The sequence below is a fragment of the Rhipicephalus sanguineus genome, chromosome 10 (assembly GCF_013339695.2).
Source record: "Rhipicephalus sanguineus isolate Rsan-2018 chromosome 10, BIME_Rsan_1.4, whole genome shotgun sequence".
NCBI classification, from domain to species: Eukaryota; Metazoa; Arthropoda; class Arachnida; order Ixodida; family Ixodidae; genus Rhipicephalus; species Rhipicephalus sanguineus.
In genome coordinates, this window is record NC_051185.1 from 42,515,264 (window position 1) to 42,587,352 (window position 72,089).

At 46.3% G+C, this 72,089-nt stretch overlaps 1 protein-coding gene across 1 annotated transcript; it reads right to left on the bottom strand.

Annotated features, from left to right (window-relative positions):
* Nucleotides 1-10,279: 10,279 nt before the first annotated feature.
* LOC119406361 (serine/threonine-protein phosphatase PP1-gamma catalytic subunit B-like) lies at nt 10,280-39,013 on the bottom strand. The gene is made up of 5 exons (XM_049420059.1): nt 38,655-39,013; nt 16,836-16,940; nt 15,582-15,805; nt 10,551-10,685; nt 10,280-10,309 (listed from the first exon to the last, which is right to left on the bottom strand). The coding sequence occupies exons 1-5, from the start codon at nt 38,920-38,922 to the stop codon at nt 10,280-10,282; spliced, it is 762 nt and encodes a 253-aa protein (XP_049276016.1). The 5' UTR covers nt 38,923-39,013.
* Nucleotides 39,014-72,089: the final 33,076 nt, after the last annotated feature.

Below are 72,089 nucleotides of genomic sequence, written 5' to 3' on the forward strand. Positions count from 1 at the left end.
CACACTCGCTTTCGTTCTGTTTGTTTTGACTCGTTAAAATGCTTTCGCGAAGTGCATTCAAACGACTTCGGGGGAACGAAGGGACCGTTTAAGCTTTCACCGGATGAAACTCGTTGCAAGCCCGAGAATATACGGACCAGTGAGTGGAAACCCAATGTTTAAGTTTTTTTTTACCAGCGGCTTCGTGTGGGTGTCGCACTGAGGCGACGCACTGTAATATTCAATTTTTGAACATGTCATACTCTGTCGATGAGAAAACCTGCGTTTCTTGCGGGGTGGCTTCAAGTGGGAGTGAGTTTCCGAGTTTAACATTAACCAGGCCGCTGCAATAAAAAAAGCAGCTGTATCACTAACACCTCGCATGTATCTTCGTAACTAGACCGTATATCACTGCAAAAAACATACTAGTTATAGTTTGCCGCAGTCGCATTTGAGAACCCAGATTTAGAGGTCTCATCTCTCCTGTTGTCAGTTTATGTTATTTTTACTACACATTTAGTGCAACAAAAGCTTCACATAATTATGAGTGTACTTTCACTATAGTGTGATAAAGAAACCGTCACTATAATCAGAAACATTCTTTTTTTTTCTGCCATAGCCTCCTGGCCTGTCTGTACCATTGAAGCAAGCGTACCAAAGATGCAGAGCTGGCAAGGGTGAAAATTTACTAGTGGCCCTTCAATAGCACTTTAACACGTGCACCAGATAGTGAGCCAATGTAATGCACCGTGTGCAGCCAGCTCACTGCAATGCCTTATCGACGAGATCACTCAATGTTGTGGGCCACAAGTCACTTTCATTAAGCAGTAGTGGCGAAAGCTCTTTCAAAGCAAGACCTCTCAATGTCCTTCCTTGTGAATCGGGTTTCGCTGACCATGGTGCTGCTGTCTGATCTCACAAATAACTTGCAGCGCTGCCAAAGCTACTAGGTTTAAGCGAGGCACACGCTTTCGCAGCAAAGCATAGTTGCCGACGTAATTGCCTGGTTGTTGGCAGGGTTGAGCCTTTAGTTTTGCTTCGCACGCGCTACATTCGTGATACAAGATACCTTAACCCCGCTTCCCACGTAAGTTGTGCGCCTTTAATGCAGTGATAATGCGTCAACACTGCAGCACCCATACAGATGCAACTGCCTGCTTCGATCCAACCTTGCACCTGCCCCTTGCCCACCACCCTTGTATCAACTTCCAGTCTGTAAATGACTTCCTGCCGGTCTGTGCTTCCCGTTACAGTCTAGTTATAAGCAAAGACCGACGCAAGTACAGGCACAAATGATCGTCAACATCGTAGATAACAGGCCCAGGAAGACGGGTCTTGTCATGCAAATCAGGGGAGCTATTTGGTACGCGTTCTGTGACTGAACGGAACGGAACGTCACGAGAGGGAGCCACACGGGATTGGTCGATGCTCGTCTGACGGTCAGATGTGACGATAGCAAGCGGAAAAGGCAGCGCTGGCAATCATTTTGGCAAAGAACGGGCACAGAACGGACGGGGGCACCGTTCCATCCAGTCGAACGAACACAGAACGGTCTCCGGAAGACTTGCATTGGATCGAAACGTAAGAGCTCGGGTCAAAGAATCGAATTAGTCTGTAATGTGCCTTGCTGAATCCAATACCGAGCCGACAGTTTGCTAAAATCGCAACCAGCTCCCCACCGCCGAACGCCTCGTGAACTTGCGGCCCCACGTAGTGCCCAATGAAGACAATAACAGATTGTTAGTCACCACGCTCTTGAATTTCAAGCTTTGAAAAACAATTCGTGCCCATATTTATGTTCAGCTATAATACTTCTACATTTCTTCATGCATTGAAAATATTTCTGAATTTCCCCAGCTCTCCGTTTGCTTGTTCGCTCCCTCTCGTGATCACAGAACGCAAGAAAATAGCTCCCCGTAGCGTTGAATAAAAGAAGGAGCTTTGTAACATGTAGATTCCAACAGCTGGGTCTGCTGCAATATTTTTTTTTCATTTTCAGCATCAAGAATGGCTTTTTCAATGCATCCACTTTAATTTAAATAGTAAAATTTAGGCCAAAGGCCCCTCCCTACCTATGCCATTTTGTATATTCAGCGTACTGAGATATTGCCGCAGTTGACCTTTAGAGCTTCGTACAAGTCAGGTGTGTCAGTTCCACTATTTCAGACGACGCGAACGAGCAGACATGGATAAAAGCACAAACTAAAATGAAGCAGCAAAAGGTCCAAACGAGGTTACAAACATTCAATTTATCGGAATGTGAGGTTCCGAGAAAACTACCTTAGTAGAAAATAAAACTAGTAAAATCTCATCAGCAACAAAAAACTAACAATTAAAAGTCAATGAACAAAACTGACTCGTTGTATACAAATTAATATAATAAAGCACAGTGATCCCCATAAAATTCTAGTACCTAAATCATTTGAACGTGTAAAAAGCAGCAACAGCGTAACTTGGAACACTTCAATACATTTGAAAGAAGCAGTTTTTTAGACAGTAAAACAACGTCAACTTCTTTTACAAAAATATATTTACACAGTCTATAGAATGTCTAAATTGATTTTTGTAAGGGTTATCGCACTCGTGCATTAGAATGTGCAAGGGCCCAGTCACACCAGCGATTGGTAGAGGTTGTACGACCAAATACAATTGGGTCACTTTTGTTAAACCATCAAATCGGAGGCACAGGAGCAGAACGTCCGAAGACAGACATCGTGATGACAGGGCAAGCAAGGTGAGCAGCATGTATTGAGAGCCAATTTGCCACACACTTGCCAATGTGATCAATGATTGCTGTCAGTTTCAGATGGTCGTGCATCTCCTCTCAGAGCAAGCGTGAAAAAGGCCCAAATCCGAGTAACAACAAAAGCTGGATTACTTGCGACAGCTGGAACCACTGTGCCGGGAAATGAAGGAAGGCTTCGCTCTTCCATCTCTCTGAGCTGCCATCCCAGGCTCTCGACAGAGTGGTCGAGAGAGTTACGCTTATCCTTCTAGAGTAAGCTGCCCGCTGAATGAAATCACACTTTATTGTGACGAGTAACAGTGCGAGGCGTAAATAATAGAAGGAAATGAGAAAAGAGTGTGAACAATTTTGAAAAAAAAAACAATGGGGACAGAGAGAGAGCAAAGGAAAATTGCTGAGGTGAGCAGCAGCAAAAAGTGAGGGGTTGAAGGGGGGAGGGGGGAGCCATCATCAAAACTGTGCTCATCAGAGATGGTGCAACAAAAATCTACACGCACCCACATTGATGGTACATTTCCTAACACCTGGCCAGGGGCAGAAGAGAGGAGCATTCACGGGGGAGGGAAGACTTGAGGCAGTGCTGTAGCAGAAAGAGATGGCTGTGAGAGGAAGGGAGACCCGGGTGGGTTCCTAGCAAGAAGGGGAGAGAGCAGGGTTGCTTTGGTAGGAGAGCGGGAAAAAAATAGCGGAACCAAAGAGCGCATTAAAGGGTGTTCCTGAATGCGCGCAACTGTGCAAGCAGTCAACTTGTCCGAAGCAATTGCCGTCACTCAATTGACAAAATATGTGAAAGTCACTGAGGGATCAGGGGGTTAAAAAAACGCTGGGCATGATCACTCCTTTGTCCTCGCGATCGGTGCTTTTCTCACAAGAGCTGCATACGTGAGGAAGGTGTGGGTTGGCATTTTCCAGGAGCCCGCTGTCCTGCAACCGAGGAGGGTCGGCACTTGTCCCGCCCGGTGAACTAGTACCCTCGTGCGGTAGCATGCTGACCAGCAGCTCCCTCTCGAGCTGTATCCAATGTTGCCGTGCTGGTCTTCTTTTCCCTCACGTTCCTCCAAAGGTGTCGCATGGTTGTCTCGTTGTTGCAAGAAAAAAAAAAGCCTTGTCCCACCTCCCTCCGCCCGCAAAGGCAGGGTTGCCGGGCTTTCTTTTTTGTTCCCCATCTTGAGCACCCGTTCACTGCATCAAGAAAAAGCATGCCAGTGAGTGAGTGCTACGATGGCGCACTTAGAAAAAGGACTAAGAGAGAGCAAGTTGGTGCTTGTTTGTGTGGACCGTTTAAGCCTGGAAACCGCACAACATGAGCATCAACTAGCAGATGAACGTTTCTTACTTTGTCAAGCAGTGAACACGTGTCCTTGACTCACTGCACTATGCTGTGCAAAATCAGTCTGCTGGTTTGTACGCTTTATGGGCAGACATGAGCTTACGCCATCTTTGTTGAGTAAACAAACAGACAGCCTTGTAGCAATTTGCCGTAGGTGATGGCCAATTGACTGCGTGCCTATCCCTCACTTGACACCATCAGTCCAGTCCGTGCACTACATCTCATACCACATGTAGCCTACTCGTACATGCATCTTGAATGAGTGAAGACAGCACAATCCCAGCATGTGGCTCTGAAGACAGACACTACATTTTACCTCAAAAGTCTATGGCGACTGAACCATGCTACTCCCAACATGCTGCACTATTTCTCACTTCTGGCAAGTGGTGATGATAGTACCTGATTGCTGGGGTTTCACATGCCAAAACCCCAGTACTATTTGTGGGGTCTGAAGGTATCGCCGCTCTCGGAACACACGGCGACAGTTCACGCCGTCGAGCAACAACCACGTGTACTTTTGTTATCGTCTTTTACATACGACGAGCTTGACTGGCGAATCCTATACAAACTAGTAACACGCTAAAACCTTATACAATGGCAATAGAATACCCGGAAAACATAACACATCCAAGACAACATAAGACATACAATGCACCGCGAATGCGGCGTCGCCGATGTTTGACTCACCACAAGGGGCCGAGCCGCGGGAAACGAGCCGCGGTATCATCCTCCACAGACCCACCGCGGGAGACGTCCATCCAGGGGGCTACCAACACCTCCAAAAAAAACCCTGCCGTTTCTAGCGTGCCGACCTAACCGCCCAGACGGCGCTGCCGGCGCCACAGCGCTAAGCCTATATCGCGCGAGCACAGCGCCACTCTCGCTCAGCGGCTTTTAAACCCAGCTGCGGCCAATACGCGCGACGCGCGTGCGCCATTAGACGTAAACAACTTTACAGGGGGGTGATAGCACCCCCCACAAATTATGAGGGACGCTTAGTGGGGGACTCCGGATTACTTCAACCACCTGGGGTTTTTTAACGCGTGCCTAATAGGAGACCGGCAACACTGATCTCCCGTCACATCTGTCATCAGTTGTGGCACGTCTCCAGCACTCACGTTGTGAAGTGCATGTTTGTGAGTTTCTTTTTCAGTTTTGGTGGTTTTGTCATTGAAAAAATTACACCATCTCCCGCTAAAGGGGACCATGAGTAGATGCGAAGCCGGAGCACTTGCACGATCGCGTTCCGTTGGCATTCCTTGGGCATGCTCCGAGCTCGCGTCGTGGAACGCGAAGAGCGACGCTACGCGCGTCGTATCTTCCATCTAGCCTGGCCGTTAATTCTCACAGGGCGAGCGCGGAACGCGGTCGACAGGCGGGAGACAGGGGGCAGCGTAGGAGAGGAGAGAGAAGGGGAGGGGACGCGCATGCGCTCGAGCTCATCGCGGCGTTGCGCAGGAGAGAATTCCGGCATGTCTAGCCCGCGTTTCAGAGGAGTGGAAAGGGGAGGGGAGAAGGGGAGGGGAGAGGGAAGGTAGAGAGGGTAGGGGAGAGGGTAGATGACAGGGGGAATGGTGAGGGGGAGTGGATAGGAGGTGTGTGGAGAGGGTATGCGCATGCGCAGTAAGGATGGTCACGCCGCACACCACCACCGGATTAAGCTCCGCCTTAAGATACTTCGCATCTAAAACGTTGCTGCGATTCCAGACAGTATTACGAAAAAAACAAAGAAATATCACGAAATGTGGAGAAACAAAGAACGTAGCCACAACCGTAGGTGAACACGCTTACTAATGAGTCGACTCTTTCAGACTGGGATCGAACCGCGAGCCTGAGTTGGGCGAGTCAAAGTTAGTGATATTTTGTGGAGTTCGAGTGAGTGTGGTTGAGAAAATATTTTAGCAAGTCTGCCGAATGAGTCTGCTTGAGGAAAATTTTGGCTAGCTTGAGTCCGATTGAGCCCTAAGGGCAAAATATATATTTGTTGAGCGAGTCTGCGTAAGCTCCACATTTTTTGCTGATCTATGGTTCTATGTACTCACCTTCAGCATTACTATCAGCCTTATGTCAGCTCACATTTATACTTAGGCCTACTCACACACACTTCAATGCACCAGAGTTATGACGCCAGCTCAATATTTATTGATCAGAGGCAAGAGTTACGGAGGGGGGACAGGGGGTTCTTTGACCTCCCTCTCACAAACTCTTTCACGGGAAGTTCTCGACAAAAATGTCCTGTGTGAGTAACCTGTCTAAATAAAAATGTCCTTACTGGATTGCAACCACTGATAACTCATATTTGAAGGTATGAGACCAAAAGGCACTTGTACAACACGAAGGAAAGATGACTTTTAAGGACACAGTATTAATGAGAACCAACAGACAACAATGCCAAGGAAAGTACAGGGGATGCTATTTGTAGTATTTAGGATATAAACGTGAAGAAAGTGAAGTGGACGAAGAGATAACTTGCTGCTGGTAGAGACTGAACGTGCGACCTTTGAATAACGTGTTCGGTGCTCTACCACGGTGCTCTACCATCACGAGCACTTCCGCTCGGACGGTCATACGCGACTCTAAACGAGCAATAACGATTTTCGCTAAAGGCAGCGTAGCCGTCCCCGCAGCAAGGATCCTTGAAAAAGACCGGGGAAAAGCAACCGTCGAGCTTGTGTGGGTCCCTGCCCACTCATGGAACCCTGGGAATGAGGAGGCGCATCGTGTATCCCGAGGTCTAACAAACCGGGAGGTGCGGCCCTCGGACCCTGTTTTCCCGGGTGAGGCACTGATTTCTTATAACGACGTCACAAAGTACTACACGAATGAATGGAGGCTTTACCCTCCGCCAGATGACGACCTCACGAGAGCGCAGGCCACAATCCTCCGCCGCATACAAACGCACTCTTTCGCCAGTCCTCATATACTGGCAATTATCCCGAACGGATTATTCGAACCAACCTGTCAAAATTGTAGTCAAAATGCACTAGCTACCCAAGATCACATCTTGTGGGGATGCGGGGGCTTTCCCCCTCCAAAATCCCTCCTACCAGCTCCCTCAAAATTAACATCGGATGAACTTATCAGAACTCCCGACTGGGAGAAACAGCTGGCCATCGTTTCCTAGCCGAAAGAGTCGCTTCCTGTGTGGAGCCACCCTGAGGCGTCAGACAGTTGACTCTTAGTCAGATAAAGTTGACACCACCACCCACTTCCCATCAATGCAATCACCTGCTACAAAGTCAGCCTGACTGCATGTGACTCACATTCTTGCTCGCTGTCTTCAGACGACAGCTCACAATGGTCTTTGATCGTGGCTCTCACCTCCTCACCCATCAGCTGCTCGTTACCGACGATGCCATTGTCAAATGTGACGAAGTTAGACAAGCTCTCTGCTCCGAATGCGTCCCCGACTTGAGGCCACACCAACGGGTCCGACGTTTCGTCATGTAGGAAAGCTGAAAACCAGCCTTCCTGAGACAGTTCTTGATTACCTGTCTTTTCACTTGCTGCCAATTGCTCCCCAACATTTCGACAGGAAATCTAACATCCATATTTGACTCCCGGTTATTCTGCATGTCGAAGAGCAGGAGTTCGGCAAGCGGAGTACGGTAGGCAGCCTCAACGGAGTGCACGACTCCTTGGTCGATCGGCTGAAGCACTGAGGTCGCATTTGGAGAAACGTAGGCCAGCTCAACGGCTTCGAGCGGGGGTGGCTTATTGCGGCTGGAGCAACTGTCCAAAAAGAGCAGCACCTTCTTCTTTTGCTTGATCATTCATTTGTCGAACTGCTACAGCCAGGCGTTGAAGATGTCTTTTGTCATCCATGCCTCCGCGTTTGCAGTCCACTGCTTTACGTGCCGCAAGGCTGTTTGGATTTTCCAATCAACAACCGTTTTCATATCTCTGTGCAGTTCATGTTGCAACAAAACAACATGGTCAAACCTTCCTTGTCCGTGACAGTGGCTGCCATGTACCACCATGACAGTGGATGCTGGAAACTGCGTACAAAGTCCTGCTCGGCTTGGCCTTATAAAGCAGAACACTTTTGTCTGCATTAAATATGTCCTTGTCATTGTATCTGGCATGAAGCGTTGGTCTTCCATTCGGAGACTGCGTCAACACTCATGCTGTTGCATTTATCGCAAACTTACATGAATGTGACGTCATGCCTCGCCTTAAAACGCTCGAGCCATCCATCGCTGAAAGTGACACCGTCGTGTCCGAGGACCACGGCTAGCTGTTCCGCCCGCTCCCTTAGCAATAATCTGTTCAACAGAATATCGCAGGGATTGGGCATCGCGCAGCCACATTCAAAGTGCGGACTTAACGTCTGGGTACGTCGCCTCATGGAGCCTGAAGTGCTCGGGAGTGACTTCCCCCAACACTTGCTTGCCAATGATGCCCTTGTTCACAATTTAACGCACGGTCTGCTTGGACGGGCCCATTGCTTTTGCTATGTCCGCCCGTTTCACAACGCGTGCAACCACATTCACTATTTTTAGCTTCTGGCCGAGTGATATTTCCTTCTGCCTTCTGGAGGCCATTACCCCAGAATTTGCGGACAACTGTCAAGCACGACAACACGACAAAATAGCATAAGCTAGTGATGATCTCGCGTGACCAACGTGCTCCCAGACTTGCTTGGCTGGAAGCTGGGCTTAACCAGAGACCACCAATGTTGCCAACTGAAACCAAGACCGCAATTTCAATTCACCGTGGCTTGAGCGCGCAGAAAGCGACGTGGTCAAGTCCGTTGTCAGCCCACGTCAAAATGGCAAAAGTACACTTTATGCGCCCAACTTCGAAAAAATATGCTGGTAATCCATTGAATTGCGGTCCGTTAAAAGTGAATTTCGCTCCGTTAATTTAATACACAGACCCAACTTAGGTTGAATAATGGTCCGTTGTATCTGAAAGTTTGTTGTGCGGAGGTCTGTTACATTGAGCTTAGACTGTACCAACTAGCAACAAGATTTACCAAGTTACATTACCAATAAACGTGCAAGTTCTGTGCAGTGTCGAAAATGCCTACTTCGCTCAAGAGTGCACGTGAAAATATAGATAGTTTGTTTCAGTACCAAAAGGACAATCTTTGCATCCTTCCATGAAACGTCAACATGTATTACTTAATGCAAAATTTTGTATGGAGCTACTTTTTATCGGAAATTGTGTTTTTTTCACGATGCGGCACAAAATTTCGCTGCAGGTGACCTGGCTAGCCCTGTTGCCAAATAAGCAAGTGATGTGAGAGGTTCACTTACCTGTTTCCGCTGTGGTGCTGATGGCTTGGCCCCTCCCCCTGCAATTCCACCCTAAGGGAACTATTTCTTGTCCATTGGCTTCAGAATCTGCAAGACGGGAAGCACAGGCAGCTGTGAGAGTTTCCGCACAACAGATTCATCACTGCACGACTGTCTCCACAGCAGTGGTCTCACAGCAGGCCTACACTTCCTGCCAGTGGCCTTTGAAGCTCAACAGTAAGTGTTAGAGGTCTTTCCTCCCAAAACCATGATATAATTATGAGGGAAGCCATAGTGCAAGGCTCTGAAATTTTCGACCACCCGGGGTTCTTTAACATGCATCAAAATCAAAGTACACGGGCCTCGAGCATTCCGCCTCCATCGAATTGCGGCCGTTGTGGCCGGGATTCAATCCCGTGACCTTCGGGCCAGGAGTCGAGGACAATACTGCTCCCTCGCTTCGCCTTTGAACCTTGACAAAGGGCGCCTGCCACGCGAGTGCCATGTTTTCATGCATAGTCACATCTGCACTCGAAATGGGCGTAAACCCGGTTCCTTACTTTTTGCAATTATATTTGTCGTACACACAGTAGAAGCTTGCAAATATGTTTGTTACGAAGCAACATGAGCAACGTTCATCTCATACAATTTTTTTCTTGTTTGCATCGACTGCTTTGGACTTGGGTGGTCCGACATGTGAATTTGGATTGTTCACTCATAGCTTGTTTAGACTCATGAATTGCCTTAGGGCTGTGTTCTTCCTAAATTGCAGGTAAGTGTGGTTATTTATATTGAGGTTAAAGCAACCCTGTGTACGCTGGGTATGAAGTTAGAAATTCAATACTTCCTTATGGCAATTTCATTATGAGTTGATTATCGAGGTTTAGATGTACCTCCCGCGTAGTACCAGCAGACTGTCGCATTGATGGCACACACTTGTGACAGCGTCCGTCGATACTAAGCGTGTGATTGCAAGCACACTTGCTAACGATACTCTGCCTGTTGATCTAGTGCCTGGGCACATATGTCCGAGGAGTCAATGCATGATATGCTCAGCCACAGTATCCAAGAAGTGCGCACTTGATGGACACAGTGTAATTAGTCAATGTATAAAAAGTTTAATCCGACGAGTCTGTACGCAAAAGGTACAAGAAGTCCGGCAATGGAATGATCAGCCATGCTCCTTTCAGTTGGAAGAACCTGAACCACTGCATGGTCTCACTAGGAAGGAGGAATGATGACGCCCACTCCTCACCTGGAATGAGCACATGAGGTCCGCGTCAACACTCATCATGCCACCAGCATTGTCAAACTCGCCACAGTAGTTTGGTGCCGAAAATATTGTCACAAGTTGTCGCTTGGCAAAGAACTCGTAGCCGTCTTCCACCACCTGTGCACGAGGAAAAGAGAAAGTTCACTGTATCCTGAGAATGCTTTATTATTATTCATTATTGCAACAGCACCCTGAAATGATTTTTGAAAGTCAAGCAGAAGACTGCAACACAAGAGAAAGAAGACCATTTTGAACCATAACCAACTCGCCGAGTATCGCATTCTATTGGAATTAAGCCTTGATACAGCAAACACAAGAAGAAAGTGTTGTCGTCATTCACAGACAAAGATGAAATGTTGTTTGGGAGTGAGGGCAACGGGCACCAAGTAAATTGCTATTCTGTGAACGTAAAGTTTGTCTTTTGTTCAGGCAGCCATATTTCCCCATGAGAAACGTATAGGCAACCGAAGCCAGAAAAAAAAATCACTGTGACTTCTACATTATCGGGGCGCTCGGCGGCTGGAGCGCTCGTAGAAGACAACGAAAATCGCGTGTGCACTCGGGTCATGGGGCAGCCGCTGGCAGAGGGCAGTCGGGGCCGAGGATTGGAAGAGTAAAGATGTGTCTCTTTGTGTCTCGGCCTCATCTCTGAGGGGTTCAGGGCCAGCCGCCGCCCAAAGCCCTACAACATCTATGGGGCAGCATCGCAATTTTTTACTGCAGCCCCATAGATGTAGAAGTACTGACTCGCGGAAGCTTATTTGAATCCCAAGTGCACATTTTGTGTACGCTTCGGCTGTGGCGTACTTGGGCTGTGGCGTACCCTTTAGCTCCTGTCCTACCCTTTAGCTCCTGTCATTCTAAGCTTGTTAAGCGTAGTATCGCCAACCTCTGCTTGCTAAACGTTTTCAAGAAATCCTGTCCCCATCGTGTAGCGGAGAGTTTCGGCAAGCAGGTAAAGCGCCTGGAAGAGGCAGGCTTTCCGCAAGTTGTACTGGTTTCGGTAGCTGAAACAATTTTGAAGAAATCGCGAACCCGCCAAGTGACCCAAGAGCCATCTCGTGAGAAAGAAAAAGTGGCTGTGATACCATATCTTCATCGCGTGTCCCACAACCTAAAGAAGATTGCTGAGCGAGCAGATGTAAAGGTGATCTTCTCTGCACCTTTGAAAATGTCTAAACTTTGCAAAATGACGAATCCTTGCCTCCGAAAAGCACCAGCCTGTACCATAAACCATGAAACTAAATATGTCGAATGCCAGGTTGGCGTGGTCTACGATATTCCCCTGTCTTGTGGCAAAAAGTACGTAGGCCAAATTGAGCAGTGTTTAAATGACAGGCTCAGGCAGCATTGCAACAATGTTAGGAATGGCAGAGAGGGTCACCTGGCTATACATTGCAGAGATTGCAAGTGTGTACCAGATTTTCGCGCATGTTCCGTGATTGCCAAAAGTCGAGACAAGTGGAATAGATTGATAATTGAGGCACAGAAGATTATTGAAGCCGGTGATCGTTGCGTGAGTGTGGCCTCCGTATCTTTATCGCAGAAAGAGTTGCAATATCTCAATGCGACTGCGCAGCAAAAAACATGACAACACTGTGTGCATAAATAGCATCTGTTTTTTCTTGGAATAAACATTGTTGGCAGTGGCGCCCTGTGTGTGTGTCTCCCTTCTCGTCCGTGTCTTCTTTGCGCCTACAAATTCGAATCGTACTAACCATTTACAGCAAAACCTTGATTCTAATCTCGCGTGGTCACAAAAAAAAAGTCAGAGTTTCGCCGCAACGGCTAAGCAATGAATGCGATCGCAACAATTTTAAATGTAACGCGAAGAACGGATACCAGCTCGAAATTTCCAGCGCGTCGCTCAAGCACAAAGGACGCACGAAAAGAACACACACAGCACCAGTGCGAACTAACATGCGTCACAGCTCGACACTTGAAGCGCCCTGCTCAAACATAAAGCAGGACGCATGAAACGAAAGAACAGGTACACCCGGGACGAGCGCGAACTAATTGCCACAGCTGTTACTTATTTCTGTTTGGACAGCGCGCTCCTTTCGCAAACGCGGCAGCTGCAGCGAGCGAAGGGACCTTCGTACGCTCTGTGACTTCAGCGCGGACATCGCACGGAAAGCACATGACAGACAACCCTCTGCTGCACTCACCCCCCCCCCCCGCCCGCCTTTTACAGCGAAAGCTGTTATGAGATCATTTCAACGGCCGTTTTTGGCGCCGTAGTTGTCCGCCGCCGCCGCCACCGGTGTCCGTAACCACTATCGCTCGAAATAAGAAAAAAAAACGAAATAAAGAAATTTCCAGGATGGAATGGGGTTCGAACCTGGGCCCTCTGCGTGGGAGCCCAGTGTTGTACCTCAGAGCCATGCCGGTGCTTGGAACTGCCTTGCACGAAGACGCTATACAGGCTTCATGTCCAGAAGGAACCACATTAACATATGTAATTTAGTGTGGTAGAAGAGTGAAATAACCACGCACCACACGACGCGAATTCTGTAACCAGGCGTCACACAATGCGAATTGCGCAACGAGTGGGCTGTTGGATGCTTCCAACCCATTACAAGGGCCTCTGCAATAATTCTTCATCGTCATCAGTCACAACACCAACAGAGTGCGCTTAATGCCTTACATGTTTTAGCGGGTACCATGGCTCTCCGTTGAATGACAAAAAATGGCATACTGGCTGCTTCCCCACTTCACAGAAATTATGATTTATAGCGTAGTGGGTTCCTCGCAAGTGCACTTGTATTGGTTGCCAAGGAAGCCCATAAGCCCATCATCCATTTCGTCAGGGTCTAAATAATTTTCTTCGCTTCTCTCTCTGTCTCTCTTTCTCACGTCAACGTATGTTATATTGCATGGTGGGAGAGTGAAATAGCGACGGGGAGTCACCCAATGCGAATTACGTAACTGGTGAGCCGTTTAATGCTTCCAACCCATTACAAAGGGCTGAGCCACAATTCTTCATCGTCATCAGTCGTCACGTAAACAAAGTGCACATAATGCCTTACATATGTGTAGCTGGAACCTCGCTTCTGCGTACAATGACGAATAATGGCGTTGTAGGTGCTTCCCAACTTGACAAATATTGTGATTTATGGCGTAGTGGATACCTTGCTAGTGTAATTTTATTAGTAGCCCTAAGAGAGTTTACAACGGACTCTAAAAATGCCACAGTTAAAGCTGAAATTTGGGCTAGTTGGTCTTGACTTAAATACATAATATAGCGGAACAAAACAAGGACAGAGAAAGAAGCACACAGGTCGACCGCTAGCCGCTCTTCCGCTTTCGCTCTTCCAGCTTTCGCTCTTCCAGCTTCCAGCTTCGCTCTTCCGCTCTTCCAGCTTTCGCTGTGACTGTGCTGCGCTTTCCGCGCAGGCCTGTTTTTTTTCCCCGGATAAGCGCACGAATGCGACCACGCCCTATAGGGCGAAGAGAAACGGCGTTCACAGTAGCGGGGTGAGCTGGCCGGCGCCTTTAAGTGCGCCCGTTGCGCTCCTAGCGCCATCTCGCTGGTAATGAAGAAACGCTTAGAAGCGCCTGCCGTCTCTGAGTACTGCGGTAAAGGGTGTGTATGTATATAACGCTCGCCGTGAGCCATCTCGACGATCTGCGCTTCGTGGCATAGTGGTTAGAGCCACGTGCTGCGGATCGAGAAGTCGCTGGTTCGATTCCGCGCTTCGGAAGCTTTTTTCGGAATTATTTTTCTTTGGGACATTATATATATATATATATATATATATATATACATACATATACATATACGCAGCCTGACGACGGCGACGGCAAAAACCAGCCGAGACTGTCCATAGAATAGCTATCGCAATAAAATATTCACAGCGTCTGACATTCTATGACCAGAAAACAGAAAATTAGTATTCGACAAAAGAAACCTTGCGTACACTTTCATTTATCGTTTCGCAGGGCCACAGTAACGTCATGAACAGCTCTGAATGATTGCCAGTAAAGGTTTTAAATGTCAACATACTTGCACTTGTAAATATACGGCGCATGTCGTTAAAGAATCGGATGTGTTGTGACCCGTGGTCGCTAGTAGCCCCTTCCTAATTTAGTACGCTTTTCCACATGACACCAGAGTACAGCGCTGAAAGTGAGTAAATGAGTGCTTTGCACGCAATAGATAAAGGCCACAAAGTTTTAGAACCGCTTTTCTTTGTTCTTCTTTTATTATCGGGGTGGTGTTGGGGATTATTTTCGTAAGATTTACGGTCTTGCCTGCACAATCTGGAGATTTGCTCAAAATTCGCGAGTCTCCCTTGCAATCGGAGAGTTGGCAGGCGTCCTCAACAATCGTGCATGTTGACCTTACGAGGCCCAACTATTCACGAAGACCGTCCGCTTCCTCTTTCGGTATTCGTCCACTTTTCATAGGATATCCGACTGTGAGGACGTGGCTTCCATCGACGTGGCCGGCACGTGTAAACACAGTTCAACTATGCTGCCTTGAGCACAACAGCACGCGTTGACGCGTTGAAAAAAAAAGTCCGTGATGCCAACGCCTGCAGTAATCTGAACACGAAGGGACACGAAGGCCTCCAAAATTTGCGTGCACAATCTCGAAGGCTACGACGCCCCATCAGCGCCGCTGATGGCTTATTCTAACTGGCGGTGCAGCGCGCATCCCCGTACTTGGGTTTCCGTGCCTGCGAGTGAGTGCTGTATCTTCCATGACAGCGCAGGCAGCAGCTGTTCCTACCTACGTGGTAGCGTACGTTCATATCAAAGGTCGCGGGGTGAAAATCGGTTTGCAATAACTGCACTCCATTACCCTGCAGGCTAATGGGCCTTGGTCAGGTCCACAGAAAAATTCGTACGGGCCGTGCTCACAACACCGACGTTTTACTGTATCTTGTTCTGGCGACGTTAGGAGATATTGGTGAAATGTGTCGCTGACTCGCATTTCATTAAGGTATCCGAATGTGGATCTACAACTAAAAACGACGAAGTGGTTGTATTGAAAAAGAACGACATCACCTGGTGTGCCCTGGCGATGAGATCTAAGTCGTGCTTGTGCAGAAACTTTCCAACGATATCTGCTCCGAAAGTGAAGGAGACGCCGCGGTCGCTGTCACCCCAACCCATGATATCTCTGTTGGGATCGGCCCACAACAGGTCGCACATCAGGCCGAAATCGGGCACTTCTGACGGGCGCGTTATCCGCCGAATCTGCTCCATCGACTGCAGGTCGGGGCTCAGGCCTGCAAGTACATCACCAACAGCACATATTTACCTGGACAATGATTGCACCCCTGAATTCTGCCACCAAAATTTCATTTTCTGCCTCTTCCCACGTAACGATTGAACCATGAACTTATAATGGCATCGTACTCTCGCGATGACAATGCTCCATGCATAAAGGGGCCATGACACGGTCGCTCGAAGATTTGTGGTTTTCAGCGAAAACCAGAAATAGAGGGTCTATTATGCCTATACAGATTTCAAAAGTGGGCCGTAAAAGAATATTTCAATGCAAAACAAGCCCTAGAAGTCACCGGCTGTAAACCCCGTCCACCGCGAGCGACCACCATATTGCCGCGGCGCGAGTGACGTCATGTGTACACGAACGGAGCGGTCGTCTTCTACAAAAGTTTCAGCCGCTGTAAATTGTTCAATTGCAGTGCCAAGCTGACGAAAGCGAAAATATCTCCATATAACGTGCAGCTGCCCACGGAACAATATCGTTCGCCGCAATGCAGACGCTTGCACAGCTAGCTGCTTGTTACGTCACGGCTCGCGAGTGCACCAGTGGTGCGTTACTCTCGGGCCGCTCGCGTGTTTATATAAATATTCGATTATAAACTAAGTGCTCAACCAATTGCGCTATAATTTCGCCAGCTTACTTGTGAATGCACAAGGATTAATCCGCATAGCACAGATTATGATCAAAAATTGGGTGTCATGTTCCCTTTAAGCCAATTTACACCTAGCATAGTGGTTCATCCTATGCCTGCAGGTCGGTGCGCACATCTCTAACATTTTCTAGCATAGAAGTTAACGGTGCCCCTGGTGTTACCGACGTCACAGTGTGCCGCGAAAGGTCATCTGTCTTTTCGGTAACTGCAGAGACCGGTTGATAAATGATAGGACTTTCGTGAGATTGCGGCGATGCCTATACGGCAGTGGTGTGCGAATATTTAAAATTTTGAATACGAATCGAGTATATTTTTTTATTCGAAGCACATTTAAATATGGTATGTAATGCGTGTAGCAGAAGAGTTGAGCACATACCTCCGTGCATGCAGAAAATTTTGTCGCTTACTATGGCAGCCACTGGTAAACAGTTGAACATGTCTTCGAAGATCTTAAACATTTTGACGTTGTACCTCCTCTTGCCTGCAACAACATCAAGAAAAAAGCAGTTGCCACAAGGTCAATGAGCCTTCAACGAGGGGCTCATTGAACAAGCTTGTTTCAGCACAGCGGATACCAGCAAGTTACATGCTACAGCAGTTATCATTTGCACGTGTTTACAAGTGGTCAGAAAAATGAAACGGCTCAAACGGGAAGTTATTGACAAACTGAAAACTACACAGAAAAATCCGACATATCTCATGCACTGTGGGAACTGATGTAACGCGAAGCTGACAGCAAAGAGCTGCATACATCGCCTTGTTTGCCTTTGAGGCAAATGAAGTCATTCATGTCATGACATCTAGTTCACTGTATATCGCAATGTTTGTCCTGCATTCATGCATGTAGTCTTTAATATAATGAAACGTATATTCTTCTATATGCAATGCATGAGCTGTCGTTTATGTTAGTCACGCACTCAGGTCATGCCATACCAATATTGATGTATATCCAATTAATGGAACGGCCGGAAGCGCACCAAGACAGCGTGATGTAAATCGTGCCGTACATGGCAGGCACGTTATGATTTGCGTGTTAGGACCTGTAATTTATGTTCGTCATACAGTCACGTCACGCAATCACTCTCGGTGTATATCAAACTGGAGAACCGGCCGTGAACGGCCCATGGGCGTGGCATGTAAATCATGCCGTACATGAAATCCGTGTCACGAACGTCATGCCATCACCTGCCATAGTGTTCGTCATGCAGTCGCGTCACGCAATACCAGTTTTGGTGTATGTCCAGCTAGGGAAACGGCCGCGAGCGCACCATGATTGTGGCATGCGAATCATGCTGTACATGAAATGCATGCCATGATTGTCATGTTACCACCTGTCAGTTGTGTTCATCATACAGTCGCGTTGCGTAATACCAATGTTGGTGTATGTCAAGCTAGCGAAACGGCCACGAGCAGCCCGTGAGCGTGGCATGTAAATCATGCCATACACGACATGCATATCATGATTTTCATGTTGCCGCATGTCATTTATATTCGTCATAAAGTCAGGTCACGAAATACCACTTTTGGGGTATACCAAGCTAGCGAACATGAGCGTGGCTTGTAAATCATGCTTCGCATGAAATGCCTCATGATTGTGATGTTACCACCTGTCATTTATGCTCGTCATACAGTCACGTCACGCAATACCACTTTTGGTGTATGTCAAGCTAACGAACAGGCCGCGAGAGCACCAAGAGTGTGGAATGTAAATCATGACCTATACGACATTCATGTCATGATTGTAATGTTACCACCTGTCATTTATGTTCGTCATAAAGTCACGTCACTCAATTTCAGTTTTAGTGTGTCAAGCTAGTGATCCGGCCCTGAACACACCATGAGTGCGGCATGTAAATCATGGCCTACATGACATGCATGTCATGATTGTCATTTTATCACCTGTCATTTATGTCCGTCGTACAGTCACGTCATGCAATACCAATTTTGGTGTATATCAAGCTAGCGAAACGGCCGCGAGTGCACCATGAGCATGAAATGTAAATGATGCCCTACACGACATGCATGTCATGATTTTCATGTTAGTGTTCAGCCCAGGTGCCGAGAAACGAGGTGGACTGCTGGCAAGCGGAAACCAAAAAAACTTTATTCTCTCTCCACAACTCCCCTTATATTGGCCTCGAGGAGTTACGGAGTCGCCTTCTATCGGACGCGCCTCGATTGCGTGCTAGGCAGGATACCGCCGGCGCGCTCCCCATAGGTTTTGCTGTCGGCGCTCTACAAACACACCTCGCGGAAGCCCTCCAGGGCATTTCTGTAAGCACTTTCGAAATGAACTGTGCTCTTTACTGTCAAAATAATCATTTTCGACGAACTGAAAGCACAAGATAGTCTACAGTCGCTGTCTCTTTGCAGAAAACCGAGCACCCGCTTCACGCTGTCACCGCGTTGCAGACATCTGAACCGGCTTCTTGCGTGAAAGGTAGTCACTCGCTGAGTGCAAACTATGTGGAATATCTCGTTAGAGTAGACTGCCTGTATAACCAAACGGAGCATACCAGAAAGAAGCCTCAAGCCAGCGATCGCACGGGTTCCCGACGACTGACGGTGCCTCTGCATGTATGAGCGTCTGCATGTATGTTCGTGCTGATGGTTTCGCTTTTGCTACGAGCGCATTTTGGCACCGCGCTGTGGGAAAATATGAGAATTTGTGAGTAAACAAACAACTACTGTTGCGCGGACGCTATCAGAGCAGTTCAAAAACAATTTCCTTACAACTGCGGCTTCGGAGCGCATGGCAACTTTGTGATCTGCCGTCCCGACGATTCAGTGTTTTTTTTTTCTTTTTCGGTCTAAATTCGGTACGTTTCAATGTCATTTGACAAGTTGTCTCGCACTGCGTATTGATCGGTCTTCTCAGCGGGCAAATGCCGCTGCTTTTGTTTCTTTATTCAGCGCATTCGTTTCGTTTGGTGCTCACACAAAACGTGAGCAAATGCGACGCCTTTTTTTAATGCTCCTTAATTATCGTTCCGTTTGCATTCCAGTGAACTTGCCGCTCTCTGTCATCAACAAATTCATAGACCAAAGCTTCACCATTTCGAGACTGCTGGTAGAAGGAGAACCAGTCTACGAGACCGAGCATGTAGTAGCATGCGACGCCTAGGAAAAGAAAGGAAATACAGTAACGTTTGCCGGACTTGTTCTGCAAACGTCGGCTGTGAACTAGGACCCACATGAACTTGAAATAGCGGTGAATAAAATAGAAGGTATTGCAGCAACCAGCAGCCGTAAAACAGGATAGTGATTATTTGGCGAGTACCCCAGCAATTTTGGCAGCAGTGTCGTGTCTAACGCCGACAGGGTGGCATCTTTCCCACGTAAATAAATGAGGCTCCAAGAAAATGCATGGGGTTGGCCGGTGGGCCGATCACGGAGGCAATGCAAAATTTATGTAGCTTATGAAGCAATGCATGCCTCATCAAATGGGAAGGTTGCCCGTCGGCGTCCCGCGTCGGTGGCGTCAACACGAGTGATGCAAAAAATAATTGTCACGTGATGATGTCACCATATGACGTCATCATGACGTCACAGATCGCCAAAATATGTAGCGTAATTATGACGTCACATGATGACGTATTCACACGTCATGGTCGCTTTGCGTTGCCTCCGTGATCGGTCACGGAGGCCGTGCAAAACCGCGTAGGTGCAGAACGCTTTTGAGGGGGGCGCGGGAGAATCAGTACATCGACTGACAATAAGAAGATGGCTTTCGCCTTCTAGTCATCTTTAACGAATGCATAAGGGACCCTGTGCGTTTTTTAATTCAACGTATCTAAACAATGACTTGCGCATCTGCAGCCGATTTTGTGGACGCTGAGCACGAGGCCGACGATCAAGAGGTCGAACGGGATGGTCCTGAGATGCCATCGCACGTGGTAAAAGGTAGCGCTTTTACCATCCTGTGGCAGATAAGCATCATTTGCCGGCGGGAAGCGTGCGCGAGCCATCGTCTCAATGCGCGCTGTCTGCTACTCACCGAACATCGCAGGCCCGAAGCAATAACAAAAGTCTTCGTCGCGGAAGTGCTTGTTACACACAAGACTCGTAGCGGAGAGCTACTTGCCGGTTCTTAGCTTTACAACCCATGCCTCACGCTGTTTCTTGTCCCGCGGTTACCAGTGCAGGCTGACACTGGGCTCCTTTGCGTAAGCGCGGCACTGCGGCACCGAGCGGTAGAGCCCTATGTTCGTCGCCTTCGGAGGCAGCCACTCTATTACAATGGTTTCAATTGAGTAGAAAATGAGAGAAAACTTCCGAATTTGAACAGACCGCAGCGCATGTGGAACTTGAAACTCGTTTTCAAAGCACGCGGCAGTGCGCCACAAGCAGCTGACGCGGCCGCTGAGACCACGTGATCCTGCCAAGCACGTCACGCCGACGGTGGCGCCGGCGTTTTTAGTGGTGGGCCTCGAGGCCAATATTCTCGGTGGACTGTAGCGCCCCCTTGTGGCCACAGGTTCAAGGCACACTGGCAATGACCTCCACGTCCCTCCTTTTCACATTTTATGGGGCAGCTCCTCACAAGTCCAAACGTCTGGGTGGCCTCACTATACGACCACTGCGAATCCGTGTCATAGTTTCCTGTGGCGTTACTTCCGGCTGCACGGGTTCTTGCGGCGCCGCAGGTTGCAAGTTCCCGGGAGGGGCCGGCGAAGATGATGCTAGTTGAGCTGGACTCGTTTCTGTCAAATGAGGCACCAGGTGTCGATTATTACGCTTCAGGACGCCACACTGGGCCTGTGAGAGCACTTCACCTTTGCAGCACGTGTCAGTGACCCATACATAGTCTCCAGGACTTATACCTCTGTCACACGGGCAGCTTTAACTGCGGTTATGCTTAACCGTGGTTACAGGATTAACCGCAGTTAACGCGAACGCGGGTTTGCCATTGCTACACGAGCTCAGCTCAGTTGAGCAAGCCGACGAAACCACGTGCTGCTCGTATGGTCAGCAAGAATTTTGGGCACACCCTCGGCAAGTTTCGTGGTACGATACACCTCCGCTAACCCCCACGACAGTGTATTGAATCGTTCCACTTTCGACTACATATTCAGTGTTTGCAGCTCTGTGAGGCGGCTAGACACGAACAATGCAAAAAGCACTTCCCCTCAAGAAACCTGTAGCGACAATACTGTACCCTCTCGCAAAGACGCCGTGGACGGAATAATCTTTGTTGTTCACTCTTAAAAAAAAGGTAGTAGAAAAGGTAGTAACGGGACCCGTTACTACCTTTGTGACCCCATTACTACGTATTGCGGTCCTTTTACTAACTCAGAAGTACACACGAGGTCGTAAATGTCAGAGGCAGTAAACGGTACTACCTGCCTAGGTGGCGGGTTAGTAAACGTTACTACTTGCGTACTTGCACACATGCGTGCGCTTCTGACGTGTAAAGAAAGGGGGTGCAGCCGCATCTAGAGTAACATGTCGTCAGTGGGTGAAAGGGGATGTGAATTGGTTGAAAGGAGGTCTATTGACACCACACAATGCTTTTTTACAAATATTTTTATTGCGCAACATTACTCTCAATGCGAGAGTGTAGCGTTTTTCGTTTTGGCGAGATAGAAAGGGCAAGAGTATTCTTACGCAAGAATTAACTGTGCTCTATCGGATGACACGCAGAGCAATGGCATCCCCTGTGCATGGTCTAAATACAAATTTGCAGGGAAAGCCGCCCAGGAATGTTTATGCACCAGAACCGAAAGCAACAATATACTCATGCACCAAGTGTTGTACGACAAGGTTCTAAAACTCAATATACATTGAAGGTTATCCACAGGATATAACGAATTGCTCACTAATTGACTAACAAGAATAGTGTCGATCGCATGCGGTGAAGCGATACCCCGAACAGTTAAACAAAAGCGTCAGTTTTCCAATTGCCCGAATTGGATTAGCTGAACAGTGAACATTGAGGAAAGCACACGAGATAAACCTGTCATATCGTTGTCAGAATTTGAAAGTGCACTTAAATATCAGCTATACGTTTACAACAAAAATACGGCTGGGAACGGTGGCTGGCAACGTAAACGCACCCGCATTCCCCCCCCCGCCCTAACCCTTCCTCGTCGGTAAGTACCCACCCCTCCCTCGTCGGTAAAGTCAGGCGAGCGGGGGTGATGGAGGAGGGAGGTGGGAGTTGCGCATCCATGACTCCCCTCCTGCAGCTGACGTTTCTGCTTGCTGTTACAACACCAGCTGCTACGCACAGAAAGTAGAGGAATGGGCACCTGGTCAGGTACACCCTTCCTCTCTTATTGTGAGGGAATGGCAAAGCCTCTAACTCTACCTGTAGTACACAAAAGCATTGCCTCTGAGATCTGTACTTTGCAGCGTTGCTTTACAAAGACTTAGAGATGACCATTGATTCAGGTGTGAGCTTTGAAATTTGCTGTAATATGCCAAACACAATAGGTATAGCTGCAAAACTAAATATAAATAACGAACAAATAATGCAGTTGCACCTAAACTTGTGTGAAAAGCCACAAATACGTTTTATTTCTAAAAAAAATATGACCTGTAGCACAGCTCGACACTGCTGCCACCTACATTCTTTTTGGTTTAGACTGTAAGCTAACAGTTGCAACAGGTCTCGTTGTACTACAGGAACCCGCTTCCCGTGAACACATGTGCCTCGCGCTTGCATGTTTATCGTGTTGATGAATATTGTGTGCGTTTATTGTGTGCTTATCGTACTCGACATTCGTCGACTGGGCATTTTCCGTGTGCTGAGGCGTTCTGCTGCCTTAATCCAGTGGCGGATGATGGTCGTCGTTCGTTGCCGCTCAACACAGCCTCATGGGACGCGCAGCTTTGTGTCCGCGCTCAAAAGTGCTTTCTTGCTTTGTTCATCGATTACTCACGTTGATCGAGTGATTCAATATCGAGTGTACTTCCGAAGACAATCCGCGTCCTAGTGTTTGGACAAGCGGCGACCGCGGTTCCACAGGAGGGGAAGCGTGAGCCTTTTGACGAGCGACTATGAAGAGTGCACAGCCAATGCCAAACTTGGGTAAGTTGAAGGTCGCTGAACTACATAACCTTGTTACTTCATTGCATGACGACTCCTATGCAGTAACCGGCGTGTTGGCATAGCGAGGATGATCAACCAGATACCCGATAGGCAGGTATGTTTTGTGCTTTGAGTGCACTTATATACACCACCATAAATTACATGTTTGAAGGATGCGCGTTGCGCTACGCGATCTTATGCTTCGATCATGCAAGCCTCGGGTCGTTGTGCTGTTATTCCTTGACTGTTTACTGTACGAGATCATCGCTTGAGAGTGTTTCTAGAATCCCTTGTCGCCGTTAGAAAGCGTTTGCTTTTTTTAAACACATGGGTTGTGCCATAATGTTTTCACGATGTTGCTGCGAGAGTTCACCAAACTCGGTAATAACGCACAAAAATATCACAAAACTGGGGACATCACAAGACTGTGGACGTGATAAAAAAACACACAGCCCTGACACGCGCACACGATGATAAATATGTTTTCGTGGTTGCGTCCCCGAGCTTTTCGCCAGAAATTCGTGTAGTTGTTTTGTGGTTAGGATTTCAACCTAGCTGCCTCATAATGTTTCAAAGGAGCTCACTTGAAGTAAATCTATTTGAGTGAATTACGTTACGTACTGGTACTAAGTGCACACTCCAGAAAATGCGTACTTAATTTGAAGAAACACATGTTTATATCAAATAGTGTTATTACATGAATATGTCAATTCACTTAGGTTAATTAAGCTAACACATGCTACTCTTTGTTGCAATATTGTGTGTTTGATAAAATGTGCGTGAGCTCTTGTTCTGCCATTATATATTTTTTCTTAGCATCTACGTGAGCTTGTGTTCTGTCAAATATTTTTTCTTAGCATCTTGAAGCACACGAGGTTCTCTATCACAAATAACGTAGATTGTGCTCATGTAATAAGAACGTTGCTTTATTGTATGGTGCTTTAAGTTATTGTATTTTCCCGCTTTTTTTTTTTTTTACTCGACATGGTAGCAATATTGCTCGCTTACTTAAATGCATAACCAAGGTTTAGTATGCAGTGATTTAGGGTTTATTTAGCTTTGTAAGGTCATAAATTAAAAGAAAAAGATCTCAATTCTCATATATGTTTCCAGAAGTTCACAGAAAGTTGGCAATATTCTCGGTTTTGTGAAGGGCTTACATAACTGACAATGAAATCAAATTGACAGCTCAACTATATAAGACAAACTACATGTGAATTCGCTTTAGAGAACCAAAAGTTTGTTTCCTGAATGGCTTACATTCATGATGTAATACAATGTGTATGGCTCGTTCCCACCTCACACTAAGGGCACATGGACCACGCAGTCTTTTAATTCTTTTTTATATTTCGATAAAAGTGTGTATATCGTTTTTGTGATGTGAATCACCCATATGGCTATGTGCATATTCTGGGAAGTGCTTACTGTGTACATGTGTGAATGTTGAACACGCAATGACACTCTTTCAATAGTTTGCAAGTGGCTAGTTCACTAATACAGCTGTTCTTATTGCACCCTGATCCCTTCATTGAACGATCGATCTCTTTAATATATGAATATAGACTTGCCTGAAGACATGTTTGGTACTCACTATCTGTATGTGGTTGGGTTTGTTTTGCATGAAAATCAACATTTCTATATGTTTTCTGTTATGCATGTATCAGCGATGAGAGAGAGCTGTTCATGGCACCGACACAGAGGACAGGTTGCAGTAAATGATAAGAGCATACTTCCTGCAAGCCCGGGCAAGCCATAATGAGTGGTAGGCATTTCTTTTCATCACTGGATTGGGACAGTTTGGACACGTAGCACCTATTGAGATACAGCATATACTGGCCTTTAGCTTAGGGGTGGGAAGCCTATCTTCTGCACTTCAGTGCAATGCATATTATTTAGTTTGCATTCCTTGAACATGGAACGTGGAATAGTTTGTATTGTTGAGTTCGTAATTTTTGAACATGGGATGTCGTCAGAGCCAACATTTTGAAACTTGCAGTTGTCTTCATAAAGGGAGCAACTGTTAATTCTTGATGTTGCTATCTTGATGAAGACAAGTCTACTCGTTCAAGAGTTGGCTGCAGCGACATACCCTGTTTGAGGACTTCTTCGTCTCTTCAAGCCTCTTCCATCTTCCACCGAACATCTGTGTTGTTTGTGCTGCCATGGAACAAAAGACTCAGGCGTGCGCAGGCACAGCTGCATCGAAGAAAAATAGTAATTTTTTGTTAAAGATAGTGAAGGCACACTAACGCAATCTCAGCCAAGATTATTAATAGTTGCCGACTCAATTTTAATGTAGTAGTTTTGTCGCTGTGCTTACGCACAATAAAACTCATCAAAAAGTGGGAAGCAACCACATATGCTCCAGTGTTCAGGTAACAAGTCATCACTGCCTTTCTTTGTGTTTCAGTGTTCCCTGAGCCTTTCTTTGATACACTCCCCTGTTTGCCTCTAAATAATGCTTATCCCATGATCTGATAAACGATGCCTTCTTTACAGAGCGCATAACGTGTCCTGTGATTCCTATTGCAGCCAAGTGAGTGTCTGGGTTGCAATGTTTTCAGAGTTTAGCACGCTTATTTGAGGCCGTGAACACTATGCTGAAGATTGCCCGAGCACCAACCGTTTCTATATTGTTGGATATCCTGTCGCAGGGTATGACATAGTGGCAAACATATTTTGGCCATCACGACTAGCCGTTTCTTTGGCCTGGCAACTGGAAGGTGTTTTTTTGAGTAGGGTTTCTGCAGGGCCAATACAGCAAGGGGAGCAGGATACAAACTGATGGGAAACAAGCCATTGCTGCCTTTTAGTTTCTCCCTCTCAATAATGGTAAAAAGGTGCATTGGTCTGACACTGCCTCGACAGTGGCGTAGCGAGGGGGTAGCAGACCGAGCCCATGCCCCCACCCGCCCTCCTCCCCGAAATGAATTTCTGCCTATGCCTGTGTGGCTCGCTAACACGGTAAAAATTTCTGTTCCTGTTTCTTGTGGACAAGCCTTAATTTCCAAGGAACTCCCCTGACACAAGCAGGATATCCTGTTCACCTTGCTGTATCGGTTGCATATACTCTACCCAGAAAACCACCGTCCAGTTGCCAAGCCCCAAAAAAAAGGCAAATCTTGATGGCCAAAAAATGTTTGCCACTATGTCATATCTGCATGAGATATTCAACAATATAAAAACGGTTGGTGCTCGGGATCATCAGCATAGTGTTCATGGCCTCAAATAAGCATGCCAAACTATGAAAAAGCAGCAACCCAGATACTCAGAGGAGAGGATTGGCTGCAATAAGAAACACAGGACACGTTACATGCCCTGCAAGGAAGGTACCGTTTATCAGATACCCCTATCATGGGGTAAGCATTATGGAGGGCAAATGGGGCAGCATCTCAAGGAAAGATTCAGGGAACATCGCAACAATGTAAAGAAAGGCAGGGATTGCCGGTTTGCCAAACAGTAAAGAAACTATACTGCATTGATCATTGAATCAGCAAGTATTCATGTTCTCGAGATTGCGTTAGTGTGTAATTACACTATTTGTCAAAGAAAGAACTATTTTTCCTGGACGCAGCTGTGTCTGCGCATGTTGAAGTTTTTCTTTTTAAATTATAAATATGTGTGATGTGAGTCCAAAAAACACTTAAAAGTTAGTGCCTATCTGTCCTGTCCTCACTAGTCTCTGCGATAAACATAATGGTTTCAATATTATGCGTACCCATGTGTTCTTGCATTGATAACATCATCTGCAGGCATTTACAAACAGCAAAAGGCAATAAAACATATATATTCTGCCACTATATTATCAAGTGATACAAAACTGACTCGTGCAAAGCTCTAGGACACACTTTCGCAGTGCATTCCGATGCTCTATTTCTCTAAGTGGTGGGCCTTAATATTCCCTCTTCTGACCTTACTGCTATGTATGAACGGATTTGTGGTATTTTTATAGGTTGTGGCGCAACCTAGCTTTAAGCACTTATTTCCTTCTAACAAAGCCTTATTATCAAATAATCGATAAGCCTGAGAGTGATAATCTGTATCGGAGAGAGCCTTCATTAGAAGGCAGGGCATAGCCATATGTTTCATCACATTGTTTAGAACATGATCCCACCACATCTATAAAGGTACCATGAATCTGTACATCACACGGTTCATGAGACAGATTGAGCCTTACCACATAAAGATATGTGTAATGCACTGTATGACGATGCCTTGAATAGCCTTGTTCGACAGCGAAGTTGAACTGTTCATTAAATTGATACTAAGGTGGAAGGGTGTACGTTTTAGCAATACTTGTAACTGGGCATGTTGGTAAATACTCAGGAGGGAGCCCGAGATAATAAGCGGACAGTGCTCCTTGCTTCTCTCCTGGGTATACATTTGATTACTGCATTTTGCTGTTTGTGCATGCACTGTAAATGATGTTATCTCTGTGAAAACACTTGGGTTCAGGTGATATTTTGAGCATCTGCATGATTTCTAGAAAACTTAGCTGTGAGTTCAGCATTGCTATGTGCTCTTTTCTTGAGAAGCTGTGCTATCCTGTCAAGATGTTTAATAATTAACAACACACTCGAATGTGGATTCTTCATATGGCAAAACAGCGCAGACAACGGGACGAAGAACATACAGGGCACAACGCTGGCAATCAACTGATTTTTTTATTGGGAGGACAGAGAATCTGTAGGCAGACGAGCAAAAATCGAAGAATGGCACATACGCTATCAAGTGACTCGGCCGCCCGGCATTACTATCAATTCGGATAGGGTTTACAAGATGCGGCAAGAGCAGATTTCATTAAAACTTAAAGACGAGCAAAAAAATGGCAAAAAATAACGATGACATGGTCGTCAGTACCAAACCAATTAAAACCGCTGAAACCTGACTCATAAATCAACAAAAACAAAGAACCAGGGTCTAAAAAAAGGTTTGTAAGCAAGTGACAGCAAGGCTTGAAAACTGCAACCACGAACAATCGAACAGAAAACAAAAACATGTGACAACAAGCCAGGCCGGTGGCCATGCGGGAAGGGGGGGGGGGCTCGCCCTCCCCCCCCCCCTCCCTCCGAAATTTTGAGGACACATGGTGTTTTTTTTTATCGAAAATAAATCATGAAAATAGGCGTTTTTCTCAAATAGTCAAGGCTTTCAACAAGTGGGCCCCCCTCCGAAAATATTCCTGGCTACAGGCCTGCAACAGGCGTAGTGATCGCAATTGAGGCTCAAGGTAGCTCATTTCTTTGTCAGAGTGCTAGTGATGGCGCACTAAAGCAAGCTGCTCCCCTTTTGTGTATTATGTGCGCCTCAAATTTTGTGTGCACATTGATCTCAATATTTCGTGAGAAGCTGCACATTGTCAAGCAAAGGGGAGCAGCCGCATGATGTACAATGCCAGGTTGTTGCTTTTAAAGAATTCTCATGCTCACGCATTCTGTCATTTATGCACCGTCCAGTATGTCCTACATATGATTTCCGCATGATAATGGAATGTCATAAACGACGTTTTTCACACATTCAATGAAACGATTTCTGGTGCTTCTTGTCACAGTAAGAGGAGATTGTTTCATCCCTGTTTACTGCCCTGCATAGGGAGGCCAGATGATTTGGGGCAGAGAACAAAACTCTTACGCCTATTCTGCCGGCAGTCTTCTTCATCCTATGAGAGGAACTGTGAATGTAGGGAACGACAGCCAAGCAAGAGCGAGTGTGCTCGTTTGGCCTGTTATTTCTTGTCGTTCTAAGAGTGATCAGCAGCTTTTCAGCTGGGGAGCTCAAAAGAGCACTAGGGAACCCTGTGCTGCTCGAGCGTTCCACCTGAATCATAAAACTTCTTTCCGTCCACCGAGGGCATGATCGGACGAGGACGTTTCTGATGGTGGAATAGCCTATTCCTTTTTTAACTAGCTTAGAGTACGCAGAAGGATACGGAAGCGAATTCTTCTGAGACCAAAGAAAATATCTCGAACAGCTGTGGTCTTCATGGGCTACGAGCAGCAAATCCAAGAACCTCAGCTCACCTTGTACGGGTACTTCTTTAGTGGTTTGCAAATCTTGGAGGTTCTCGTCAAATGCGTGGTGAATAACGTCAACGGCCTCGGTTGGTACCACTGTTGAGGATTGCAGGATCACAAGGTAATCGTCGACGTACCTGGATACATTTGATACATTCGAAGACTGCAGGCAGGCCTCAAGGTCTCTATCGTACCGCGTCACCAAGAGATCACTCAGCGCAGGCGCGACGCATGACCGTGTACACACAGCCTTTTTCTGGACGAAGAAGTTTCCTTCAATATTCACCACCATTGACGTTATTCATTGCGCATTTGACGAGAACCTCCAAGATTTGCCGACTACTAAAGAAGTATCGGTACAAAGTGAGCTAAGTTTCTTGGTTTTGCTGCTCGTAGTCTATGAAGACCACATCTGCTTTAGTTATTTTCCGCGGTCTCAGAAGAACTTTCTTCCGTATTCTTTCGCGGACTTTAGGCTAGCTAAGAGAAATAGCTTCTTCCGCCATGAGAAGCGCCCTCGTTTAATCATGCCCTCATCGAACAGAAACAAGTTTTATGATTCAGGTGAAACGCTTGAGGAGCACAGGGTTCCCCAGCACTCTTTTGAGCTCCTTAGCTGAAAAGCTGCTGGTCACTCTTAGAACGACGACAAATAACACGCCAAATGAGCACACTCGCTCTCGCTTGGCTGTCATTCCCTACATTCACGGTTTCTCTCATAGGTTGAATAAGGCTGCAGGCAGAGTAGGCGTATGAGTTTTGTTCTCCGCCCCAAACCATCTGGCCTCCTTATGCAGGCTGTTGAACAGGGATGAAACAATCTCCTCTTGCTGTGACAAGAAGCACAGAAATCGTTTCATTGAATGCGTGAAGAACGTCATTTATGACATTCCATTATCATGCGGAAATCATATGTAGGACAAATCGGACGGTGCATGAATGACAGAATGCATGAACATGCCAATTCTTTAAAAGCAGCAACAGGCAGTAACCTGGCATTGTACATCATGTGGCTGCTCCCCTTTGCTTGACAATGCGCAAGTTCTGAAGTATCAGGATCAATGAGCACATGAAATTTGTGAGGCGCACATAATTCACAAAAGGGCAGCAGCTTGCGTTAGTGCGCCATCACTAGCACTCTTTGACGAAGAAATTAGCTGCCATGAGCCTCAATTGTGATCACTAAGCTTGTTGTCAATGCTTTTGTTTTCTTGTTTTGTTTTCTGTTTTATTGTTCATGGTTGCAGTTTTCTAGCCTTGCTGTCGCTTGCAAACCTTTCTTTGTTAGTCCCCAGTTCATGGTTTTTGTTGATTTATGAATGTCCGATTTTAGCGGTTTTAATCAGTTTCGTACCGACCGCCATGTCATCTTTCTTTTTTGCCATTTCTTGCTCGTGTTTACGTTTTAACGAAATCTGCTTTTGTCACACCTTGTACACCCTTATGAAGTTGATTGTAATGCCAGCCGGCTGAATCACTCGATAGCGTTTGTGCCTATTTTCGATTTTTGTTTGCCGGCCTATATATTCCCTGCCTTTCCAATAAAGAAATCAGTTGATAGTTAGCGCTGTGTCCTGTATGTTCTTCGTCCTGTTGTCTGCGCTGTTTTGCCACAATGTTCATGAACCAACTAGCCCACCTATATCCTCTTGTAGATTCTTCTGTTGTTTGTAAAAGATAGGTGATCAATTTCATGACTATACAATATTTGCTAGCTGATATTGTAAGTGTGTACTCTTAAGCATGGAACCACGAACAAGTATTTCCATTTTCATAAAACTTTTGTGACCTGTTCAAGGTACCTGGTGAATATACCTTTGGCTTGCTTCCTCTAATGCTCCGTTTCTAAATTTTTGTAGAAATGATTCGTAACCTGTTTCAACATGCATATTGATAAAATGTATTGTAGGTTGTTACAGAAACCACCATTTTATCATTCTTCTGACTAGAATTTAGTATTTGTGTTGCTGTATCACCAAGATGCAGCTCCACATTCCACGTGCCTATTGCTCAACTGCACTTTGCACAAGCTGAGCATGAGCTACAAATTGCTCTGTGATAGTTTTCTTTAAAACAATCGAGTGGAATAGGCCTACTGATGCACCCAGGAGTCATGCATGGAGTACCATTTGTGTAGCGAAAGGACGCTATTATGCAAAGTTACATCAAAGAAGCTGACCGAGCTAATCGGTCTGTATATGATAGTTGGCCTATCTATGACACCACAGCCCGCAGAAGTGCTGTGTAGCGGTTTGTTTTCTTATGTTTTTGATCAAAGCAGCATGAAGCCAAGGCTATGGGGTTGGACATTGAATACACATGGATTATTGAAATAAAATGGTAAAAATGATATCACTATTTCGAAACAGAAAGTCATCAGTCATAAATTTCAGCATCTGTTGATGTGTTGTCTAAGCTGTTCGCTTCAGTGCCAAACTACATTTTCACATTCTGTCTTGCAGGTTTCAAATACAGCAATTGTACCACCACAACAGTGCAGCACAGGAGATCCTATCGTCAGTGCCGCGTCGAGAAATTAAATAAAAAAGCGCTTACTCCTGGAAACTTCTCGTATCGTCTTATTTGTGTGTTTGTTATAAAACTGCACTTTCATGGGAATTGAATGAACTGGCCCCATTTATTGTCCCATTGAAACTGAATAAATTGACAATGTAGAGCTTGTTTCCAAATGCCTGCATCATATATGCCTACAAGATTGCTTATTGGCTTCAAAATACTCTTACATGCAAAGAACGCTGTTGATGTAGTCATTGCTGGAAATGGTCTGCTGATATTTTTTTTACGAACCTCTAAAGCGTACACACTTTCGTATTGTTAACCACAAAAAGATTTATTGAACTGTGTGCAGCAAACATGCTGTTGCAGGCATAAGGCTGCAATACGCTGGAACTCATGCGTCAAAATTGTACACACTAACAGCAGCCAATTCCTTGCAGACCCTCATTAGGTGTGGATTAGAAAGCGCATTAGACTGCCATAAGACAGTCTAATGATTCTGATGTCTAAAAACATTAGTCTCTTTATTGAAATACATTAATTTTTTTTATAAGGGATATACTTCTGAGAGATTAGCTGACGCATGCTCTTTGTATTAAGATGCATTTTTTCTAGTTCATGAAGTTGACTGACGTTGCCATGGTGTAGCAAGTTTTCATCAGTAGTTGCTGCAAATAGCTAACATTCGTGGTGGAAGTTTGCTAACTTTCAAATACTATTTTCCTGCATTCAGTAACTAAGTAGTAACCGTCATGGTAGTAATGTTACTAGCTTAGCTTACTACCTTCCAATAAGTAGTAAAAGGAACTAGTAACCGTCATGGTAGTAAATTTACTAACTTTCTGTTACTACCTTCTGGTATGTAGTAACTGCGGGTAGTAAATTTACTAACTTTCTGTTACTACCTTCTGGTATGTAGTAACTGCAGGTAGTAAATGACATGGTAGTAACTTTACTACCTTGCCGTTTACTACCTGCAGTTACTACTTAGGTAGTGAATGTTGTGACAACAATTTACTACCTCAAAGTTAGTAAGTAGCACTACCTTTTTTTTAAGAGTGTTGGCCTTTCCACGGCGAGCCTCGTTTTGCCAAGCGAAACTTGTTTTCAACTAGTTTTGCTTGGATATTGTTCGCCAATTGGAGACGCGTTCCGTCAAAATCCTCCGCGAAGCTGCCGAATAACGTGCGCCGATTCACGGCTGGTGCACTCACAGCTCCGCCATCTTGTTAGCTGTTTGTGAGGGTAAACCGTGCTTGCCTAGCTCGGTTTGCGATAACTACGGTTAGGAGACTAACTGCGGTTACGTCTGCCGTGTAGCTACCACTAACCGCGGTTAACCGTAACCGTAGTTAGCTTAAGCGCGGTTAAGGCTGTCCGTGTGACAGGGGTATTAGAGGGGTTAGCTGGCTTGAAGCCCGACGGCTATTGTAGTTCTTCGCTTGTTGTGCCCTGTAACCCGTATCATTTTCCCTGAAACTCGTATGGCATGGTAATGACGGCACCAGTTGTTCCGGTATTCGCGGGAGACGTGTTTGCAATCTCCTTCCCATCAGGACTTGGGCCGGAGAAATGCCGTTCGGACCGGGCTTGTCACGGTATGACAGTAAAAGCAGATAAGGGTCAGGGCTTTTGGAGAGCAAGTCTTTCACCTTGCGCTCCGCCTCTCCATTGCTCTGGGGGTACCTTGGGCTGCTGGTCTCGTAACGGAAGCCATATGACTGAAAACTCCGCAAACTCGCAAGACACAAACTGTGGTCCGTTGTCGGTCCGGACGACGTCTTGTATGCCAAAACGGGCAATGCAGCTCTTGATTGCCGCAATGACTGCTGGTACCGTGGTGGACCCCACGGAGACTTCCTCGGGGGAACCTAGAATAATAATCAACAATCAGGGCGTAATCGCGCCCTTTAAGTTGAAACAGATCGATGCCAAGGTGCTGCCGTGGCCTGTCAGGTGTAAACGTTGGCAACATAGACTCGGACCGCTGAACTCGAGTCTCGGCGCATACTACACACTGCGACACCATATGCTCTAACTGCATATTAGTTGGCCACCAGACTCCCTGGCCCGTTCTTGGCAGCGGTGCACTCCCTGATGCCTTTCATGTAAGAGGGCGAGAATGTTCTGGTGCAAGGCTGAAGAAAATTCAAGTCGTCGGTCCAGCAGAAGAATGCCGTCGTATATGCAACACCTGTCCCTCTCCTTCCAAAACGGAGTGACCTGCGTGACCTGCAGAGGCACCTTGTTTTTGTCTGGCCATCCCTTCGTGCAGTAGGTCATGACCGCAGATCAAACTCCATCTTGGGCTTGATCCATGCGCACATCCTCTAGGCGTATTGCTACCAGTGGCGGTAATTCCTTAAACACTTCGCTGACAAAAAGCTGCAACGTCCCTACTATGCGGGTAGCCGGCAATTTAGAGGGAGCTCACGACAAAGTGTCTGCCGTATCCAAGTGCTTCCCAGGCACATATTTCACCACAAACTGATAACGCATCAGTTTTATTCGCATTCGTTGTATGCGAGGTGGCACGAGTTGTAGGTCTTTGTTACCCAGAATGGTGACCAGAGGAAGATGGTCTGTCTCTATTTCGAAGGTGAGGCCGCAAATAAACTGATCGTACCGTGGAACGGCCCATGTCACGGCGAGACACTCCTCTGTCTGACTATAGCGTGCTTTTGTCGGAGTGAGCGCCCTTGAAGCGTACGCTACAGCCCGTCGAGTACCTTCAGCCTGGTCCTGTAGGAGTACCGCTCCCAGACACTAGGATTATGTCTTCGATGTAGGCGGTAAAAGTTTCAGAGATCGATTATGTCTTCGATGTAGGCGGTAAAAGTTTCATTTGGTCCTTGTGCCCGAGTACGCAGCCGTTGTTCTGCGCGTAAATTCCGCAGGGCAGGGCGACCGAAAACTGCGGATATTGCCTCCTTGAAAGCGGACCAGTTCTCGAACTCGGACTCGTGGTTAGTATAACATAGCTTCGCCACATTAGCCAGGTCCACTAACTTTTTCGAAGGATGACAGCGAGTCCTCGACGTCCTGATCTTCCGTGCACGCAAATATCGGGGGGTCTCGCTGGCGAACCGGGCCGGGGCAAACGGCGGCCGCGAGAGGTGGTGCCTGTTGGGAAGCGTTGACTTGCATGGTCGGCTGCAATGTGCGGGATCCTAGCTCCAGGGTGCAGGTGATCTGGGTACCCAGCACCTCCACCAAATGTAAAGAGGTTTATTGGGCGAGCCGAAAAAACGGGTGGTAGCTCGGAAAAGTACGCAGGTAGAACAAGATGGTGGTGTCCCAACGCAGATCTAGTGCCTTTCGCTAGCGATGATCATAGCTGAGCCCGTGTTTTCAATGTCTTCCTTTCTTCTTTATACATTATCAAATTCTCGTGCGTTAGGCTTAGCATGCATGGCTAAACAGACGGCTGATTTATGAAATAACGACAAAAATGTAAATGATGCTTTGTTTTCGGCGTGAGATGGCTCAAAGCGATGGCTCATTTCACCATTCATTTGTTGCTGTCAGCAAAGTGGGCGAATAGCAAGTGCATGTTCGGATCGAAGCCGGCGTTCGCGGCTGCATGGGCGCTGTCATGTTGATTTGTGACCAGAGTTACCGGCGGTTATTGACACAGCAATTAAAGGCAGACGACATCCATGCGAAGAACGATAAAGATATCACGCATCGATGTGACGTAACACATGCCAAACAAGCGGAAATGTCTTAACCCTGCAAATATAAGGTAATTATATCTGGAACTATATATTTTGCTGCGCAAGTGTGTGGCTTGCTTACACACCGTAGCCTTGGTAGTGCTGAACGGTAGTGGTGAGATGGAGTATGTGTTACATTTTATATGAAAGTGTTTTGTGCCGGGGTCCACCAAGTACTTCCGCTACCGGATATGACGTTCATAAAATGGACGCCAACGGGTCAGAAAGAAAAACATGGTTGATCTCTCCGTCATAGGAATCGGAATAACACGAAAGTAAAACGTGCCCTTATAGAAGTAACTGAATGTTTATTGTACATTGATACGAGAGTTTGCACAATGTATATTGATGTCTGGCAGCTATAGCACCGTTTAACGTGGATGCACTCACTCTGATGCTTGGTGGTACATCTCCATGCCGACAACTAACGTCCATGTTCAATGATTACACAAAACCTTGTGGCAGCTGTAGTAGTTAACGGTGAAAGCGCAATAAGAGAACGAGTTGTGATAGCCGGAAGAGCGCCGCATATTGGACTCAGAACTTGGTCGCCATCCTACGGCATGTTAAAATGTGATTGAGCGCCACGGCCGCACTAGAGGGAAACGCAAAGCGCGTCGTGCCGTCCCCGTAGCCCAGCCGCAATTTTTCTCGGGGCGAACGCGTAGGCGGGGGAACGCGGTGTTACAGCCAGGTGAGGCAGGCGCGCGTCGCAGAGCTATTTTTGGTTTGATAAGCGTGATGCTATGAGCGAGGCCGACGCTTTTACGACGCTTGCGTTAAGGTCGCCACCTCGCGCTGCGTTAAGGAATTGACAAAATGCACTTCTATTGAAAACGCGCCGAATTGAATGAACGTGTAACGCGTTGCAGGAACTAAGCGCGGAGGCCACAGTAATGATGAATTACTTTACTTTGCTGCTGCCAGAGGGCAACACCACCTTGCCGACCGGGAGAGTGATAGATATAAAAGGCGCGTTTGTAAAGCCCCCAGAGTCTGTGACCGTGGCGCAGTGGATACCAATAAAGAAAAAAAAAGTGGCGCAGTGGATAGCGCGCCCGGCATCTCTTGTTGCGGACCGAGCGGTCGTGGGTTCGGTGCCCGTTGACGGAACTTTTTTTCTTTGCCGTCTGATCGTGCACATTTTTTCGACGTCATTTCCGTGACGGAAATACGTCACTGAAGTCTTGGTGGACCCCGACATGAAACACTTTCGCGTTAAAAAAGGAAGAAAAAGATCCACCGCTGGGAATTGAACCCACGACGTTGCGGCCGCGACGGTAAGCGCCCGACGCTAAACCAACTAAGCTACCTTGTTTGTTTTTTTTCTTTATTGCCGGTAACCGCTAGCTTGACAGATGCCGGACGCCTCACGAACGCCGCCTTATACTTTCACACATTCTCTCTCGCACGGTGCTCTCTGTTGGTGGTGTAGATGGGTGGGGCGGAGCGGGAAGGTGCCGCCGTCTGTGAGAGGTCAAGCGAAGTAAGGTGTCACGATCGACACTTACTAGCGCTTACTCCGAGATTGCGCGCAATATCGGCGTTCGTGGTTAAAGCGTCTCGATACCAGCCAGGGAAACTGGCCGCGCTGGCGTCGCCGAGGCACCGTAGACGCAGTTACGTTCTTTGCCTTTCGCTTCGGGTGAGCGTGCGCCGGCTCATCGGAGTAGTGCAGCTTCCACATGCATCAACGGGATTTCTCCGCCGCCGACTAGTTCGATTGCGAGAGCACCGACTAACAAAACTGCAGCAATACGTGTTTCAGAAAGGACACGATTTCGACGGGCGAATGTCGTGCCTTGGTGGAGCGAGACAGAGACCGGCGGGACGCGCGCATTTGCAGCTCAAGCTAAGAACCTCTACGAAATAGGCGTCAACATGGATGCATTCACGCTAATCGGTGCTGTAGCTGCCAAGCACGAGTAGACATTGTACAAGCTCTCATGTATCTCTACAAAATAAGCACTTCTGTGTAGACACTTTTCACTTTCGTGTTTCACCGATTCCTCTGACGGAGGGATCAGCCATGTTTTTATGAACCATTTCATGCAACAAAAATTGGTCAGTGACTGAATGTGACTCCTATATCAAACCAAGTTTAAATTTCATGAAGACTTGTGTATGAAGGTTCAACTGTAGCTCTCAAACAAGCAAGATTTTTATTTATTTATTTATTTATTTATTTGTTTGTTTGTTTGTTTGTTTGTTTGTTTGTTTATTAAAGATACTTTCAAGGCCCGAAGGCACTACAGCAATGAGTGGGGAAAGCGATAACTACAAGTGCAGTTTTAAAAAAAAGAAGTTACAGGGCATCTTGTACGGTGAGCTTTAAATCTTTTTCGTCTATTATGCAGGTGTTGGAGGGAAAGTTATTCCAGGCGGCGCAGAACAAAGGACAAGTTCTACAGACCCTACAGAGGCAGCTGTGCGTATTACGGCATAGCTTGCTGTATTTTTACCCTGCCTGCCCAGTTTCTCCGTACAAAAGGGATGCAGTGGTCTATGGCAGGGGCAGCCATTTATTACCTGCCGCTGCTAGAGCTTGGACAGTTCTTGCAGTGCACCGCTGTGGCTTTGTGCCCACTCAAGCTTTCATGCAGCATGACAATTGAATGCTGACATGAACTTATGCCATCTTCCACAAATCACACTGGTGCTCATCGGGGCACCCAGATGCTACCATGATTGGACAAAACGGCACATCAGAGAACCATCGCTGTGCTTTGATGACGATGTTATTAACCCCATCCCATAAATCGAGACAGACTATTGGGAAAGTGGCAGCCCCTTGATGTGCCTCCAGTTTTAGTGCTATTGAAGAAACACATGCGGCTAAGATGAAGGGGACAAAAACTGTCCACCAGTAAGCAGGCGCTCCTATGGAGTCTACACGCGAAAGATAGCAAACGCACACTCATCGTAGAAGCCGTAGACGCGGTTGATGGAGGCGCACTCGTGGTTTCCGCGCAGGATGAAGAAGTTCTCGGGGTACTTGATCTTGTAGCAGAGCATGAGGCTGATGACCTCGAGCGAATGCCGTCCCCGGTCCACGTAGTCGCCCAAGAAGAGGTAGTTGCTCTCGGGAGGGAAGCCCCCGTACTCGAACAGCCGGAGCACGTCGTAGTACTGGCCGTGGGTGTCGCCACAGATCTGCAGTGGGGCCTCCAGCTCCAGCAACATGGGCTGCGACAGGAGCACCTCGCGCCCCTTCCTTGCCAGGCTGTGCAGCTCACCCTCAGATAGGTCCACATTCTTGCCTGGCTTACCGCCACGCACTGCACAAGAAAGAACGGAAGAAGGCATGAATATGCATCTACAACAATCCGCCCAGTCCTTGAATATGCACCTGCAGCTTGGAACCTATTTCATGCAAATGATATTAACAAGATTGGATCCATACAAAAGAAAGCTGTTTGTTTTATCTACTTTCATTATGATAGGAACTTTTGACCTCCTAATCTCTCTAATCTCAAGTTAACCACTCAACAAAAGCTTAAAGTTCCTGCACGTCTTACTCCCCATGCTGTATCCGCTTAAATAAGTACTTTAAGTTCACTCAACCTTCCTGTACTCGTCATTCACACAGGCTTAATATTTTGCCACTTAAATCTAGAACTGATTTGTACAAATATAGCTACTTTCCTTGAACAATTGAACATTAGAATGCATTGCCCGCAATCATTCACACTTTGCCAATAACCGACTTTCTGTCTGCAATTGCCATGTGTTGTCACTACTTCTGCCATTGCCCATGATGGGCTGCAGTATGTAGCAATTTTTAAAAATAACAAAATAAAATAAAAGAGAAACTCCTGTCATTGCTGCACATGGCAAGCAGTCCCTTTGTAGATAGCTACGCAGACATCGATGCACTGGGTTCAAAGTTGGGCCAGTGCAAACTATATACGGATTTGTAGCATTTCTAAGGGGCAGCCATCTTCTGCCAAGGACAGTTGTAGCTGGTAAAAAGTGAAAACCTAGGGTGGCCAATTGTCCGGTTTCAAAGCGAACCGGCCGGTTTCTTAGGTAGCAGGTCGGTGGTCGGGCCGCACCGAAGACCAGCCGTCAATGGCTGTTTTTTTGTCATAATATGGCAGTCGTTTATTTTCTGGGGTATTTTATAAGCGTCAGTTCAACAACGACGGTAACTGTCATCAATCACCAAAACTCTGACGCCATTAGCGGCTTTTTAAGATCCCTTCAAGTATAGCGATCATTGGAATAGAGCATGTTACTATGCGCATATTGTCACGTGGTCGTGACGTCGACGAAGACCGCACGCGAGGTGTCCAAGATTAAACTCTTTATTTGGCCGAACTTATGGCCTAGAAACGGAAACTTAATTTACAGCAATACACACGGTAGGCACTGATAGCGGCGAACAGAGCGTCGACCGTCGATCAGCTGACAAGCGGTCAAGCGCGTCGGCTTTTATACAGGCGCTATCGAACTTTCCAGCGATATCGCTGGTGGCGGCGTTATCTCTCGACAAAGCCGAAACATTCGCGTGTGGCGCGCGATCTTAACGGAACGTTCTAAAACAATCGCGAAGCTTCTTACACATCGCGGCGCGGCCTGCGCAGCGCGTTGCCCACAGCCTTTGTGGGTGAAGCTTCAACTCATGAAAAATAAGACGCGCGCAAGTATATATGGCTTGTTTTTGGTTTCGTTTAGGCTCGCTGGATGGTCACACAGTTCAAGTTCGTTCAGGAGAGTTGCTTGTTGGGCAAGTTGGTACATACTTAGTTAACTACAAAAGAAGCCACAAAACGTCGAAAAACGCAAAAAGCTTTTTCCGTTTTATTGCGATAGCAATTATATGGACAGTCTCGGCTGGAAAATGTCCGTCCCTGTCGCCGTCATTCACCGTATATGTATAAGTATGTATATATATAGAAAGGCCACAAAGAAAAATAATTAAGAAATTCTTTCCGACGCGCGGAATCGAACGGGCGACCTCTCGCTTTGCAGCTCGCCGCGTTAGACGTTAGGCCACGACAGCACCGTCTCTCAGCCTGGTAACGGCGAGCTATTTATATATACCATGTAATTCAGCATGCTTTCTTAGTGGCCACATAGATGGCGCGACGTGCACGCGTGTTGCGCGCTTTAAAGATCGTCGCCCCGCCCCTGCGAACGCCGTTGCTGTTCGCTCTACAGGGCGTCGTCGCTTTCGTGCGCTTATCTCAAGGAAAGAAGGGGCGGCCGGTGAGGTGCTTCGCTTCGCTCGCTGCAGCGGCCGCGTTTGCGAAAGGAGCGCGCTGTTCGAACAAAAATAAGTAACAACTGTGACAATTAGTTCGCGCTCGTCTTGTGTGTACCTGTTCGTTTGTTTCGTGCGTCCTACTTTATGTTTGGCAGTGCGCTTCAAGTGTCGAGCTGTGACGCATTAGTTCGCGCTCGTCCTGTGTGCGTTCTTTTCGTGCATCCTTTGGGCTCGAGCGACGCGCTGGCAATTTCGAGCTGCTTTCCGTTCTTCGCGTTACATTACAATTTATTGCTATCGCAATCATTGCTTCGCCGTTGCGGCGAAACTGTGACTTTTTTCGACGTTTTGTGGCTTCTTTTGTAGTTAACTAAGTTTCAAGTTCGTTGTTTTCAATTTCCCAACGCCATTTCGAAGCACGTCCAGAGCAGTTACTAACAAATATTACACTTTTGAGCAGGACTTGCATCACTGCTGCACGCATTGAACTGATACTCCACATTTAGACTGGGAGTAGGAGAGCAAATATATATATATATATATATATATATATATATATATATATATATATATATATATATATATATATATATATATATATATATGTCCCAGTTGAAGATAATGACACAGGCAGTGTACACAATTTACCGAATGTGATGATCACACGCGAAACCACATTCATTAGCGGCACCGCAAAATCTTGGGCAGCGATTAGGTGGAACCGAAAGCTACCACAAACCGATCGCGTCTCGCTCGAGGCCAAGGGCACGCGACACTAGCTGTGGTCCAGACAAGCGCGATAAATGCTCAAAGTGGACCAACCGTTATCGCCAGCACAACAACAAGCGCGAGCAATCAATGCCGACCGTTACGACGGTGACCAGAATATAAAAAAAAGGAAGTGCAAAATGCGCCAGCCGACATCCCACGTGATGTTGCACATGCGCACGTTCGGTGCACGAGATGAGAAAGTAAGCCGGGGGGGGGGGGGCGAAAGAACACTCGCACGCGCGCCGTGAGCGAGACAACAGCTTTTTTTAGATGCGAAGAAGCTTATGAAAGAGGCCTGTCCCCTCGGCGTGGCATAGCCAACTATAGCTAGCGCGCGCTCGCGCGAAAAAGAAGTCTTCTTCCTCTTGTTCTTCTAGAGCCTTGATGATGATAACGCAGCGAAAACCCATTATCTCCGTAGCAGTCCCTCCGGCGTGACCAGTGCCCCGCGTGCCACTAGATGTATGGAAGAAAGAAAAGAACGAAGTGCTGGCGCGAGAGGAGAGCTCGCGCGTGGTGTGCAGAAATAAATGTTTGCCTAAGAAAACGGTGCCACTATACTCGGGGACAACTTTCTGTGGCAATGAAGGGAAAGCTACAGCGCCACAATGCACGTATCCTACCGCTAATGAACGTAGTCCCACAATTGCGTCCGTATTTTCTGCGTGAGATATGTAAAATACTCTTTCATTTTCTACATGTAGCTTTTTGAGACGGAACGCAGCGCACGCAAGCAAGATATTTGTATTTCTTTTACTTTATAGGTTGTCACTTTGAGTTTTTGCGTGCTTGAAAAAGTCGCGCCTCTTACCCGTACCTTAGACGCTAAGCAGCGTTTGCGTCGAAATGCAACGCTAGCCATCACTTTCCACGGCGTTAATAGACGCGCGCCAAACCGGACTAATTCGCGTAGCAGTACATGTGCAGACGCTCCGCCCCTGTAGCTTTCCCTTCATTGCCACAGAAAGTTGCCCCGAGTATAAACATATGGAAGAAAGAAGAGAACGAGATTTTCGGACGAGCGGAGAGCTCGCGCATGGTGTGGAGAAAGGAATGTTTGCCTGACATATGGACGTGCGATAGAGCGCTCGCTCCACTGCGGCGCGTGCTCTAGTATAAATCATGCAAGTTACCCACTACGCCATAAATCATGCAAGGTACCCACTTCACCATAAATCATTGTCATTCATGCAAGGTACGCTTAGATCTTATGCAAGGTACCCTTAGACCTTAGAGTTTATGAACGAGGCCTGTCTCCCCGGCGTCGCGTCGACGTAGCCCATGCCCCAGCCGATCCGGAGCGGCGGGCTCGCGAAGCCGAAACGAAACGGGCACGTTGACATCGCATTATAAAACTTCAAGCGGCAACCATTGCAGCAAGAGACATTAGCTTTATGCTTTACGGACCACAAGGTTGTTATACTCAAGGGGAAACGTTCCCCTGAGCTTAAGGTCAGATATGACGAGTAACAACATCAGGGGAACCGTTCTCCTGAGCATAAAGTCATATATGACGAGTAACAACATCAGGGGAACCTCGAATAGAAGGACCACGAACAGTGATGAAGAAAATCAAAACATTTACAGAAATCTAAGTCGACTCATGGTTGCTTCACATACTATTCAGGGTTCCCTTTACGTGGAGATGGCGGGATTTTGCTTTTTTTTTACCGTCTGCTTCAGTGTTTCAACTCGTTGAGTAAACGTCGACAAGGATGCCCACTCATAGAAGTACATCGTGTATGGGTGCGCTTTCGCCAGCCGGCGTGTAGCAACGGTACGCGATACCCATTTGCAAACCCGCCCACCTCTCGGCATGCAAATGCAGCGGCCTCTACTTCGCGACTCCGGGGAACCGTCCCGCGGCCGAGGAGAAGCGACGGCCGAGTACTGTTTCGAAGTGCCTCTCACGTTCCTTCATCGCTTCGATCGGCGGAGGGGGGCGAGAACACAAACGGAGCTCGCGTCGTCGCGAGGTCATCATCACCGGCAAGCACGAAACGCGCGTAGGGCGAAAAATAGCGGACGGGAAACCAAAGCGTGCTAGCCCGCTAAATACGAACCCGCGCGACGGGGTGACTATCGATACTTTTTCTTCTTTCACGCTTCTCTTTAACTCGCAAATAGCAAAGAGAAAACGTCGACGATCGGAGCTGGCGGTTCGCGGCGTCCTTTCGAAAGAGACGCCGCGGAGACATCGGCAGCCGGCGCGTGGCCAGCTGTCAGCCCATTCATCGGCAACCGACGTCTATCCAAAACACCGGGCCGCTCTTAGCTAGGCCTACCGCAGCGCGACGTTTGGTTTCGCCGACGCTCTCACCTGCGAGCAGCCTCTCTAGCAAGTTGTCTATGTCGATGTCTGCCATCGATGAGGGTTGCCTTCGGAGACGAACAGTCGGGAGTCGCGCTGCCGCCGGACAACTTCCGTGCCGATAACGCCGCTCGCAGGTCACCGAAGTCGACCACCACGAACGTGCACTGATGACGTCACCAGCGCGAGCGCGGATATGCTTGCTTGCTTAATTCCTTGCTTGTACCTCTGTACTGGCTCTTACCCACTACGGGGGATTGACCAAGAAGCCGGCGGTTATTGTAAATGAAAAATGAAGGCCTATGCAGGGTTAAGAAAACGTGATTTTGTAAAAAAAATGAAATGTGAAAATTTTTGATACGCAGTAAAATTTAAAAATAAAAAGGGACAAATTGTATAAACACGTCGATCCACCTTGTAAAGCTTGGCTCAAAGCCACTAAATGGAGCATAAAACTACTCGCTGACTGCTTCGCATGATACCGATTCCCACAAGGCGTAGGATCTGCCAAGTTTTTTTAGGGGCGAAGCTCCTCTTAGTCTAACCTTGTCACGCGTCCGGCGTAAGGCGTAATCGACAGTATACTACTACCCATCACCGATCCTTTGCAAACTGCCCACTACTTCGTCTTTGCAAACATCCCACTACGATCCATCACTGATCCATCACTTCACCGACCATAAAGCCGTTATAATGAAGGGTGAACGTAAGCCACGTCTGGCTACCACTTACGATTAATAAAATTTCTTGTATAAATATATACAGTGTTTGTCACGTCTTTGATGATGTACTGGGCTATCGCTTTGATTACTGCCGGGCGAAACCACTGAAGATTTCTCGGTGTAACCATGATTGCTTGAGGAGCTTCGCCCAAGCTCTTCATCATTCACCCGTGGATATGCTGTGAATTTTTTATGTATTTTTTGTCTCTTTATTGCTATTTATTTATTCCTCTCTCTTTACATATTTCTTTCTCATTTTTCCTCTTTCTATTTTTCTTTCTATTTTTTTCCTTTATTTCTCCCTCGTTTTATTTCTCGCTTGCTTCCTCTTTTTTATATTTATACCTGGTTTTACCTGCGTTGCGCCATGCGACGACCGCATACGACAGCTCGGGCTCCTAAAGTGCTCCGCGGAGATGCTGTGCCCAAGGCTGTGCCTAGTGTCGCTTCAACAAAACCATAAAACACTCTCAACTGATTTCATGTTGAAACTTTTTTAGCGCGCACAAAAGACGGAGGACACAGAAAGAAAGTCTTTTGTGCGCGCTAAAAAAGTTTCAACATGAATTCATACCAACTCGCCCAGCTCTCAGTTTTACTACTCTCAACTGCTTTATAAAAACCAAGCGTGGCTAAATCAATCGTCCTGTAATGAAAATTAATCGTAAAATAAATTTGTTACTGTTTAGTAAGCACTGCAAAATATACTGATTTTAATTTTTATGCCGCCGTTTAGCTCAGTCCTAGGATACACCAGAGAAACTAAGGGAATAAAGTCTTAACCTCGTACGTTAGTTTATTAACTAAAATATCTGTTTTATCTGAGTTTTCAAGGAGATGACACTGCCAGCCATAGAGTTAATATTACTTGATGCTGCAAACTACGAAAGCGTATAATCCGAAACAGAAACTTGCGTTCCACGTCCATTCACTCTCACTTAATTGGCGATCACTTATCGACAGAGGAAATGGCCAGGCTAGACGGCACAGTTACTCTCATCACAGGTACGTGTCACAGTTTGGGCATCAAAACCCTGTGGTACGACGAATCCGTCACGGGACTGTAAACGTGAAGGGACAATTGTTTTCCTTATCTGGCGGCAAATTGTGAAAAGACTTTTCAAGTCATCTAAGTGACTGCGAATAAATTTATCTATAAACTAGTCTGTATGGCACAGGACCGTTTGTTATAATCTATCGTAGTTGGTTTTCCACCCACGGTTTATGTTTTCGTGTGCTGTCGCCGGGAATTTATTACGTTATCGGAAGGCGCTGTTCTGGTGGCGTTCTGCGAGTACAGAGCAGCAAATTTATCAGCGAGCGTTCTTTAGACAACTATCAGCAGAGCACTCGACACTTCGAGGACACCATTTTGTGTTCGGTTACTGCCTGTGCACAAATAATGCATAAAAGTATATTCTATACTTTCATGCATTATTTCTCATCCCTGTACAGAAGAGAAGCCTAGCTCTTTGCCTTCACTACACGATCTCTTAAAAAAGCACGATGGCGAAGCCAGACGACATTCTACCAGATAGCATGGGGAACCTCAGAAATGACGCCTGCTGTTGCTCAACATTGCCATGCAGCCGCTTCATCAGGCATTGGGCAGGCGACTGCGGTGCACTTTGCATCCCTAGGCAGCTGGCTTTTGCTGAACGGCCGCAGGAGAGATGCCCTGGACAAAGTTGGCCACCTGTGCCACGACAAGGGTGTCCCAAAGGAGAAGGTGCGTTCCAGGGGTTCAACGAAGACATTTTTGAGGGTCCGCGGAAACAATCTTCGAAAAAAAAAAAGCGTTCCTCGGACGCCTACTATGTCCCGTGACAGCAGCCCCTTCTGATTATTGGTGCGCTTTACCGCATGACATTATCGCACTGCGGCGGAGCTTGTTTATGTTTTCCGTTCTCCATGAGATGGCTTTTGTCGCAGGTTTCTACGACACATGCACGTGAGCGTACTTTTCTAGCCTTGTATATTTGAAGAGCAAACATAGCTGTACTCCATCTCAGAAGTTCCCTTCAGCACTGTGGAGGCTACAGGTCCCTTTAGCCAATAGGAAGGGCGAAAATCCCTTGCGATGTATTCATCTTCGCCGTGTCGTCTGATCAGCGTTCCTATGGCATCTGCGTGCCGGTTTAGGACCTGTAATAATAACGTAAAATTTAAAAAGCCACAGAGCAAAAGGACATCAATATCTTTTGCGTGCCCTCACCTTAGTCTTCGTCATCGCTGTGCCATAGCAAAATGAATAATTACCTCACAGTACACTTGCATTTACGTACATTGGCTAAATGTTGTACGTGGCAGTGCGACAGGGCACTTTTCCAGAAGAAGCAGTAATGGCATATTTTGCACCTCAATAATTGAAGCTTAAGGGGATTTCAAGATTTTGTTTTAATGGCCAGAAGTTCTGATGAATGTGACTAGGGGCAAGACACCAACTTGTGTTGTAATTAAATATTCACACATACCTGCCAACCTGGCGACCTCGAAATTCAAGAGATTTGGGAGTGGGGGGGGGGAGGCGTGAAAGAAAGGAACTGGAGTGTTTCACTTTTATTTCTCAGGGCTGCAGCATCGTCACAGACAGCTCTGAATGATTTCCAGTAATGTTTTCAGACATCAGCCATTATACTGGTATTCGTTATTACACAGCGCAGGCATGCATGTGCAATCAATGAACAAAATATGTGCTGCGTCCAGTGACAGATGCCTGCCCATTTTTAATATTAGTATGCTTTTTCGTGTGACACCCCTGTCCTGTGGCCAAAGTGGCATGCGTGTTCCACCCGCGATAGACCTTTCTTTCGTCCTCAACTAACATGGGATTGTCTAGCGCGGACAAGCAAAAAGAATGAATTATTTGAACGAATGCAATGGAGCAGTTTGATTTAAGCGGCTTTAAAATTCATTGAAAGCATGCTGGGCAAAGGAAAATTTTTTAATTCGTTTGAATTAATTAAAAGTTTGAATTATCGTGAGTGTACTGTATTGTAGCGTCCCAGCATTTCTGTGCTTGTAGGCTAATACGAATGTATTGCTGGACTGCAGGTTGGACAATTACGCTCCTGCATTACTTACAGTGCACACACATCAGTGAGTTGTGGAGGTGGTGCAAATAGGTTCGTAACAAAGCAACAGTCGCAAATGGTCACTTCGGTCTATAATCGCCCACAATGTATCATCATTAACACACTGGATAAATTTTCAGCTTTATGGCTGGAGTTGGATAGGTGCTGGGTCAATAAGTGGCACGAAAAGTGGACGTCTATTATGCCAATTGTTCTTTTACGAGTGATTGGCGATTCGAGCAGATGTAAGTAGCACCAATCCCGGAGAAATTTTAGTGCAGTAATGGGTAGGTCGCGCGTGCTGAAAGAAAGTCGACCACGACTTGCTCTTTGCTAGAATTCTTTATTCATACGAAGAGCTGCAAAACTCGACATAGGCTCCACGCACCAAAATTCAGATCCATTGTCCAAAATCTCGGAGGTTTGCTAAATGCGGCGTCACCTGTATGTGGAAATAAAAGCTAATAAATGACACTTTTGTAAGCTTGTGCGAATAGTATATTTTAGCCTCGAAGCGAATAGTGAATTGGTCGAATAATATCGAATCGCATTCGAATAGTATATATGACATATTATAAAAAAAATGAGCATATTTGTCATGACCCAACTTAACCACCACTTAGTTAACCACCACTTACTCTTACTAAAACTCAGCCAGCTAAATATTGATTTCTTGGTCTTTAATTGTATTCGAGTGTTTCTTTCTAACCGAACGCAATATGTGAGCACTAATGATACTGACTCTCCTGAAGTACCGGTAAGAGCAGGCGTACCCCAAGGTTCTGTTTTAGCACCCTTACTTTTTTTTTAATTTACATCAGTGACCTTCCTAACCAAATCGCAAGTACCATTTGTCTGTTCGCCGACGATTGCGTCATATATCGCGCGATTGAAAGCTCTAACGATACGTTAACACTTTAGCATGATCTAAATAACAGTTCAACATGGTGTAAGCTCTGGCTAATGGAACTTAACACGTCTAAATGCAAAGAAATTGGAGTTTCCCGTAATCAGTCAGCCTGCCCTACTTACCTAACAACACTCGTACTATGCTATAAATGCCTCAGTGTGCATATTACTGACAAACTTTCATGGGAAAAGCATATCGAACACATAATGTCGAAAGCTAACCGCATGCTTCGTTATCTTAAACGAAACTTATCTTTAGCTCCACCGAAACTAAAACAACAACTCTACATAACTTATGTTGGATCTAACCTTAAATATGCATGCTCGATATGGGACTCTGAAAAACATAATCGAAATGTGCAAAATCGAGCGGCCCGTTTCATCCTTAACAATTACCATATGTCTGCTAGCGTCACTAATATGAAACTAACACTTGGCCTTCCTCTCCTTTCTTCTCGTAGGAAGCTATCTCGTCTTTCCCTCTTTCACAAGATCTATTATCGTAAACATGAGCTCAAGTCCCGGTACATTACACCAGCATCTTATATCTCCCGACGTGTCGATCATCCTTGCAAAGTTCTGTACCTTCACAGCGCACAGTCACCTACGCACATTCATTCTTGCCGAAAACATGACACGAGTGGAATCGCCTGCCTGCCTCACTTGTCGCTATCAGAGACGCAGATCGTTTGCGCAAAGCATTGACAAACGCGTTATAAGCCTGCACCAAGCTGCTTGAGTACTGCATTTGCGATTCATTCTTTGATTGCCACTTATTTTTTATACTACTTCTGTATTGTTGTTAGTCAATATTGAATAGTGTTTTGCTTTGTTACTTTGTATTCATTTTTTTGTCATTCTTGTAATCCGTTATGTTTTCGTTCCTCTTCCTGTATCGCTATTTTTGTATCTATATTTATGCACCAAAGTACATAATTCGATACTTGTGTTTTACTATCCACTGCCATTCTCTATTTATCACTGCTTTTTTTTATCTTGCGTCGTATTTTCGCTAGCTGATGTATAAATATAGTTTTCTTTGTTACCATTTGTGCTCGTTTACCTACACTCTCATATTTTCTTTCTGTTATAATATTGTTTTTTCCGTTATATTTCGTTGTGCAACGGCCTTCACTGAAGAATGCTCCAACATTGAGTAACCAAGCTCATTCTCTTTCAACAAAGCGAATAAAATACACTCACAATGTTCATAATCCCGAAAGGCTCGCACAAGCCTTTCGCTAGGCACTGTATACACTTGCTGCCGCCGTACTCCTGAAAACTCGTGGGAAGAATTTGATGGAATGCCTCCCTTAATTTGCCTAAAAGCCTGCGCAACCCGCGCGCAATGGCGCGTAAGAGGTCCAGGCTTTCTGCCAGATATCGGCTGTCCGCGGTATTAGCATCGTTCCACTCAGTCATTAACCTGTGATGTATGGACTAGGACGTAAATTAAGAGGTAAATGAATATTAATCATGTCACTATGTGGATATGCACTGAGGGTAAGGGTATCATGTATGTGTATGCATAGTGTATGTGTATGTGTATGTGTATGTGTATGTATATCTGTTGCACCAATCTGGCCTCTTTACGCGTTTGAAATAAAAAGGAAAAGTAGCTTGAGCGCCCGCTTTTGCGAGGAACAAAAATGTTTGTCATAGTATAGTGGATGAACGACATATATAAAACGATCAGAAATGGCCTTTGTTTTGGTGAGTACTGCGTACAATAAATTATACAAGGACTTTCAGAGGCCTATCAGAATAAACTAATCGAGTTTGTAATGATAATAAATACAATAGCCATTTGTGTATTTACGTGATGAATCTACAATACAGAACCCGTTCTGTCACGCAGCTGCTTCACGGGCTCGCAGGCCGCAAGCAGGATTATCGGAGAGCACCAATGCAGATGCGCAATCGCGATCCCCGTGTTAAATATTTCGCGGTATGCGCCGTACGACAACGAGCTTTCACATCAGCTGGTGTTCCAGTGTGCTCTTTCCTGAAGGTACTGAATGAGCGTGACGATATGGGAGGAGTCTACTAAACTTTATTGCTGCATGCGTAAGGACCACTGGGTCTGCCGTACAACAGTGATCAAAATAAGGCGCGCAAAATAAATGACGATTCAAATCTGCGTACAGCTTGGCGCTTGTTTTGCCTGTGCATTTCCCTTGAATATGCAGTTTCACAGTTCAATTCAGGGCTTATAATCATCCTTAGGCTGATGCGGCACTGCGCCGCATAAGAATGGTGTGTACCGACATGTGGAATGACGTGGCTTTCTTTGCAACTTGGAAACGCCATCACCGGCAGCACGCGCTCCGCCGAAAACGCGCGCGCGGCAGCACGCAATCGCTTCCGCGGGCAAGCCGACGACCTTCAACATTTTCAGCGTCCCACTAGGGGAGCATCCGGCGCTGGCGTCGCGCGCGCCAACTTAAGGCTCAACCGCATGCACGCGATTTTCGAGCGACGGCGACAAGCCACAGCGACAAACGGGCTCCGTCGCGCTGTCGCGTCGCGACGGGAGCACCCACATGTTCGCGACAGAGTGTCACGGTTGCTCGATTGAAAACTATTCCGTGCACACAGGTAAATTGTGAAAAAGAATTACAACGTGGATGAATGACAACATGCCCAAATTTATAATTGTCTTGTGTGAGATAAGGAAGGCATAAAAGCGTTTCGTGACTCTTTTTTCGCCATCTTACGTTTAAGCGCGACAATGGTATCTGCTGTGATCTCCATGGGGCGCACGGAAGCGTACGCTGCCTACGCTACTACGTCGCACTTTGCAAACTGCGTTATGTTAGGGTTAGACACGAGGCACATCTCTACAACGTTTCCTCTTGCAGTCGTGCAACATTTAGGAAAAGCAGCAGCGACTCGCATCGCTGCCTCGCAAGTAGAAGGGCCACCTCACACGACGATGATGTTGACATTGCAGCAAGCTACCAACAATGCAGCAAGCTACCACCCAAACATCAAAACGAGCCGTCGATCAAAATTAACGACAAAATACGGCTGCTGCCTCGCTCTCCGCGTGAGATGGGGTTGTAAAGAAGGTAGGCTATAACTTGCATTCCTTGAAGTACGCGCCGATTGGAAGCATCAAGAGCGAATTGCAACCGAAGCGAGGATCGGTGATGCTGCCATGTTGCCGGAAATCGTCACGCTGACTTCCGGGTGACAAGCGTTTTTGTCTGGTTTTCCAGAAAGCTGCGACGCGACAAGCGACGGCGATGGATGGCCCTCCGCGACAGCAAATCATGTCGCTCGTCGCTGTCGCTCGTCGCCGTCGCTCGAAAATCGCGTGCATGCGGTTGGGCCTTTAAGGTTGCCTCGTCTACCGATTCCTATGACGGAGAGATCGGCATGTTCTTTTTCTTCTTTTTTCTGTCTTGCGAACGCCGCAAAACCAAGTTGAAGCGCAGCTAACGGGGTAACGTGATATATTTTGCTTCGTTTCTGTCACGCTGGCTTTTATGCCTCGTTTCCTTCGCTCCGGCTTTTCCGTCAGTCAAGTTCGCATGAGACACGGAATGCTTTTGATTTAAAATAAAAGTTAATCTTTTCTTGCTAAAATGTTATCCTTGTTTGAGTACTGGATTCAGAAACTCTTGTAATATTTGCCAAGGCGTTCAAGTTTTTTGTCTGAAACCGGCGAAACAAACAGGTCTCTCACGATGGCTAAGGAGGCATCCCCTGTTCGACGATCCGTCATCGCGTCAGCGATACATCCAATTCTCGATTTCTGTGATCTCCTATTATTTCTCAGCGCCTTTGTAAAAGGACATCATGCAGTAACAGTGGCATGACGTTGTGCTCAGCATGCCAAAGTTTCAACACGTAAAAATGCTGACTCTTACGTGTTTTGTACGAGCTTATGTCCAGTAAGAACGCCTTCCGAGAAATTTGGCATTACTCTAAACCTCGTGGCTTTAAATGCTTCGCCCTCAAGGCGAAGCGTATTTCTCAGTTACCTCTTTAATGAGATAAAAAGCGATATGCAGGCATTCAGCTTTTTTACAATGCATGCGTCACAGGTCATGTCGACTGAATGCAGCGTGAAGATAACTTACGCTGAAACTCTATTTCATTTGCCTATTTTTTAGATGCATGGGCATAAAAAGACGCCAGGCCTGCGCGGAAAGCGCAGCACAGTCACAGCGAAAGCTGGAAGAGCGGCATTTCTAGAGCCCGTTGTAAACTCTCTTGGGGCTACTAATAAAAGTACACTAGCAAGGTACCCACTAGGCCATAAATCACAATATTTGTGAAGTTGGGAAGCACCTACAACGCCATTATTCGTCATTGTGCGCAGAAGCGAGGTTCCAGCTACACATATGTAAGGCATTATGTGCACTTTGTTTACGTGACGACTGATGACGATGAAGAATGGTGGCTCGACCCTTTGTAATGGGTTGGAAGCATTAAACGGCTCACCAGTTACGTAATTCGCTTTGTGTGACGCCCGGTCGCTATTTCACTCTTCCACCATGCAATATAACATACGCTGACGCGAGAAAGAGAGACAGAGAGCGGGCGGAAGAATTTTATTGAGACCCTGAGGAAATGAATGATGGGCTTATGGGCTTCCTTGGCAACCAATGTAAGTGCACTTGTAAAGAAGCCACTACACTATAAATCATCATAATTTCTGTGAAGTAGGGAGGCAGGTACTATGCCATTTTTCGTCATTCAACGGAGAGCCGTGGTACCCGCTAAAAACATGTAAGGCATTATGCGCACTTTGTTGGTGTTGTGCTTGATGACGATGAAGAATTATTGCAGAGGCCCTTGTAATGGGTTGGAAGCATCCAACAGCCCACTCGTTGCGCAATTCTCATTCTGTGACGCCTGGTTACAGAATTCGCGTTATGTGGTGCGTGGTTGTTATTTCACTCTTCTACCACACTAAATTACATATGTTAATGTGGTTCCTTGCGGACATGAAGCCTGTATAGCGTCTACAGGCTCTGAGGTACAACACTCGGCTCCCACGCAGAGGGCCCAGGTTCGAACCCCGTTCCGTCCTGGAAATTTTTTTCTTATTTCGTTTTTTTCTTATTTCGAGCGATAGTGGTTACGGACACCGGCGGCGGCGGCGGCGGACAACTACGGCGCCAAAAACGGCTGTTGAAATGAACTCATAACGGATTTCGCTGTAAAACAAGCGTACTAGACGCTCTCGTTTTACAATGATCAGCTAATAATAATTTCTGGGGCTTTACGCGCCACAACCACGATATGATTATGAGGCACTCCGTAGTGGAGGGCTCCGGAAATTTTGACCATCTGGTGTTCTCCAACGTGCACTGACCTTGCGCAGTACGCGGGTCTCTCATTTCACCTTCATCGAAATGCGACCGCCGCGGTCGGGATCGAACCTGCGACATATTGATCAGCAGCTGAGCACCGTACACGTCCCCGATTCGTCCGCGCGTTGTGAAGAGTATGCATATGCCGCACGTTTCCGGTCTCAGGAACACTCACAGGTTCCCTTATGCATCCAACACAGTCGGCTAGAAGACGAAAGCCTTCTTCTTTCAGATGCGAAGCATCTTATAGCGCAGTTCAAAGCGGTGGTGGTGGTGGTGGTGGTGGTGGTGGTGGTGTGCGGCTTGACCACCCTTACTGTGCATGCGCAAATCCTCTCTACACACCTCCTCTCTCCTTTACTCCTCTACACTCCCCCTATCCCATTTCCCCCTCTCCACTCCTCCTCTGAAACGCGGGCTCGACATGCCGAAATTCTCACCTGCGCAACGCCACGATGAGCGCCAGCGCATGCGCGTCCCCTCCCCCACTCTCTCCTCTCCTACTCTGCCCCCCTCTTGCGCGCCTGTCGACCACGTTCCCCGCTCACCCTGGGAGAATTAACCACCAGGCTAGAGGGAAGACACGACGCGCGTAGCGTTCCTCTTCGCGTTCCACGACGCGAGGTCGGTAGCATGCCCAACGAACGCCACCGGAACGCGATCGTGCAAGTGCTCCGGCTTCGCATCGCCTCATGATCCCCTTTAGCGGGAAATAGTGTTATTTTTTCTTCTATGTCAGTGTACTGAAGCTCCCGGACACCCTCTCCGAAAGCTTTCTGCAACTAACGTGGTTTTGTACTGCCTCCAGGATCGGAGGCATTGTAAGCTTTCGGCACCTCACCTTGTTTTGCACTGCCTCCGAAATCGGCCCACTTTTGAACAAGCAATATCATCGCGCTTACGTCACGTTACGTGGCGTCATAGTGACGTTACAAAATTTGGCGATTTGTGAAGTAACAGTGCCGTCGTGTCGTGACTTCACCACGCGATGATAATTTTTTGCATCACTCGTTTGGCGCCGCCGACACAGGACGGCGGCCAATTTTCGGTTTTGATGAGGCATCTGAGGCTTTCGCCTCAATAAATTTCTGAGTTAGCGCCTGTCCCGTCGTTTCGTGTTTCTTCTTGTGTGAATCTGCTTCAGCGCTACGGTATGTCAGTTAGCAAACACCAACTTGCCCAGCAACAGGTTATTCTGCAAGGGATGTTTTAAGAGATCGGCCCCTGGGACCGAATACATAAAGCTGTACTTTCATCAACGCTCTTTCTTTATTGCTGTTCATCTTCAGTAAAGAAATATTGTACTACGAACATTTTTACCCGAGGAAGATTTTTCTCTGAATGCGGGGCTTAGCATTAGCGCGTTGTCCCATATTTCGCCCGGCGCCCTCTTTACTGCCACAGGTAAGCCCTTAAGCCCAAGCCCCGTAGGCTGCTTGTCGCGCTATTTATTTCTACTGCGCTCTCACAAACGCGTTCCCTAAGTTTAGTTTGCGCACCTCACATTAAATCTATGCCAGGACGACCTCTACTGTCTAAGCATATCTTTTTCGCGAATTCCTTCCTAAAATCTTGAAACCCTTTTTTCTTGCACTAGAGGGGAGACATTCTTTCTGTTGCGTGATTCGCTTGCACGTTTCACACATATGAAACTTGGATATAGTTTAGACCCTTTCAGCTTTGATGGCACTCAAAAGCGCTGACCACCCAGACGACGCGGAAGCAGACTTGCACACCGTGCCTCTACAGTTTTGAAAACTCACTTTCGTGAAATGCAAGTTTTCTAAGCGTTCCTGCGCTTGCCGCCTCCAAGGAGAACGTTTGCATCAAAGACGTGAGCTAAATCGCCTTCACGCAGGAGACGAAAAATACGATTTCGAAATGCTAAAATGGAACAAGTCCAACAGTTTATGAGTCACTACAGCTCCGGGTAGTGCAACCCATGTATATAAGCTTATGGACCCGGATATCGTGCGAAAAGGTATCGCTTCCTTCTTACACATGAGGTCTTCCATATGTATCTTTCAAGCCGTTTTAAAAATTTCAACTGCAGCATTCACAACGTTTGCCGTTCGCAAATAGCATTTGCCATTCAACGGTAACTTTTTTCTCTGTGTGTGTCCCAGCATAACTGTCTTGCGTCCGTCGAAATGCGGTTCCCGTCTCTGGGAATCGAACCGGCGACCTTGAGCTTAGCAGAAGAGCGCGTTACTTGCTAAGCTACAAGGGCTGTTTAATCGGATAATTTCCTTTGATTTCTTTTGACTGTTTCGTTAATGTGACTAGCAGTTGTAATCTTGTACGAAAAATGAGAGAGAAAAAAAGACAAAGAGAGCAAGGAAAATAAAAAGAAAAAAAGAATAAAAAGAGGAAAAAGAAGAGGAAAAGCACGAGGCGGAGAAATTTACAGGGGTAACTGCGCTATGCAAGTGGCATCTTCATGCACGTCTGGCCGGCAACGGGAAAGGCTGGTGTGTGCAAAAGTGCACGTCCAACGACCTACTCGCTTACCAAGTGTTCGTCTTGCCCCCTCCTTTTTTTACCGACAGTCACCATTCAGGTGTCGGCGAGCTGGACTGGACGACAGTGGTGGGGCGATCGGTTGGGGTCTTTCGTCTATCCTTCCCTCCCTTCGAATATTGTTCCTCAACAGGACGGCCCCCCACGGCTCCGGCGGGGCGGCGCGGGCAGAAAAGGTTCCTTAAGGAGTTTAGATATCAACAACTCGTCACTACGGCGACGTCACGCTTCGAGGGGGCACCGTGCATTGCCGCAACGAGAAGCAGACGGGCGTTTAATGTATATACTAGTTTGTTCTGGGATTCTCCGTTCGTGGGTTCTTGGTTGTGTACGCGGTGGCTGTTAGGCATATCATGTTTAAAACCATTGGTCGCTTAGTAAGACAGAGATGGAAATAGACGACAGTAGTACTTCAGAGAGAATAGTGGCCATAAAAGATATTTCCAACTGTCCAGTCACCGTCGCAGTTACAGTGCCACGAAATCTTCAATTGTTATGTTTATTATTATTTACAATGCTTTAATTGCTGCACGTGTACCCGGGTTCTCATTTATGCCTCTTTCGAGGGTATTAAACCGGTGTATGAAGTATGACTCGCGTTTTTCAAGTGCCCGCTTTGATTTAAATCCTGTTTCTGAGAGTGCAACTGATAATCTGGCTGCACACGTTGCATTCGAGTATATATATATATATATATATATATATATATATATATATATATATATATATATATATATATATATATATATATATATATATATATATATGTATGTATGTTGCCAGGTATATATGTATGTATGTGTGTGTGTGTGTGTGCTTACGAAAGTGTTAAGGCTATTACTACCTTAGAGTACTTATTCTTTTACTACGTTTGCGGGTAAGCCGCATTTTCGTAGAGTCGGGCCGTTCTCGCACACGGATCGAAGAGACGCGAGATATTGGCGTTATTTAACGGGAAAAGGGAAGCAGGTCCCCACTTCACAAGCCACATTACGCTGGAATCGTTCTTAGCAGACAATTTCGTCCAATCATAATGTTCCCCATGTCATTAGCAAAACTAGGTGACAAATGAGAATAAAGTAAGCCTTCGCGAATTCCATTCCAGTATTACTTTTCCGCAACATATATGCTGCGTCCACTACAGAATGTACGACACGAGAATGCAAGCAATCGGACGGAAGAAATCAGTTGGTTCCTTTAGCTAGCGCTAATGAGATGTACTCTTCATTCATATTAAGGTAGATTGATTCACTCTTCATTCGCTTTTATACGCTGATTCACTATGGATTCGCTTTATAGTACGTCCATTCACACGTAAACCTCCTAATTCGCTCGTGATTCGCACTCCCGTCACTTCAGTCACTGTAATGCGTGTTGATTCACTTTGAGCTCACTTGGAATTTACTTTAACTTGTACTCCCAACCATTCGTCATTCATCGTTATGTCTCTACTTATATCACGAGACTTTTGCTACTATTAGTGCTCGCTACAGCGCTGAACGCCTGATTTTCCGATCAATGAGCCATATATGGCCTTCACCAATAAAAATACGGTGCGAAGAAAAAGCAGTTCAGCAAATGGAGGTTCAGTACAGTTATGAAACCATTTTCTCTGTTGTAAAACCTCACATTGCTCCACGTTCACCCATGGCAAAAAATAACAATAAAATAGAGCGCGAGCTTTGCTCCCGATGGTAAGGAACGCCGTAGTTAGACGCTAAGTATACGTGAACCGTGCCACAGGTCACTCGAGCAGGGACTCCGTGACCCGCTTTCCTCCGACACGTGGGTCTCTAAGGCCTGCTGCAGCCGAGACACGGTTCTACGAAACGCCGGCGAGGCCTTTCACTTTGAATCCCCTACGGGAGTACCCCGCATTTTCCAAGCAGCATCAACAAGCGGTTATCTTGTTGTTCCAACGCGACTGAGAGGACGGCTGTGTCGGATGGAGGGGGGGGGGGGGCTGGTATACCTGCGACGAACCGAAAAGCGGTCGAGATTTTGCGAGGCTTCCTCTGGGTCATCACTGCATTGTTATTGCTTTTCTCTTTTGGCTATATCGCATGTTCAACGAGAACCGCTCTGACTTCCCCTAAAGTATCTTACAGTGTCCTACTTTCTTTTCTTTGGAATGGACCCTTTAAAATTGGATAGACTTACACGGCATAATTTGTCCAATTTCTAGTAGTTTCATTTGTTATTTAGGGAGAAATTTGTAGAATGCCTACTCCTTTACTTTAGTTACACATTCTTTTTTGAGTCTCGGTGTAAAGGAGCGTACTTACCCACATACTTCCTACGCGCTTTCAGCCGTCCGGCTATTCTGGATAGATTTTGATTAACGCAGTGTCTTCGTGTGATTTCTGTTTCTACAAACCAGAATCGAGGCGCGAAACTTTTGTCGGAACACTTCCCATTGTCCTTAGGTATTGGTTACATTGTACTCTTTAATATACGGCGTTAACCAACAGCTGCGCGAGCGTTATCTTTAATTACAAATGCTAAGCTTTCCCATTTTGCATCCCACCTGCGCCTCGGGTGTTTGTACACCCGGTTTTTCCCGGTACACCCGGTTGCTTAAACCTTACGGCCAGTTCACGCGAGAAGTATCAGAAGATTTGTAAGCCTAGTGGTTGTGTGATTCTTGGATTAATCAAGCCTCGAAGATGTTGCACAAAAATAGTGTTATTTTATTAATTAACGTATGACTAAAACAAAAAGTTCTGAATTCGAGCTCTTTTTTACTTGCACGGTTTGTTCATATAAGGTCAGGTTTTTCCTAAGAAACATTCAGTTGTGTGCAGCGCTATGTGTATCTCCCCTCTTTTGCCCACGTGTTCTGTGCGCTGCGTTCTTCAAGAAATAACCTGGAGGGTGACATTCTAATGGCAGGGATCGCCTCTTTCAAGACCTGACAGGCCACTGGGGTCATGTGCCAACAAGTTATTTCTTTTTCTTTCAGATTCAGTATAAAAACGAACTGTCAATTAGAGAATTCATATTTTCTGTCTTGAGTTTCTATTACTCCAGAATATCTTACACTCGTCTTCGCCCTTACGCCGTGTAACTTAATCTTACGCTATTCACATGAAGAGAAAAACTTCCTACCATCTGCTGATTCCAGCTGAACTTAACAACTTTATATTGAAGCCTGTAACTAAAAAGAACAGTAAAATCCTCTAAAAAGCTTTCATTTGCACAACAGACTCGCCTTTTGTAGCTTATTGATCAGCTAAACTGTTAGCTCCTTTGGTGGTACTTGCAGGGTTTTTTGTTTATTGTTTGTGATCTGCATTCTAACCTTTAATCTATCGTTGTTATTGAAAATTTTCAATAATGATTCATATATTAAAAATGTTGTGTCTATATTCTCAACGCTCTCTCATGGCAGAATTGTTTGTACGAGAAATTTCGAACTAATAATAATGGTCAACGAATACGACCGTGAGCGTCTGCCAGGACCCGGCTAAGGGGAGGTGGAAAATCATTACGTATTTGATCCCTTGGCATCGGACGCTCATATTCTTCCATACTACATGTGGTCGCGGTAGTTCGGCGGTTATATTTCCAGAAATACGTCAACATATTTGCATACACATCTCCAACGTCACAAATTTTGCAGCTTTATCCTGACGTTTTGCTGATGGTTTTAGCGACAGGTACAGAAAAGGATTCACGCTTCCTTTCTAGATTTCTAAATTCCAATAAATTACCTCTAAAGAATCGTTTCTGTATCAAACTTTATCACAGCATTTCTTCCAAGCACGCAAAGCTCACGCTGCAGTCACAAAAACGTTATGCCCAAATGGTAACCTAACTTGGGAGGCGCACCACGAAAATTAATCGAGCGGTTTTTTTACTTCTAGAGGTTTTTCGACACCGTCATTCTTTCACGCCGTATATAGGAAACAAATAAAATATATCGAACGCCGTGCCATTGAACATGACTTAGGAAACATTAGGGCAGTACGTTTCACAATCTCGAAACGGGATGTCGAATCGATCGCTTTCATTCATGCTGTCTTTGGTAAGGTTTCATTTAGCAGTAATTGAGTCTGTATTGTATAAACTCTTAATGAGTGTTGTATAATAAGACCACGCCAACGACGGTACGGTGACGTGGTCAGGCCAGGATAGCGGAGGTCAAACGCCAATAACGCCATGAAGATGCCTTGCTGAGAGCCAGGGAAGCTGAAGTGAAGCGTCGTCGCCATGATGTGGATCCTCAATTACGAGCACGGGAAGCCGATCACAGGCGTCAACGACGCCAAAATGACGCATAACTTCCAGCTCGAGAAGCGGAGGCCAAGCGTCAGCGTCGCCATGACAACCCTGACATGAGAGCGACTACTTACATGAATATCCCGCCGGCAGTCATCGATGAGCAAGGCCCCTACTGTAGTCGCATGGCCTCCGCGCGCCCACCATCCCCGAGGCCATAATGTTTGCTGTTTGTTTGATATGTTTTCCGCTAGATGTACATAGTTGTCCATTTTGAAGCTGTTTTTAATTTTTTTTGTGTGTGTTTCAGCATGGTTTTTTGCGGCGATGGGTGCACTATACCGGCTTTTTCGAAGCATCGCGTCGCGCAAAAAAACGCAGTTTGATGGCCTCGCCAATGCGCCTACAAATCGCCGAATGGGCTCATTTTCGTCGTGGCACCTGCCGAGCAAAATAAAGAACAATCCCTCAATGCGGCGCTTAGTTTGCAAGGCACCCGGCAAGAAGTGCGGAGCCGAAGAGAGTGCGAAAGATGTGAAGTTAGTCTTTATGTGCCTGTGTACTTCAAAGTTTTGCACACACGAAAATCGCACTGAGACAGTTGATGTAGTTAAGCGTCGCTATGCGCGATTGTGCGCTTCTGCCATGCAACATTAAATGCGTTAAGGAAACTCCTTATACTTCATGGACTTTATGTAGTCTTTTTTTCCGAAGCAGTTGCAGGTAACATCGTGGTTTTGTGGTAGGACACCTGCTTGCCACGCAAACGGCCCGGGTTCGATCCTCAATGGGACCGAAGATTTTTATGGTTTATTTTATTTGCATCTTTCTCGATTTTTCGGTCACGCACGATTTTTCGCTCACAACCAACAACGCCGACACCGCAATTTCTGCGACACGAGCTCTCTAACGCTATCGCGTTAAAACGTGCAGCTGCATAGGTTCGCGTATTGCCTACGGACGCGTAGTGGGTATTGCGCTAATTCGCGTTACGAGGTATGATGGCGTGGTGGGCAATTTGCTACTTTACTTACCGTAGGCATTATAAGATAGTTTTAAACGGCTATTGTTTCGGCGATGCGAACGGGGCCCAATTACCCTATAGCATTCTGCTGTGGAAGGAGAAGCTCAAGCGTCCTCCAAGTTTTAGATGCAAAGCAGGTTATAGCGGAGGTAAATCTGTTGGTGTGCGGCGTGACCCCACTTACTGCGCATGCGCAAACCCTCTCCGCACACCTCCTCTCCACTTGCCCTCTCGCGCGCCTCATTCTCTCCTGCGACAAGTAGGCAGCAGCGACGCCTCCGGCGTCTTCACGTGGCAGGAGCGGCCGATGGCCGCCTCTGCTTCTGTGCTACTAGACGCGGGGCGCTCGTGCTCTCCTTAACTCGCTGAAGAATTCCACGAAGACACCAATGGCACGGACTGCAGAGAGGCAGACGCCCATGATCTTGCGACATTGCGGGAGTAGAATACCTCGGACGCCGGCAATTCCACGCAGCGGGAGCTATACTCGCGGACAACTTTTCTTGGCACTGAAGGGAAAGCTACCGGGGCGGAGCTTCTGCCCATGTACTTCTACGCGAGGTAGTCCGGTTTAGCGCGCGTCTCGTAACGCTGTGGAAAGCGATGGCTGCACGCAACCAGCGTTGCATACCGACGCAGACGCCGTATAGCGTTCGAGGTACACGTAAAAGGCGGGAATTTCTCACGCGTACAAAAACGCAAAGTGTCAACGTATAAAGTGAAATAAATACAAATATATCGCTAGTGTGTACTGCTTCCTGTCTGAAGGAGCTGCACGTAGAAAATTAAGGAGTTGTTTTTATATCTCACGTAGAAAATACGGACGCTATTTTGGAACTACATTCATTGGCGCTAGGATACGCGCGATTTGGTACGGTAGCGTTCGCTTCAATGCCAAGAAAAGTTATCCGCGAGTATAGATGGAGAATGGAAGACAGTGCTGATTCTACGCGAGAGGAAGGCACAGGCTCGAGAACGCAAGAAAAAAAATTACACCATCTCCCGCTCAAGCTAACCATCTCCCCGCTGCTTCGCATCCACACATGGTTTCCTAGGGCGGGATATGGTGCATTTTTAGGAGCGGAGCTCCTTATAGCATCACCTGGTCCGTCGTCGCTCCATCCGGCCTGCCCCCGCCGTCGCGTCTCCCGTATCATTCAATAGATGGCGCTGTCCCGTACAGATGCATACAAACTGCAGTTGTTGGATATACTAGATGGCGCTGTCCCATAGAGATAGAAAAAAATAAAATATAAAAATAAAAAATAAAATAAGAAAATAAAAAATAACAGTAAAAATAATAAAAAATAAAAAATAAAATCAAAATTTAAAAAGATAAATATAAAAAGTAAGAAAAAATAGAAAAATAAAAAAGGAAAAATAATCAAAGGGGCGTATCGCTTTGATTACTGCTGGGCGAAACCACTAAACATTTCACATTGTAACCATGATTGCTTCAGGAGCTTCGCCCAAGCTCTTGATCATTCACCCGTGGATATGCTGTAATTTTTTTTTATCTACAATCAACGACCGCAGCATGTCTCTGTGTGAAGATATTACACCGTCATGAACACGCGGAAGTGCTTGACGTCACGAAAATGAGTGAACCTAATTGGTTCAAGCATCTGTGCAAATTCATTACGTGTGGGACGGCGATGACTGGGGGTGAAAGATATTTATTCATGGGTTGTAACGGACAATAGAGAGTTTGAGAATTGGGGCCCCAAGAAGCTTGCGAGCCGCAGGGGTGCATGCGCAGAACCCAAGCCACTCTTGGGCCCTTGCGCTTGTGTTGACCCAAGACGCAAAAATCGAGAACTAGCGTGGGTTCCGAAGGCGTCTTGGGTCGCCAGCGACACGACACACATACAGCGCGCGCGCCACGGTGCAGTATGAACCGCGTCTCGCATGATTTCAATTTCGCCACGTCTGGCGTTCCGTGCGCTTGTCCCAACGCAACCTGCGTTCGGCCCAATTCTCAAACTCTGCTGATCATCTGAACGCAAGTGCAGGCTGTCCAACACACCTTGGGGGTCCAGCGTCTTGGGTCCCCAATTCTCAAACTCTAATATATTCTGCTAAGAAGCAATGAAATGAAGTGCGAGTAGTGCAACTGTATTCGTTAAAAACTTGAGCGTATGTAAATTTAGTGTAGAATTTGGTATTTTTCTTGACACAGAGGTCCTCGAAAGCTTGAATCAATAAAGAAGTACCCGTGAAACAAAAGAAGGTGTTTTTTTTTATTTTGCATTTAATTTACTAGTAAAATATAACCTTATAATTGCTCTATTTTTTACTTCGCCGCTAGCAGGTTATATTAAAGGGTTTAATTTGGAAATCCTTGAATATTGGATGATGAATGCCTTGATTGTGATCGCATACTTGATGTCAAACTTTCCAAGCAGTTACAACGCAACTATCACTGTTCCACCCGGGGGTATTCATCAAATAATATTCGCTTATTTTCCTCACGTCAAACGCGGTCGGCGTGTTTCAGATAGTTCTCCCTCTGGGCTGTCGAATTGCAAATACGTGGTCGAAATGCAAGAACTGTGCATTTAAATATCTGCAGTGCTCATTAGAGAACCCTCGGTGGCCAAAAATTTGCCCGGACTCCGTTACTACGGCATTCCTCCTAACGTAGCTTTCAAACGCCAAACCACAGTATCTATTTTATTGTTACTGCAAAATTTATCTGTATGCTCGACTTCACATTGTTTCCCGTGAACTTGAGTCAAATCATGCTGGACAACAGCAAACCGGAGAAGATTCGCACATCTTCTTCGTACCTTCAATCTCTTCAAGCACTTGTTGATGTGGTTAAATCCATGATAGTTGCTCGTTCTTAAAGAAGTATCTAGGAACCCTTGCCTAACGTCGACCTAAGTGAGCATACAGATGATACGAATTCCTAATGACAGCGTTGTCAGTAACGCATGACGTTCATGATGCGTAAAGGCACTCAATATGTGGCCAAATCTAGTTGTTTCGGAACAGTTATAAGTGATTCTGGGTCCTCTGGCAGAACCATAGCACTAGACCCACTAATTTTAAAAACAGCGCAGCAAAACGAAGACAGTATAGAAAGAAACAACGGGATGGGCGCTGCCCGTTGTTTCCTTCTATACTGTCTTCGTTTTGCTGCGCTGGTTTTAAAATGAATGCAAACCAACTTGCCCAAATTTCCATTCTCTTAAACTAGACCCACCTTTGTTTGTACAGCAACACAACCTCGAAGAATTTTTCATTATCAGAAACAATTTATTGAGAGCGTGATATTACAGCAACGGGTATCCATATATTGACCATACCGAAGCCAGATTAAGTATGAACAAACTTTCAAAACTATCTTGAACCGAAATCTATCCCACCATTTTTCGTTTATGAGAGGACTACCCTAACCAACGATCGAATGTGCTTTGCCCTATCAGGGCAAGGGCGTTGCCGTTGCATAGCGGCTAGAACACGAAAACCACTACTCCTATATATCTAGCGAAACTATCTCCCTGACCAATCAGGATACCGCAACCTAACTATACCAGGCTGTCGGAGTTAGCGTGTTCCGCTTTATGAGTTTGTCTTGAGCACGCAAAGAACCTCCGTTTGCCCGAGATTCTCAATGACCTGAGACCACGGGAGCATTCTTTCTTACCTTGTTTGCTAAGTGCTCTCGCATTTTTGCGAGCATAGTTGCGTGCACGGTATCGTTATCCCGTGTGGGTCTTGCGCAGACAACCTTGGATTTTGGTTTAGCAGCGAGAGAAGTCGAGGAAGGCAAATTTCGGTTATTGGCCCCGCCCCCCTTTCTTTTTGTGGGAGGAGAGATGGGGGAGGGGCTAGCTTATGTTATCGGGTTTGTACGAATCTGCGCGGAGGCAGTACAGAAACTCCTCGCCAGACGCAACGTCTGTTGTTCCGATAAGTTCATTAGTGTCTCGTATTTCCGGCGCAAGATCAGAGAGCGGATCTGTAGCCGGGATAGTTAAGTTGCTGTGAAGTGATTTCAGCCATCTATTGCTTTTGTGGACCATCAACGAATACAGTGGGGCCTATCACAAGGCCATCACAAGGCCTATCATAAGGCCTATCACAAGAAACCATAGCGTGCCATTTTTGCTCTTGTTTCCCATGCACTAATATATAGAATTACCTTTGTGCGAGTGACTTCAATATATCTTAACATTCCGAAGTATCACAGGAATAAAAAATGCAGAATGATAAAAAAAGCGGTTGTTGATATTGAGACCGCAAGAAAGTTGCACATTTGGAGAGGTCACGTAATGCGTGAAGTAAACGACATGGAAGGCTGTTAGAGCCTGTGGATGGGTTCTCTTTGATGAAAGACGCAGTTCAGATCGACGTCAGTTGTGTGCTCTATATAACATATCATTAAGGTTTGAAGAAATCGGGATAGATTAAGTAGAAAGAAAACATGGGTGATGGACAATTGCTGTCCAAAGGGCTTCTCGTTACAGTGCACGTGGCCTAAGGTTACGTCGCTAATTACGGTGGCATTTTCCTGCTGCCTACAATGAAAGGAATCTTGATGACAGTGACCAAGTGGTTGTACGCCTAAATTATGTCTGCTTTTGAGCGTTCCGTTTAAGACTGGGTTGGTACGTAAGCTTGTGAACTTAGTTTTCTCACTGCAATTGGTTACTCAATATTATGTTTCCATTAGTTCAACTCTCTTACAATGTCAAGCAATTTCAATGGGGGCCTACTTCCAGCCCACTAGATTGAAGCAATGTGAGGAAGCGCCAACAACGCACGCACACGAACACACGGAGAGTTGCTAAACGTGCAATAAATGAATAACTGAGTAGTAAATAACGACGGGTGATTCTTTGTAGCGAGAAGACTACGATTTGCAAAATGAGGGTCGGAGCACGAGCTTAGGTAAAACAGAGATAATTAGATATCGCTTGCAGATGCCTTCATTTGCAATAGATACACCGAGTCCATGTTTAAGGAACAGCTATTCCTGACGAGCAGTCAATTATTTGTTGTCATCTCCTAGGCCTGCACCCATTAAAATAAGTTTTCCGCGACGCAAAATGTTCGAAAAAAAAATATATTCTGGTTTTGCCTGGGAGCATAGAGCCCAAGAAATATTTCGGCCAATAGGAGTTACTGTTACCTATGCAGTTACTCGCTAGATTAGAAGCGCCACAGCTAACAGATATAAATACGTATTTGCAGTGGAGCCCACGTCCCGTAAACTTTTGCTGCCGTATGTACAGCGCTCGTCGATTGAAACTTGATACTCGGAGCGCGTGGCTGCTGGCGGTGAGGGTTACGGTGAGGGCGAGAGCATTTGTGACACACGGTGACTGCATCAAGAAAACAGTCGTTCAGTCTGTGGTTCTCAGTCGACCTTGCAGAGCGCTGCAATCCTTCCTAATGCACGCCCGGAAGCTCCAACCACTTCGCGTGGCGCGGCACGTGAGCGCAGTGTTCTGAAGCCATGGCAAGCAGCGCTCTGTCTGCGACACCAAGAATCATAAACTTAACGGCCGTCTCGCCCTCCCCGTAACCCTCATCGCTAGCAGCCACGCACTCCATGTCTCGCGCACTGCACCATTCTGCATGAACGTTTAGGATCAGGGACAATGTTATGCTCTGCGATTGCGTTAGGAACTATGACCTCCCGAAGGTAACCTCAGTGTTCCATTTTATATTGTTCACGAGTGTAAATTATAAGATAGCTTTTCCTTCCTAAGGCCGAATGATGTAAACAAATGTATGCAATGAAAGGGCAAAGGGTGCAAACACTGCAATTTCTTTGCAAATGGCGAGCAAGACACCGCATTTTTTTACGTGCGCGAAAGACAACGATCTTCTGAGTACGCGAGCGTGGTGTTGTGTTGAACGTCCCGTTAAGAACATTCATTGTACTTCCAGTGCCTGTCAGCCGGCAAAACGAGCGCAATTTCAGGTGTATTCCTTTTTCCGAATAGAGTTATTCCTTTTTGCCATTCCTCCTTGTTCGGGAAGAGGTGAAACTCGCGAACAAGATGAATTTGTTTAGGCGAACAATATATGTAACGCAGCTCGCAGTAAAAAAGCTGGCCCTTGAGTTCTAATGGAAGACACATGTTCTCCCTGGAGAAAATCGCTCTTTGATAACACCGCAAAGGCGATTTCACTTGCTGCATCCTTGTGGGCTCCTTTCCGAGGGCACTCTTGCGAAGCGCCACATAACAGCGTTGATTATTGCATCTCCTCGCCGTTTCTTTCTCGAGGAAGCTTCTGTACTAGTAGCATGTAGTAAGTGCTGCATCCCCTTTCAGCAGCTTCCCTACATTAAGTCATTCGAAGGAGGTCTCTAAGGGCTGCCTTTGACCCAAATGTAGGGCTCCGATCGAAAACACGATCTGTCTTTATATTAAGATGTGCTCAGAGTACGCTTATTCGTAAACAAGCGTTTCTGCAAAAGGCTGTTGTAGTCGTTTTTATTCTTAACAAAAAGGGAGGCACTTCGCATGCCGATGTTGACAGGGCATGCTGCGTAATGCCTGTACAAAGCTTCAACCCCTCATGAAAAAACAATGAAACGAAAACAGGAGAGAGCGGAAAGGCAGGGACGTTAACCGCTTTAGCATATCGGTATGCTGCCCTGCACAGGCGAAAGGGATGGGGGGGGGGGGTAAAAGAAGGGTGAAGAAAGCGAGAATGAGAAGGGAGCACATACAACGTCAAAGAGCGGCTGTCTTTTGTGGCATACGACAGCCGCTCGTCCAAGTCCTTTAAACATTCACCAATGCCTTCATTGCTTTAATTATCGATGACTTTTGGGGGTGACATTCGAGGATATTTGCTCGCGACATTGGCCAAGGTGAGCGAGCGCCATTGCGAGTGATCATCTCTGCATAGCGTACCAGAACAGTCGCAGAAGATATGCTGCAAAGTCTCCTCGGTACAACAGACGTCGCCAAGAGCATTGTCGGCCATCCCCAAACTCAACAATAATGGCTTTGTAAATGTCACTCTTAGCTATAACCTACATAGCAGAGTGGCCTCTCTTCGGCGGAGTCCAGTTGGTATTTGATACCGTAACAAGGTGTTCAGGTGGTGTTGTCGATAGTTTAGGTTATTTGTTGCATTCACGGTTGAGTGCATAATGTCCTGTGCGATCAGTCGAAGCTTGGCAGCTTGGAAGCTTCCTTTTCCGCTTCGTCACGTAGAAAACAGAGCGTCGCTCCACAAACTTCCCTGCCTTTCTGTCTTACAATATCTTGTGCAAAATAGAAAAAAAAAATAAAACTTATGTCCGCGAATGTCAATCAAATTAACAAGGTTCAAGATAAAAAAGAAACAAGTGACAATGTTTTACCTGCAAATAAGCACCCAAAATAGCTGTGTCAAGCGTATAAGGTTAGCGCACTGTTTTTTATTGATGTATATTCCTTACATTATATTGCGCTGTTTTATATACGTATAACTCCAGTGCAGCACGGTGATAATGAGATACGTTAAACCTTCACGTAATACGGTGGAACTCATCAACTTTGGTCCGGCTTGGCGTTGGCAGTACACCCACTAATTGGATCGGGTCAACTCAATTCAGTGTCTCTCTTTCAATCGCACAAAAGTGTGTGACAGTCTGGAAGACACCCACAGCAACGTAGCTCATAGCTTCGCATTTACGACAGTGTCCTCTCACGTCCACTCGATAAACTGATGGGTGCGCCGCTGGTAGAACAAAGCAGCCTCGTACGACGACCGTCTCTTCTTTGACGTCACTTATCCATCACATGAGCTTAGAAAAAAAATAACACAAATCTAAGAACCCTCGCAGCCTTTTCTATAACACTTTCTTCCCTTGTTCGTTTTGCTTTTTAGATGTTATGCGCCTTTTTGTTCGCGATAGACATCCTTCTGGCTTGCATCTCAGTGATGGTCTCGTTCAATACATTGTGCAGGGTTACATCAAACCTACCCCACAAAAAAAATTCAGCCCATGCTAAGCAGCGTTCACTTAGCTTAGATGACGTCATGTCTCTCCGTCATCCGCGCGCCTTTTTCTAAAACTAGAGACAGCACTTCCGAATCCTGTCTGTTTGAAAAGAGGCTGTTTATGATTACTATGTTTCCTTTCTTTACTCCGTTTTTGTCATTGGGTACCCAATTTCTTGTTCGCGCTTCAGAACTTATAGAAATGGAGTAAACGAGGTGATACAAAGCTCAACCTCTCCACAGAGAGCCAGTTTCTAGAGAACAGAACAGGCTTTCTGTAGAGGTAGCACTGTCAGTTTGCATGCAATGTAATAATTGCAAACTGGGCTTGTTATTGTTACATGCAAATTAGATTTATTGGCCAACAACCGAACGAGGTGGTACTGCATCGCGTAGATATGATATTAAACACAGATATTCGGAGGTCATGGTTACCTGAACCACAGAAAAAAAATATTGTGAATATTAAGCTCGCTACTGTAGGTTGCGCGCCACCCCCACAGGGTCTTCTCTCTGAACGAAGTGTCGTGGAACCTCGCGTCGTGGAACGCGAAGAGGAACGCTACGCGCGTCGTGTCTTCCCTCTAGCCTGGCCGTTAATTCTCACAGGGCGAGCGGGGAAAGCGGTCGACAGGCGCGCGAGAGAGAGGGAACGTAGGAAAGGAGAGATAGGAGGAGTGGACGCGCATGCGCTGACACTCATCGCGGCGTTGCGCAGGAGAGAATGAGGCGCGTGATTGGAGGGGGGAGCGTAGGAGAGGAGAAGAGGGGGAGAAGGATGCGCATGCGCAGTAAGGGTCGTCACGCCGCACACCACCACCACCGGATGGAACTCGGCCATAAGATGCTTCGCATCTAAAAAATGCATAAGCGCCTCCTTCATTGCTTTCTGTTCGTTGCCAAGAGTAGTTATTTGCAACTAAACGAGGAAGCACATCGATGATGATGAAACACAGTGCAGTGATCTGTAAAGCGTGCTTCCCGCAGAGCTGCGGCGTGTTGGGAGTAGCAATATCATTCCTTACCGAGTAAACTAGTTGCAGTCACCTGTAAAGCGGGCTTTCCGCAGAAGTGCTCCATGTTGGGAGGAGCAGAAGGTTCAGGACCCATTCCCCTATTGGGGAAATGAGGGAAGTGAAACTTGGCGTGGACGTGCCCGACCTGCTGCTTTTCTTTCTTTCTTTCTTTCTTTTCTTCTTTCTTTCTTTCTTTATTTCTTTCTTTCTTTCTTTCTTTCTTTCTTTCTTTCTTTCTTTCTTTCTTTCTTTCTTTCTTTCTTTCTTTCTTTCTTACTATTCGTTCTTTCTTTCTTTCTTCCTTTCTTTCTTTCTTTCTTTCTTTCTTTCTTTCTTTCTTTCTTTCTTTCTTTCTTTCTTCTTTTCTCTCTCCTTCTTTCCTTCTTTCCTTTGTCTCTCTCCTTCTTTCTATCTTCCTTTCACTGGCTTTGGGACAATCGGGAGCCGGGTTCAAACCCCAGCCTCGAAAAAAAGAGGAGCTCAGATCTTTGCGGCACCTAGCGGAGCAAATTTTAATTACGCGCTTCTTTCTACATCCACTTCGGCAGCGCCACGAAAGCAAAATTAGCCCAAAGAATGCAACAGGGAGCTCGAGCGCCGAGGTACGAGGGCCACTAGCGGACACATAAGTTAAGCAGTTGGGTGGGCTCGAGAATTTTCTAATCATTTCTATGCCGACCAAACGAGAACAGAGTCCATCCGTCCATCTGTCAGGTAAGAAGAGTCGCCAGATGAAAATAATTGTATAACAGAGAATTTCTTTGGCGATGCTGAGTTTCGAAACGGGGACCCCACGTTCTGAAAGTGAGTGTCTTGCCGCTAAGATAAACACCCACCCTTGCGGAAGATAGATGTATCTGAACCATATCAGTGCGTTGTACCGGTGTTACAGGAAAGGCCAAAGGAGAACGCTTTCTATGAAGGCTTCGCTGAAGTGTTCCGTTGTGTTGGAACAAAAGCCCTCTTCAGGGCAAGATATAAAGCCGACACGAATGATTGTACACGTCAGGGAACTTGCAACTTCGTCAAAATTTAATGCCACTCACGCGTTTCGGTGGGGCGGATGCGCCTTCCGTTAGGACGTTCCAGACGCCGATGTACGCTAGAGGTGAGATGAAAGACGTTTACCGATGGCAGCCAACAACAACGTTTCAGTGAATGCCCCAACAATGCAATAAAACTCTGTGGTTGCGTATTACTTAACAACTCCAAAGAAGATTCTCCATTCAGTGCTGTCTTCCACAGGTATCTTGGGTAAACATGTACGCCCTTACTTTGAAAAGTTTT

Bases quoted from the DNA above. Each gene is read 5' to 3' on its own strand.
- LOC119406361 (XM_049420059.1), bottom strand. From the start codon at position 38,922: ATGTTGCTGGAGCTGGAGGCCCCACTGCAGATCTGTGGCGACACCCAC. The intron at 16,941-38,654 runs GTGCGTTTGCTA...ATGTTGTTGCAG, and splicing joins CTACGGCTTCTACGATGAGT to GCAAGAGGAGGTACAACGTC. The intron at 15,806-16,835 runs GTATGTGCTCAA...ATGTACTTGCAG, and splicing joins AATTTTCTGCATGCACGGAG to GCCTGAGCCCCGACCTGCAG.